The sequence below is a fragment of the Lampris incognitus genome, chromosome 11, assembly GCF_029633865.1.
Source record: "Lampris incognitus isolate fLamInc1 chromosome 11, fLamInc1.hap2, whole genome shotgun sequence".
NCBI classification, from domain to species: domain Eukaryota; kingdom Metazoa; phylum Chordata; class Actinopteri; order Lampriformes; family Lampridae; genus Lampris; species Lampris incognitus.
This window is the reverse complement of record NC_079221.1, coordinates 15089201-15161064: the sequence shown is the minus strand read 5'-3', so window position 1 is coordinate 15161064 and position 71864 is coordinate 15089201. Positions and strand designations below refer to the sequence as shown.

The 71864-nt window shown below is 43.0% G+C and overlaps 3 protein-coding genes across 4 annotated transcripts in view; all 3 read right to left on the bottom strand.

Annotated features, from left to right (window-relative positions):
* The window catches only part of p2ry8 (P2Y receptor family member 8), a 6695-nt gene extending 5375 nt beyond the window's left edge, over positions 1-1320 (bottom strand). The window contains exons 1-2 of the mRNA XM_056289900.1: positions 1288-1320; positions 1-72 (exon numbers count right to left, since the gene is read on the bottom strand). The exon at positions 1-72 is cut by the window's left edge and continues 262 nt beyond it. Coding sequence (XP_056145875.1) covers positions 1-31 — 31 coding nt within the window. The 5' untranslated portion in view covers positions 32-72; positions 1288-1320. The remainder of the gene's footprint in view (positions 73-1287) is intronic.
* A 5103-nt stretch (positions 1321-6423) lies between these two features.
* upf3a (UPF3A regulator of nonsense mediated mRNA decay) lies at positions 6424-21074 on the bottom strand. 2 transcript variants are annotated; one of them, XM_056290087.1, is made up of 11 exons: positions 20934-21074; positions 20040-20146; positions 17326-17432; positions 16279-16377; positions 15541-15651; positions 15307-15362; positions 15042-15200; positions 14328-14461; positions 14192-14201; positions 13352-13645; positions 6424-6633 (listed from the first exon to the last, which is right to left on the bottom strand). In XM_056290087.1, the coding sequence occupies exons 1-11, from the start codon at positions 21072-21074 to the stop codon at positions 6460-6462; spliced, it is 1392 nt and encodes a 463-aa protein (XP_056146062.1). In that variant the 3' UTR covers positions 6424-6459. The 2 variants fall into 2 exon arrangements, with proteins under 2 accessions (XP_056146062.1, XP_056146063.1); XM_056290088.1 differs by having other exon boundaries at positions 13364-13645.
* Positions 21075-30066: 8992 nt separating this feature from the next.
* Positions 30067-60412, bottom strand: cdc16 (cell division cycle 16 homolog (S. cerevisiae)). Its single transcript, XM_056289556.1, has 19 exons — positions 60248-60412; positions 52856-52910; positions 52207-52304; positions 52026-52064; positions 51725-51868; positions 47529-47688; positions 47307-47401; positions 46053-46186; positions 43444-43523; positions 42996-43045; positions 42838-42911; positions 42625-42750; positions 41334-41486; positions 40729-40792; positions 40407-40468; positions 39174-39309; positions 36179-36269; positions 35687-35938; positions 30067-30397 (listed from the first exon to the last, which is right to left on the bottom strand). Exons 1-19 carry the CDS (start codon positions 60293-60295, stop codon positions 30318-30320), a joined length of 1941 nt encoding a protein of 646 aa, XP_056145531.1. The 5' UTR covers positions 60296-60412; the 3' UTR covers positions 30067-30317.
* Between the last annotated feature and the right edge of the window lie 11452 nt (positions 60413-71864).

The following is a 71864-nucleotide window of genomic DNA, read 5'->3' as shown; positions in this document are numbered from 1 at the left end:
CCAGCTTGGTGCTGTTGGAGGTCCACGGCATGCTGGGAGATGAGAACGGCCTCTTCTTGCCCGTGTGCCTCACTTCAAACAGACACACAAACACATCACAGATTGCAGTGCCAGCTCGTTTGTATCATTTATACCAAAAGTAGTTATTGTTTTTGAGAGAAATTTCTCTCATTCAGCCTGCTTATTGACTTGTTGTACATTATTGGAGGGACAAAAAGAAAACACGGCCTGCTGCTGTAAATATTTCATTTCCTTTGTAAAATACTTGACTTTGTCAAAATTTCCACACTTTATGGTTACAATATCTCACAACAGCAGCACAACAGATTTAGTTTCAATGACTAAATGGCGGTTGCTCAAGTCATGTCCTTGTGGCCAGGGTGACAGGAATTCATGGAACGTTCTGCTCACATGTGAAAACTGATTGGTCTACACCAGAACAAGCAGATGTGAATCTTTTCTTGTTAACACTGGCTGTGTTGTGTAGCATCTCACTTCAGAGGTACCGTTGAGGTTGCTGTGTACCGAGGCAGATATGGGTGGAGTTTCACACAGGAAAAGTATATGCCTGATTTGTGGTTAGTTGCACGAACTGCCAATCTGTATACAGCTTTGTATGGGTAGCGACTGTGAAATAGAATCAACCATTGCAGATGGAGACCAAATTTCAAGCTGGTTTAAATTCTCCGAATGATAACTGTGATAAAAAAAGAAGAAAAAAAAGAAAAAAGAAAAAAGGCTGTTTTTACCTTTTCTCATCACTATGTGATATTGTATAGTAAAGAAACTCACGTCCTCATGTAAAGAACCACAGTATTACAACACTGGCGGTGAATACAAACACTTTCTCTGGCACACAGCGTCTGGGACGGGGACCACAAACCAAGCACATGGTGAAATGAAAAACCCTAAAAACCCAGTGAGAGAATTGTGCAGTTTCACTTTTTCCTTAAAATTGTGAACAGAAAGTGTGCTGCTCCCATATGTGACACATGTTGTGGTCAATAGTAATAATAGCACTTATATTAATATTCTATAGAGGGAATTTGGATCCTAAACTTAAACAATGATTGCAGTCGCTCTCTGTTGTGTTACATCATCTGGCATTAACAGTTTTTAAGGTTACATTCTGTTAAAAGTTGGACAATGACCCTGACAAATGATTTAAAGTTCTTAGATGCTGGATGTGAACTCCAAGATAGTCTTAAAATTATCACAATCTCAGTCGGATATTATCAACGTATGAAAGGTTCATTACAAATCCTGTAGTTTGCTCAGATTACCCACCTGTTAGAAGAGAAAGGGAGCAGATGTCGGCAGATGTTGAGATACTGACTGTGGGGGAAAGGCGAAGGGAGCATGTTTCTCTGTCATCGGTGAAGGAAGTGACTAAGACATCAGCCTGCCAATGGTGTGGTGGGGACAGCCAACAAAGAGATCTAATCTACCAAACTACGAAGAGCTGACACGTGCTGTCCCAGCATCGACAACAATATGCAGAGACACAGCATCCTGGCTGCTTCGTCTTCTCTGCGTTCTTCTCTCTCCGGGAGTCCATTTATGAATTTGCTGCAGTGAAATATTGTTTAAAACGCAGGGATCGTGAGACTGGTTCACACAGTAGAGATCTTAGTCAAACATCAACAAGGTGGAGCACAAATGTGTAATGAGTATCTGGTTAAGTTTTAATGCATTCATTTCAAATGGGACTTGCTCATAGAAAACTGCTTGTTGTTGGAACTTGCATTTTTATTTATTTCTTTGCTTTATGGATGGATTATATGTAACGAGATACTAAATGTGCACTTTTTGTCTACTTCTATGTTTTTATTTTGACTGTTTTCTATGAAAAAGTCTCATTAACAGGTCACCGTTGTAAATGAGATGGAGATCTACTTTGAATCAGTTTCCGGTATATAAATGAAGGTTAATCAATAAGATATTCAAAGTGTCGCACAAACGCTTGAACTGCACCATGAAAAGCCTGGGAAGGAGTGACTTTAAAAAGCTGTTGCTTTCAATTACGGTCAGATTTCTAACACATCCACATATGTGCAGTAGTTCACTGTTGTGTGTCTAAACACTCCTCATGTGGTGAGCGAGAGAGACTCTTTGGATGTTTTTGATGAAGTGAAAATTTTGATCTTGTTCACGAGGTACACAAGATTTGAGCTGCTGGTGCTGACTTCCTGTTGACTGATCCACTTCTGCTTTTGGGGCGCAGGGCAGACTGGCCCCAAATCCAGCTGATCAGACACGAGAGTCTTACAGTCCACCACGGCTCCTTCAGGCCTCATGAAACAACACCCTGAATTATCGACACCAAAGTCAGAAGCTAATGGAGATTATTTTGGATGCTGTTAGCATCTAAAATAATCTCCATTAGCTTCTGGCTAAGAATGCACTGGTTTGTGCATCCTCAGTGACTGGGTTAACAGCTAAAAACAATAACAGCATTAAATGTGTGGAAAAAGTATTTAGATATGGTTAATCAGGTTGGCTTTTCTATTTTTCACCTGACATGTTGAAATATAAACACAACATGTATTGTAAATTTGTGGAACTGCTTAAATCACAGCAGTGCCAAGACACTTTTTTATTAGTGAGTTTTACATCCATCCATCATCCAAACTGCTTATCCTGCTCTCAGGGTCGCGGGGATGCTAGAGTCTATCCCAGCAGTCATTGAGTGGCAGGCGGAGAGACACCCTGGACAGGCCGCCAGGCCATCACAGGGCCGACACACACACATTCACACCTAGGGACAATTTAGTATGGCCGATTCACCTGACCTACAGGGGTGTCTCAAAAAATTAGAATATTGTGGAAAAGTTTATTATTTTCTGTAATTTAATTCAAAAAGGGAAACTTTCATATATTCTAGATTCATTACACACGCTTCTGATGCTGTCTCTGGTTCAGGAGTGGATTGACACTAGGAATGTGACACTTGTAGCCCAGTTCCTGGGCACATCTGTGAGTGGTGGCTTTTGATGCACTGACTCCAGCCTCAGTCCACTTCTTGTGAAGCTCCCCCAAGTTCTTGAATCAGCTTTGCTTGACAATTCTTTCAAGGCTGCGGTCATCCCTGTTGCTTGTGCACCTTTTCCTAACACACTTTTCCCTTCCAGTCAACTTTCCATGGATATGCTTTGATACAGCACTCTGCGAACAGCCAGCCCTTTCAGCAATGACCTTCTGTGGCTTATGGGGTATTGTCAAGAAGAAGATGAGAGACACCAGACCCAAGAATGCAGACGAGCTGAGTGCATAAATGAACATACTTTTGAGAAGGTCGACATTTCTGTATTATAAAACCTTTTTTTTGATTGGTCTTATGTAATATTCTAACATTTTGAGATACTGGATTTTTGATTTTCATGAGCTGTAAGCCGTAATCATAAAGATTAAAACAAAAAAGGCTTGACATATTTCACTTTATGTGTAATGAATCTGGAATATATGAAAGTTTCACTTTTTGAATTAAATTACGGAAAATAATAAACTTTTCCACAATATTCTAGTTTTTTGAGATGCACCTGTACATGTCTTTGGACTGTGGGAGGAAACTGGAGCACCTGGAGGAAACCCACGCGGACACCATGCAAACTCCACACAGAGGGTGACCTGGGACGACCCCCTAGGTTGGACTACCCCGGGCTCGAACCCAGGACCTTCTTGCTGTGAGACGACTGTGCTAACCACAGTGCCACCGTGCTGTGAGTTTTACATTTACTAATTGATCAGTAAATAAAGTTATAACATTTTATATCTTGAATAAAACTGGAAATGGAACCTCTTACAGCTCTATTCAGAGCACCCAATTTGTCTTTGATAAAACAACACGTCTCGTCTTGGCCTTTACAACTCTTTTAGCTAGGTGCCTCATTTTATTTAAGTGGACGCGTGTTCTTTCCCCCTCACACAATGGCTGGCTCAAGGAGACACGATCTCACTTCAAACCCCAGTACATCCTTTGACATGACCTGGAAGCCCTTTATCGCATATTTGAATATAGCTACCATCCCAGATGACTAGATGCCCCCCTTTTTTCTTTTTTTTCGTGTGTGTGTGTGAAATGAATTTATTTCTCTCTCTCTTTTTTTTTTAATAGCCAGTGGGAAGAATTTGGATGGGAAATATTATTGGGTTAATAGGTATAATGAGTCTACCTATTTGCCTTTCACTTGGTGTTTTTCTCTTGTAATAACAAGTGGGTGGGATTGGGTGGGAAGAGTTATTGGGCTAATGAGTATATGAAGACTGGGTAAGACTTAATTGGAATAGGGATTGATTATTGTTCTTGTCACTGCTATTTTTATGTGTGTGTGTGTGTGTGTGTGTGTGTGTGTGTGTGTGTGTGTGTGGGCCCTGTGATGGCCTGGTGGCCTGTCCAGGGTGTCTCCCCGCCTGCCGCCCAGTGACTCCTGGGATAGGCTCCAGCATCCCCGCGACCCTGAGAGCAAGATAAGCGGTTTGGATAATGGATTGTATACCCCACTATAATAGGCTGTTTCTATGTATGAAACCAGTTCAATTGAACTTGTATATACAACAACGGTTTGTGTGCAACACTGGTTCAAAAATCAACAAAACGATTTTTTTAAAAACGGAAATGAGTCATATATGGATTATGAGCTATGAAACAGACAGCCACTCCCAAACCGCCATTAACAGAAACAGAGAACTGACCAGGAAACGTCTTTTTAATCTCACATCACCCCAAAATCTTTATTTCATATTTCAACATCTTTAAAGAAAAGAGAGAGAGAACTGACACAATACGTATAATAGTCAAATATGAGAGGTAATGTGCAAAATTAATGTACGGTATTTCACACAGACAATAAAATATCATCATCAATAACCTTACCCCAATAGATTATGAACAGTTACTAGCATCAATAGTAAACCGTGCAAATTGTGTAAAAAATTTAAAATAATCCTTCCTGAAAGTGGTTTGTATATAAAGTTTAATGTATTTCTTGTTCGTCCATGGGTATAAATGTATAGGTTTGAACACAGAAAAACTTAGCTATCTACAATGACACCTTGGAACGAAGTCATGAACACATTCATATAGAGAACAACAGAGGAAGGAGGAAACTTACTGACAAGAAACTCGTCTTCTTAAAAAACCGTTCATCCTCTCATTGGCACAGGAAACACAGGATTACCTCTCACAAAGCCTCTACATCTGTTTTCCTTAAAATAAAGTTCTGCTTATCAGTGATCAAATCTGAAAGCTATGTTTTAAAAGCTCCAAGTGCAACGGACTCTACAAAGGCTAAAAAATAAGCTCTGTCATGAGGACACGGGCTTCACATCACCGGCGTTTAGCAGAAAAACACGTCCGGCGAGCATCCTCGCACACATACGGACTTTAACAGCACGAGGAAAAGAAAGAAAAGGACACAAACTGAAATAAAGACTCGTTTACAAAACAGAAATTTAGACAACGAAACAGTTCCAACAACAGCAAGGGCAAACCTGTGAGAACATGAGAAGTGAAGTAACAGGGCCGAGGTGCCCCATTAGCTTTAATATTGTTCCATCATGACCAGGTTTGTTCAGCTATGTTCTTAAATCTGAAATCTGTGATTTTCCCTCTTTAGTAAGTGTTTATTTCCTCCATTCTAAAGGTGGAGGTGATGTGGTGGTGGTGTTGGACAGACAGTCATTCTTCCAGTAGAACAGTGTTGTGATGTAGTGGATGTAGGAGGCAAAGAGAAACAGACCTGTTGACTGATGTTCTGGGACTACAAACCAGGTGTAGCAGGACTAAAAATCAGGTGTAGCAGCCATTTTGGCTGGTGTGCCATCAGCTTAACAGTAAACAGTTCCCACCCTTGTAAAGATGGACTGGGGACCAAAGCTAACACAGACAGTCTGATGTATTACAAACTACATCACACTATATGGGAAGACTTTTGTACCGTACTTTTGTACAGTCATATTGGTTGTCATGGACACATCAGCATCACGTTTCAGTCTTTTTTCCAACACATACGTGTTTGCTGCTGCACCAGTGTTGAACATTTCAACAGTGGTATACGGAGACTGCAGAGCATCTCTAACCATGGGAAAGACAATTGGTAGTGTTATGGAGCCTGACTCCATCATACACATGGAGGAAATGAAAAAAATCATAAATTTAAGCTTCATTATTATTATTTAAATGAGTACACCAAAGATAATAAACAACTGAGAAAGAACTGCATACTTCCTAAAAAGTGACACAATTCCTCAAAAAACATTTTATGTACAAGACTGTTTGAGTATTATTGACCAACACTAAAAGCCTTCAAAGCTGTTACAACAACGCACATGAAACTTCCTTTAAGTAACCATCAAGTCGAGATAACATCTATGGTGGGTCTGTTAGCTAGCTGTATGGGTTTCGACTGGCTAGCTTCTCTCTACGTGTGCTTTCTCTGACATGAACATCCAACCTGATGGCTACTCTTCACCGCTCTTCTCCAGCCCCGTCCCCATCGTGACCACCTCATAGCAGAGCTCCGTTCCCGGTTCAGGAGAGTGGCCAAGCGGGACACAGTCATAACCTTTCCCCGCTGAGCTCATCCGCTTGCGGTTGCGTGCCCCAGGCTGGTAAAGCTGCATGGCCGGCCGGTCCTGCAGAGGAGAGAATAAGGGCATGATGGATGAGCTCCATTATCATCAGGATTTGACCAGTTCAGATCGCGATGCCGTGCATTGTTCCCGGTACTTATCAAATCTCGGTTCCAATTCTTATATTTTTTTTGAGGATAGAACAAAGTATTTTATTACACGATTTTACCTCACGACAGAAGTCAATAAATTGACAAAAAAAATAATCAGTCGAAATTATTTTGACAGGGCGTCTTTATTCGTGCTCAATAATCCAGTTAAGGAAATCACAGAAAGGTGAATCAGTTCATCTGGACACAACTACTTAGTAGACAATCAGTCCTCCCCAGTACTTAGGGTTTGACTCTCATCATCACTGGAACACAAACTAGGAGTCACCAGGATGCTATACCACCAAGCGGACAAAGTCCCCACCAACACAGCGGCCGGCGAAGGGAGCAATCCAACATTAAACAGGCCCTGGTTAAGTGTGGTTTATCCTAACTGGGTGTTTGTCAAAGCCAGGAAGATGCCCAAACAGTGCACCAGCCAATCGAAGAGAGAAGAACAACAGTTGCCTAAGCATAAACCAGGAGTGTCGGAAAAGTTGAGACATGTAGTTTCAAAACACTACATCTCAGTTGTTTTCAAACCCCAAAACACACTGCGCCAGAAATGGGTCCACCCCAAGGATCGGCACACAAACAGAGCAATATAGTGTATGTTGTTAAGTGCCAGGAGGATCGCTGTGACTTTTACATCAGGGAAACTAAACTGATGCGGGCCAAGAGAATGGCACAACACAGGAGAGCTAACGTGTCAGGCCAGGACTCCATAGCCTACACTCTACACCCATCTACAGGCCAGTGGCCACTCTTTCAAGGATGAGGATGTGCACATCCTTGATAGGGAGGAACACTGGTTTGAATGCAGAGTAAAAAAGGCCATCTATATTAAGAGGGAATGACCATCCCTGAACTGGGGGGGGGGGGGGGGGCTAGGAGTACAGCTGTCGCCATCTTACAATGCTGTGACTGCAACCATTCTTCAATCCTCTGTGAATAGTACATGTTATGTATGTAATTTCGTTGCACTATATTTTGTTCTCGCTGTGCTAGTCTGTGTAAGTGTGCATTGATCTCTGTGATGTGGGCTACGCATTGTTATGAGGAACTTGGCTTTTACTTGTTCCTCATAACAATGCAACCATGTCTCTATTAAGACAATTCACGAGGGAGTGAAACGAGGACGGGGTGCCTTATCGGAGGAAGCCTCTGCACAAACAGGAGCCATGAGTAGGCTGTTGCAGCGAGCTAAGATGACTGCTGCGATCTTGGAGAAAAGACCAAACGCCTACAAAACAGATAAATAATGGCTGGAGGTATTGGAAAAAATGGACAGTTTTGATAGCTCCACAGAAGTTTGGGCAACACATTGTTGCAAATTGAGAGGGCAGCCGGGAATCCGCTGCAGCTGGGAATCGAACCTGGGTAGCCCGGACCACGGGTGACTGTGCTAACCAGTCAACTAAAAGTGCCGGCCTGTTAATCAAGGGCTAGTGAGTCTCGGCATCTGTGGTTGTTACCCCCTCCCCTCCCCCTCCTTTGGGAAGCGCGTCCGCGTGCTTCAGCATATCAGCTCCCTTACACCTCTGGGCCACGCGCTTCCAATGGCCTCACGGTCTCACCATCCCATTTCTTACACCAATGTAGCAAATTCAGGGGATGGCTAGCCAGCCACTGTCGCAGCTGGGAATTGAACCCGGGTCACCCGGACCACGGGCTATCCGGGTTCATGTCCTGGCTGCAGCGGTTCCCGGCTACCCCCTGAATTTGTTACAATATGCTGAAAGATTAGAACAGTACTGTCTAGCTAATGACATTAGTGAGGGAAAGAGGGTAGCAGTCCTACTTAGTGTAACGGGAGGTAAAACCTCTAACTTGCTCCATAGCCTATTGACTCCCACAAAACCAGCCAACAAGTCTTTTAAAGATATCGTAGATGTGCTGCACAACCTGAACCCAAAGCCATTCATTATTGCTGCACATTTTAGGTTCCACAAACGAAACCAGCTGAAAACTGAGTCAACTGCAGATTTTGTGGCTGAGTTTAGGAGACTGGCTGAGCATGGTGACGCTGGATTAAATCTGACAGATGCACTAAGAGATAAATGTGTATGTGGGTTGCACAGTGAGAACATACAGAAATGACTCTTAATGGAGAGGGTGCTGACATATTCAACTGAAAAAGCCACTTCAATGGAAACAGCTGCCAGACACAGCAGAAATGAAACAGCAGATGGCACAAGAACACACTGTATACAAAATAGAGACAACAGAAAAATCCCACATGCTTTTGGTGCGGAAAGAAATGACACACTTCCGCTGACTGTTGGTTTGAAGACAGAGTGCAGACAATGTCAGAAACCAGGTCACAGTCAGAAAATGCGCAAAGCGAACATAAGAGAAAAGGTTTCACAAATACAAAAAGAAAAACCAAAATGTGCATGATGTTGATGAAACTGATGCTTCTGATTCAGACTCTAATGACCTAGCTTGCTTTGACGTCTGCTCACTCAACGGTCACAACAGGGGAATCATATGGGTTTCACCTAAAGTGGAGGGAATGACACTGAAGATGGAGCTGGACACTAGGTCCACCTTATCTGTGATCTCCAATAAAGATTACCAGGCACATTTCTCACACCTGGAATTGAAGGCTATGGCTGTGATGCTAAAAAAAACATACACTGGAGAGAGGATAACATCAGTGGGAGTGGTCACAGTGAAAGTCAAACGTGGTGATCAAAAGTGTGTGTTGCCCCTGTATGTCATCAATAGCGGAGGCGTGCCCCTGTTTGAACATGAGTGGCTACAAGAAGTGTGATGAGATTGGCAATCAATCAAGGAAATGCAAGCTACAAAAGTCACAGGAAAACAGCAGCTGCTCTACAATGGGAAGACTTAATCGGTTGCTCACAAAGGCAGGGCAAGTCGCAGATTATGCTGGAAGACAATACAGTTCAAAATTCCACAAGGCTCGCCTGGTGCCATATGCTCTTCACCCCAAAGTGGAGAATGAGCGCCAAAGAGTGGAAAAAGAGGGCATTCTATCCAAAGTGGACTGGTCTGAGTGGTTGTTACGGCCTCCTCTTCCTGCCTGCTGGCTTTGTCTCTGTTTCAGTTTCAGGTTGGCGGTTTTCGTGCTTTGTTATTCCCATGTTCCGGGGAGGCTTCCAGGGGATCTGCGTGCTTCCTGAGACTTTCGGATCCCACCGCTTCCTCTCTCCAGCCAGCACATTGTTTTTTGAACTTTATTCATCTTTTTTTTTGTATTATCAAATATTTTGATTGTTATTGCAACCCTCGACTTGTCTCTCTTCTTTTGTTACTTCCCTTGAGCCAGGGCTGTAACAACTGGGGGCTCGTCCGGGATCTGGGTTTGAACCAGGCCGTCGTTATAGCCTACTGCCCATAGTAGCTTATTGCTTTTGTTTGTTAGTGCGTTTTGTTCATTTCACTGCTTGGCAGTGGTTATGATATTGTTAGTGATATCATTTGCTGCGCGCTGTTGGGAGATAAGTCCATTTGGGTATTTTGCGGATGTAGTTGTTGCACCTGTTTGTTTTTTTGTGTTGTGTTGGAGAGAGGACCACGGTTTGTTTCCAGCCATCTGCCCAGGCTGGGGACGTTTTGCTCTGCTAACTGTTGGGACATCAGACCTAGGGGGGAGTGTTGGTTGTTCCTTGTGCAGTGGTTAGAGATTTGGGGTGGGTTGTTGCTACCCGGAGCTGTTGTCTTCTATTATCCCCACATAGGCATAAGTGGCGTATTCCCTTTGTTGGGGTACGTTGGGCATTTGTTTGTTATATTAGTTTGTTATTTTTGTGTGGTGCTAGTGGACAGAGCATCTTGTCTTGGGAGCATGGCTGTGGTTCTAAGAGTCGCCAGTGTGCTGGTTATTCTGAGTGAGCCAGTGGTATATAATGCGTAAATACCCGCCACGAAGCTGCACGAAGACTAGGGTGAGTTATCTCGGGCTTAGGGAAACCCCTCTTTAATATCTCTGTCCCTGTGCTTGGCGCGATTAGCATGGTTGCCTCCGTTTTGGTTTGGTGTGTTTCAGCAGGTGGAGGAGTGAGACATATTGTTGTTGTAGCTACTCGATACGCATGATTTTGATTATTATGGCTAATCTAGTGGACGAGTTTGTCCAGCAGCCATCCGACGACTTGCTGGGTAAATGTACGAGGGACAAGCACATTGTTTTTTGAACTTTATTGATCTTTTTTTTTGTTTGATTGTTATTGCAACCCTCGACTTGTCTCCCTTCTTTTGTTACTTCCCTTGAGCCGGGGTTGTAACAGTGGGCAACGCCAATAGTTCTGATGGTAAAAGGGAATGGCACGGTATGCATCTGTGGGGATTTCAAAGTAACCGTTAACCTGGTACTGAAAGCTGAACAATACTCCTTATCACGTATAGATGACATCTTTGCTGCACTGGGCCAAGGTAAGCAGTTTTCAAAAATCGATCTGGCACAGGCGTACCTACAGATGGAGATGGATGAGTCTTTGAAGAAATACCTCATGAAGACCACAAAGGGGCTTTATCAGTAAAACTGCCTGGTATTTGGCTTAGCTTTGGCCCCAGCAATGTGGCAGAAGGCCATGGAACAACTCTTACAAGGCATACCAAACACACAGTGTTATCTGGACAATATTGTAATTACAGGAGGGAATGATGAAGAACACCTTGCCAACTTGGAATTGGTCCCTAAGAGGCTAGAATATTTTTGGATTAAGGTGTGAGTTTTTCAAGGATTCCATTGAGTGCTTTGGTCACAAAATTGATAAACATGGACTAAACAAATGCAAGGACAAAATTGATGTTGTTTTAAAGGTGCCGCCACCACAGAATATTTCCCAACTACTTTCTTTCTTGGGCTTGGTAAATTCTTACTGTAAATTTCTGCCCAACCTCTCAGCAGTCCTTCACCCATTGAACTGTTTGCTTCAAAGTAGGAATAAACGGTGCAGGTCCAATCAATGTGAGAGTGCTTTCAAAGAGGCGATACGGCTAGTCACCTGTGCTAGCACACTGCAACCCCAAGCTGCCGCTCGGGCTTTATCACACAGGTTTGCTGATGGAATAGAGCACCCAACTGCATTTGCACCCAGGTTGTTAAATGCAGCCGAACATAATTATGCTCAATTGACAGGGAAGCCCCGAGCCTGGTCTGTGGGGTGAGGATGTTTAATCAGTACTTGTACGGCGATCACTTTATGCTACTCACTGATTATTAGCCTTTGGTGTCTGTCTTTAATCAAGCAAAGAGAGCTCCAGCAATGACTGCTGGACGACTTGAGCGGTGGGCGTTGTTTTTGGGTGCCCACATCTACAGCATTGAGTACAAAGGAACTCTCCAGCATGGGAATGCTGACAGACTTTCTCAGCTTCCACTGGAATACCTACTGCCAGAAAATACCAAAGAACCGGCGAACATGTTCCACGTGGCTCAAGTGGATCCATTATCAGTCACAAGTGGAGAAATTGCGCATGAGTCGGGTCACGATCCTACCTTGTCCAGGGTGTATGACATGACACTGAAGGGCTGGCCAAACAAGGGTGACCCATCTCTGCCAGCTCATTCCAGTCGATGTGAACAGGTAACGGTTAACAAATGGTGAATATCTGTCAATAAACGTTGTGTCCAGATGAACTGATTCAGTGTTCCGTGTATTTTGACAGGGCTTTGTTATATTTAGCTTGCTAACATTAGCCTACAAAGGCTTAGTGAAGTGTGTTAACATGGAGTGGAACAGGAACAGCGCTGAGGCTGCAGCTTGACAACAGTGCAAAATACTTTAATTGACCAATAAGAATTCAGTATTCAACACAGCTGTGTAATACCATACTTCATAATTCTGATTGTGATTTACCGTCATAAAAATACCAGCTATATACAGCCATTATATACAGCATTATTTGAAGCCAGGGTTCCCATTTCCTTCTTTTTTTTTCAGTTTTCAGATCTTATCAACGACATTTTCTATGAATTTTGCATACATTTATTTGACAGCCATTGCTCCCAGGTCATATTGTTGAGTATTAACTGTCAGTGGAAGCATCCCTACAACCTCTACAGATGGAAACACACACACACACACACACACACACACACACACACACACACACCATTCCTGAAACAATTGGCATTCAATTGCTGAGTTTTACTGAAATATCTCCATTTGTTGTAATGTTATTGTTCTCATCGTGTCTTGAAAGAAACCGTTAAACTTCGGGTGCCTCCGTGTGGGTGCAATGATGTGACGTTTGACACTGCACCAAACAAAACATCAACACACCTTTCTGAAGACGTTTCAAACAACACACTCTAAATGGTCTGGGAAAAACACTTCGAAACTTGAAGAACTGACGTGACATCTCAGCAGCTAAAAATATGTCATCTCAGCGGGTACGAACACAATTTTATAACCTAATTTTACAATTTTGCACGATCTCAGCAATATTTCCTGGATTTTTGATCAATTTGATCATTTTCCAAGTGTTCGCCCTGACTGGAAAACTAGTCTTTAAATGTACACGTTGTCCAGGCTCTCCAGAATGCGTGTGAACTCTTATCAATTATGCTTGATTAATAAACATGGATATGCAAATGAAGCAATATCCTGTGAGGAATAATCCTAGCAGCGGTATTTCCCCCTCCTCCTCATGCTCACCTTCTGGCTCACCTTGTTTCTGAGGCGCTCCTTCCGGCTGGCGGCGTCCTCCCGCTCCTCCTTGCCCAGCTTCTCCCCACCGTCACTGCAGTAGGAGTAGACGTGGTGGTGCGCTTCCTTCTTGGCCCGGTCGTGGCAATAGCCCTTGCCCCATTTGGTCTCATCTTTCCGGCGCATGAACTTGTCGAAGTCGTAATGGTGCCGCTGACGTTTCCGCTCCTCATCTTTCCCGCGGTGCTCCTTGTCTCTCTGCCGGCGGCCATGTTGCTCCCTCTGCTCCTTGTCGCTCTCCGGCTGAACTCTGGAGGCCATAACAGTGAAGATGACATACACACCTCCTCCTCCTGTGGCTGGCACTGATTTATGAATGGCAACAATGAATATTTTTATTCTTGATCATCCTACACAATGTCCAACATAAAAAAAATTCTGTATTCAGAGGCACTCCTACCCAGCTACAGTCGGTGATTTTAAAACTACAACCCTGAAGATATACATGCAAACAATTGTCTTCTTTGAAACGATCTCTGCCATATTTTAGACAATATCTAATCCACAAATATCCAAATCATGAATTGTTTAGTAGTATGTGATGTGGATGGTTGGTGTCTGGTAGGACTTTGTCAGGAAAAATGATAGGGTGCATAGTGTTTTAATCTTCATCATAGCAGTCAGATGGGGAAGAAGAAGGCAGGTAGTGATGAGTGTGAAGAAGAAATGACGTTGTGTCTAACCAGCAGATATGACAGAACAAGCTGGTAGAAGACCTTTACCAACAGATAGTACTACATCAATAAGTAAAACTCAGGTTCATCCAGGTTTTATGTTTGTTGCTGACACAGCAGCCCTGCTGACCCTCATTTATTTGGAATGGAGCTCAGACAACACTCCCCTCACCACCACCTACATAGGAGACACACTGTTCAAAATAAATGACAATATTCAAGATTGTAGCTTTATGACTTTGATTTCTCACTTGTCTTTTGGTTCTTTGGACTTCATTTGCCCACCAGCTTTCTCCCATTTGTTCCTTTCTGTGTCTCCAATGTCGCCTTTGCCCTTCATCCGATCTGAGTCCACATCATCGTCCCTGTCACTCTTCTTCAGCAGCTGATGTTCAGAGAGAAACAGGGAATAACCAATACACACTCCTCCCAAATCTCCCCAAGTAAATCAATCAGTTTTCTCCAAACTAAATGAAACAGACAGTGATGACCAGACATTTGTCCAGTAAATGAAGCTATACCTTATTTTTTTTTCTCCCCAATTGTACCCAGCCAATTACCCCACTCGTTCAAGCCGTCCCGGTTGCTGCTCCATCCCATCCCCTCTGCTGATCCGAGGAGGGCTGCAGACTACCACATGCCTCCTCCTTTACATGTGGAGTCACCAGCCACTTCTTTTCACCTGACAATGAGGAGTTTCACCAGGGGGACGTAGTGCGTGGGAAGATCACGCTATTCCCTCCAGTTCCCCCTCCCCCCTGAACAGGCGCCCCGACCGACCAGAGGAGGTGCTAGCACAGCGACCAGGAGACACACCCACATCCGGCTTCCCAGCCACAAACACTGCCAATTGTGTCTGTAGGGATGCCCGACCAAGCTGGAGGTAACACGGGGATTTGAACCGGCAATCCCCTTGTTGTAGGCAACGGAACAGACCCCCATGCCACCCGGGCGCCCCACGATACCTTAATTTTGATGTCTTTTTCAGACAGTTTCTTTTGCTTTTCAGCCTCCTTTCGCTTGCGTCTCTCCTCTTCTCTGCGTTTTCTCTTCTCCTCCTCCCTTTGACGCTTCTTTTCAAGTTCCCTTCTTCTCCTCTCCTCTCGCTTCTCCTCTCGTATCCTCTGTTGGCCAAAATTTGAAGCATTTCCAAAGTCTTTTCATGTTTCGGAGGATTAATGAGAAAAAAATAATCAAAACATGTTCAGTTTTGTTTTCCCTTTGCCTCACCTGTTTCTCAAGTTTCTTATTCTTGATGTATTCCAGAAGTGGAGTCGTTCTTTTGGCTGAAACCAGCGAAGAAAGAGAAGAGGGCAGGATGCAAAGTAACCCAGAGTTTTGTTATTTTTAAACGAGTTTCGACTTTTTGCTTCGTTTGTGCCTTAACTATATTTGTGAGTAATGAAATAATCTTCTTATAAACAAAGCTTTACGGTGTGCCTGTGGGCTACTATGTTACTGTACCGATGAGCTCTCTGGTCTTGGCTTCTATCTCTCCCAGCAGCGTCTCTGGGTTGGCCATGGACTTTTCCTCATCACATGCGTAGTTCTCCAAGAACCGCTTGTATTCTGGATCTGAGGGAGTTGAAGAGCCATGAGACAAAAATGTAAAGGATAATTCTGCTTTTTTTTTTACTCCCTGAAAGATATTTTCAAAAAAAAAATTTTCTGTCATTCATATCAGTTATGAATTCCTTTTACTCACTGGGGTTACACCAAAACCTGTGGCCATTAAAATTTGTGATCTTTTACTCGCTGGGGTTACCAAACTCTGTGACCATTGAAAATTGTGACCCATAGTTGTCAAGTGCAACCTGATAGTTGTCACTAGATAGCGCTGTTACGAATGGCCACCTTCCCAGAACATTACCCAGAATCCCACTATACTAAACCTTCAAACACCTTTTAAAAACCTTCTCCTCCAAAGGTGCGTTTACTTCATTTATTTGTTCTTTATTATTTACACTGGTTTCTGCTTTTATTTACTGTTCTTTAACTTTACAGTTTTATATGTTTTATGGTAATCTGTAAATCACTTTGTAATTTGTTTATCAGAAAATTGCTATTTGATTAAAGATGATCATTATTATGATCGACATTATACTTTGCAAGTCATAAGTACATTTTCAAAGAATAGCCTACACTAATTGTATTATAATTGATACATTTTATATCAATATTGTTTTATTTCAGTTCTATTACCTTCTTCAATGCTCCCAGCTTTAGCATCTTTCTTTTTAATCTTCTTTTTGGATATTTTCTGGAAGGGGGCAAACTCTACCACTGCTGGGTACTCCTGACCTGCGTCAGTATTGAAACGAAAGACAAGTTGTTAACCGACAGATTAGTCCTCACATGGAAACCATGATGCCAGCATCTAGTAGCTCATTCTGTTTGCTGCCTGGCTGTTCAAATAACTGATTTGGCTTGCAGCACACACACACAAACGCACACACACACGCACACACTATCTTGTTAAGTAATCTGTGTCTCTTTGTTCACCATCAAGTAAATTCTGTTTTGTTGAGTCTAACGTGTGTCTGTTGTCGGGTACCACACTGGGGTGATGCTGTGGTTCAGAGAGAATGTTATTTTGTCTGTCTGTGTTTTTTTGTAGGTTAACCCACAAAGGTTTAACAAACAGTAGGTTAACCTAATTTAAAAGACCTCCATTGTGGTTTCTTTGGCTCTGTTCATATGAGGAGAATAAAATGTGCCCTTTTCATTTAACACCTAAAATAATATCTGTGCTCAATACATAGTTAAATACATTTGGTTCTATGAGATCATTTTCACATATGAGCACCACTTTTACAAGTTATAAAGCACAATTACCATTTTCATAAGTAAACTAATGTTAGGCTTATTATGTGAATGGCTTTTCTATGCCAGTTTGCCATTTTTTAACAATTTGCTTTTCTATACTTCACATAAAAGCTTCAGAATTTACAAAATGACAGTGAAGTGGTTGATTTAATTCACAGAACTTCAAAATCCCATATACTCTTTTTGACTACAGAGCTTATTTGAGGTGTTTAATGGAGAGCCCATCCCTGTTTCCCCATAGAGAAAACACAGATGGTAACTTACTTTTGGGGTTAAGGACTCAAAACAAGTCAAGGTTTGACATGTGAATTGACTGAGTTTGAAAAAGCTCAGATTGATCCCAGAAAAGAAAGGACCTCTTTTTTACACTCATCTTTCATAACAATTCCCTTCAGCATAATCTATGAGGGAGAATTAGCTTACCTTTGTTGTCGATGAAGACATAACCATCGAAGCGGTCCCTAAAGTGGAGGATATCCTCTGGGTTTTTGAAATTAATATATGCTCTGCAGAACAGGTGGGGATACAGGCTGCAAAGAGAGAGAGAGAGAGAGAGAGAGAGAGAGAGAGAGAGAGAGAGAGAGAGAGAGAGAGAGAGAGAGAGAGAGAGAGAGAGAGAGAGAGAGAGACATGTTACAAACTTCAGACTTTATAGTACCATTGAAATGTGTCGTCATACATTCATGAAAAAAAAAGTGTTCACATTCAGGGACAACACTAGGTCAGAACCTAGTATAGTATGTCTGGACCGTGTATGGTTAATGTTCTAAACATTAGACAAACTAGACCTTGGAAAAGAATAGGGATAGACCTGTGTGAACACAATAAGCAGCGTTACCTGGTCATCTCAGATTACTATTCACGGTATATAGAAATACTGCTCATGCCCACGACCACCAGTGCTCTAGTGGTCACAAAGTAAAAGGCTATGTTTGCCCGGTGTGGAATAGCAGAGGAGGTAGTTAGTGACAACGGGCCACAGTTCACTAGTGTGGAATTCAAAGAATTAGTGCGCAAGCTTGACTTACATAACCTCCAGCCCACACCAACCCCAGGGAAACGGGCACGTGGCAGTGCAAACAGCGAAAAGGATCTTAAAGCAAAAAGACCCTCTTCTAGCACTCATGTGCTATAGATCCACTCCATGCAACAGCACAGGTGCTAGCCCTGCAGATCTCTTAATGGGCCGGAAGATCTGAACAACCCTGCCTACCCACGACAGCAACCTGCTACCCAAGTGGCCGAGTAGGCAGTGCATCAAGGCCAAGGATGATGTGGAAAAGAAAAGCAAGCACACTACTACAATCAACGTTATGGGGTGAGATGCCTACCTTCCTTGCAGCCAGGGGACCATGTCCTCACCAAGCTGGACAACCAAAAGTCCTGGCTTACACTTACAGCAGAGACCAACGAGTGTCACACTGAGGTCCTACCTCATTGAGACGACGGAGCAGGGAGCTACACCCCGCCATAACAGGTGCCACCTCCCGGCGATGCCCACTGCAGGATCACCGGTGCCAGAAACTACACCCATACTTACCCCAGACCAGCCGCCGGACACCCCGGTAAGGCCAAAGAATAATCCTCCTGTCCTGAGCGGGAGTAAACCCAAAGACACTGATGGACTGACACGGACCAGGTCCGGCAGAGCCAGTAAACCAGTCAAGAGACTGGACTTGTGAGAAAAAGAATTTTTTTAAAAATAATGAGAAGGGGGGGGGTATGGGGCAAGAAATGGACCGTTGAAATACTGTAAGTTCCTGGTTATGTAAGATGAAGGAAAGAGAGTTCCAGAGAAAACTGTAAACTAATAAGTGGTTACTTAATGTTTTGTAGTGAGCCAGAATGTGCTTCACTTGTACTTAAATGTTGAGCAGTTGCACTATGGTGAGAGCGGGACGAGTTTCAAGCGGGAGACGTAAAGATATGTTTGACTGCGACAGTGTGAGTGACGTAAAGCAGAGCGTTATAACCGTAAAGGGGGTTGGACGTGGGCGGAACGACGACTGTGATACGTGAATGTAGTGCTTGAGTTACGCGAACTAAAGGTTACCAAAACGAACATCCTAAGACTGGACAGTGGATTATTTTAACAATAAACACCAAAAGGGTTTATTACAGGAGGTGTTGGAGGAGTTGGAGATGTCCTCAGTCCGCCGCCAGACTGCTGAATTGTGTCAAACATGATCAGTCAGTCAGTCACTGGGTGGCACAAACCGGCGACAAGAGATGATGAGGAGTGAGGGAGAAGCATGTCTCTTAAATGGAGGAGGGGAAACCTTAAAGCTGGAGTGCGGGACTTTCACATCTAAATCAATGTCCGTGACATTCAAGCTCTTGCCAAACGAGTTCACACAACGATGATTAAGTCTATCGCCGCAGGGTAACTCTTTGCATTTCGCAGTACACTGGAGTCCCATATGTGGTGTCTGGGTGTTTAACGTCAACCAGCTATGATTGCTTCGCCAGAGCTGAACTTCCGTGTGACGAAAGCGTCCACATGCCTGTGGTTGGCTTGCCTCCAGGGCTTTCTGCCAGAAAGCTTCCGGGCTTGGAAGCTGTGGCGGAAAAACCAAAGAAGCGTCCAAGAAAAGTTTCTGATGCTCCAGAGAAATCATGGAGTTTCGAGTAGTCCAGATAAACGAAAACAAAATCTGAGCACATTTTATGAACACCGTTTTCTCAACAGCGCTCAGACATCATTTAGGCATTGTCTTTGTATGTGAAACCCTTTTTGGTCCCTAACACTAAAACTATTTGCTGATCAGGTTATTTTGAGAAATGTTGAATAAACTGTAGTAACCTAAACTGAATCAAGTAGCATTGTGCTCCCCCCCTCTTTTCTCACGTCTGTAATGTTCTACTATGCAGTCACTATTCAGTACAAATCCACTATTTGCTACAAACTGGTACGATAACGCACATGTATGACCTTGGTAATGCGATGTGTTTGTCTGATATCTCAACACTCTTGAAAAAAACTACATGCTTGTTTTGTGCGTCTTCTTCCCAACATGCTGCCTTCATTAAACCAACAAAACATATGCAATTCAACAACTCTGCTCACTGACCAAAGAACCCTGAGGATTTTATCAAAGAAAATTGCATATCTTCATCACCGTCATCATCATTATTACCTTTGATCAGCTGGGAAGAACTCAAAGTAGTCGTAGGATGGAAGTGGGCTGAGCTGTTCCTCTAGCTGTTCCCTGGACAGACTCGGTGGAAGCCTTCGAATCACCACCTGTGTAAGGAGCCATGTATTAAATGTTTGGGTTTTTTTACGACATTGTCGTTGGTAAACTCATCTGTGTTTATTTTCATCCCTTGTTCTCCAGCTGCTGCTGTAAATATGCACTGTGCCTCAGTGGCAATAGAAAGTTTATTCTGTGGGGGCTTTCCTCATCTGAATTGAGGGGGGGGGGTCTAAGAATAGTCAAGTCAAATTTAGTTGAATGGTCTTAAAAACTCATTCAGTCCCAGAGGGCTTTCATGGCAATCATGTTACATTTTCCAAAAAACATTAAACTGGATAAATGAAAATGTACGACATGCCCTATCCATAGACCCTTGATTCAGACGAAGAAAAACTCCAAAGAACAAACCTAAAGGGAATATGGGGCTCTAACACACTGGCATCTGTTTCATGTTTTATCCGTTGAATAATGTGATTGCAAAGCCCTCCGGGACTGAATTGTGATTTAGGGAGAAACAAAAAAATGTTGACCTGCCTTGCCAGGTATTAAAAGCATGCAGCAACGAGGGGAGGCTTCTTCTCAATAAGCGTATGTAACAGGAGAATAAACTGACTCACGTATGGTTACGTGAGAATGTGTTTGGCGAGGTTTTCCGTCGATCGTTTGGTCAGGGGTGAACTAGACACGCAGGTTTGAATGCTTTGTAAGCGGCCGGCTCCTGTTGACATCGTGCAGGACAGCGGATGAAATGAACGGAGCGTCTCTGTCCGCGGTGCTGAAAGCTGCACCTCCTCCACCAACAATGCGTCACAGCGCCAAAAGCTTTGGACCTACCTTTGAAAACACCTCCTTCTTCTCCTCTTTCTGTTTCGGATTCCCGGAGAGTCCCTCCTGCTCTCTTTGGATGTCTCTGAACTGAATCTCGACGACGCTTTTCTCCCTTCCTCCGTTCGTTTGCTCCTTTTCAGACCTCATTTCTCTCCATCGCCCTCTCGCCTAGGTCGCCGTCACCGTTTTCTCGCGAGGATCTGGCCGCGTACTCTCGCGAGTAAACAGACTGACGTCTAATTCACGCTGAACGTAAACGCGAGACGTATCAAATACACGTTAAAGAGAACGGGGGGGGGGGGCACTGAACAAAACTGCGGCCACACACAAGACATGTACGAGGTCTTTATTTTCTGGTATCCAAGATTTCTTTATCCACTAAATCACGTAACTAACACAATGAACCACAACAGAGCGTCAAAGGGAAATGAAGCCAAATGGATTTGGCGAGAAAACATTTCGACTACCAATGAATGCCACAGGAAAGTGAAGCTTTGCTTTAAAAGATGAAATATACAGTTTTATTTATCATCATTATTATTATTATTATTAGGAGCAAGATATTTAGCTATATAGGACATACCCTTCCCCATGGTATTTTCACATGGGGAAAAATATAGGCTATATATTTACATTGTCATAAACTATTACAATAGTAAGGAACAGACTTAGGTCACGTTATAGTCCACAACCCAAATTACACGAATAGTGCTTAGGGAACATGAATAGGTTAAAAGGAACATTTACGAATAAAATTAAGCTGTAATGTATTGGCTCAGGGGCTCCATCATCTCTTACTGCTGCAGGTTGGAGTCGGTTCAAGAGTCACAGAGGAATCCGGATCACCGTCATTATCAGTGGTTGTGGATGTGATTCCGGACCGGGACGAACAGAACCGCTTCGGTGTGGTTCCGCTGCCTCAGGCGTCCGGGCTGGACGGCTGGCTGACCGAGCACCTGTACAGATCCTGGCAAGGAACTGAGAAACAAACGGGACCAAATAATAATAATAATAATAAATAACCCCAAAACATGACACATTTCTGTGGGCGTGTCCACATCCCCACCTTATGAATAAATAAAATGAATAAATGGGTTGCATTCTCCATAGAGGGTTTTATATTTTAAAAAAGATATCTTAGGCAACATTAATAAGGCAATAATGCTACTTAGATATGATCTGAGTCAACCTTTATTGATTCTGATTATTTTTGTGCATTTATCGACAACATATTTTACAACAATTTTGATAAACATTTTAAATATTTCGCAGCTCATCGCTGTATTTATCTCAAAAAGCCTGCGATTCCAATAAAATTGCCGGTATGGACTGAAATCGTTCTTTAAAAACTGATCAACGGAGAAATTAATGAAGTTTCCTCTAGTACGAACTCAGCCGCTAGAGGGCATTGGTTTTCACTTTCCTCCATATTGCAGCCACAGAAAGTCACGAGATTAAATTGGACAACAGAGAAAACGTCAATCATATCAAAGCAGCACCAAATGTAATCTCCCTTTTCATTTGTCATAGAGAATATTCAAAATGCTAAAATGTACTGTGGGCTCATATCATTTTCTGATGGCTTACACCAGAAAGATGAGTAGCGTGTTTTCTTAAAGCTGTTATTGAAGATAAGGAACAAGCTGGATAAGAAACGTGACAGCTTTTGGTGGTATTTCATAGATGTCAGATAGAGTAATACAATGATACCATGGTAACAGGGAGCACTGGTCTCTCATTGTCTGGATGGTGTGTGTAGCGAATTCGGGGAGCAGCCCGGGCAGCCAATGCACCCGTTACAGGTACAGCCATATGCGATCACCTTCATCTTGCCTACTTGTCTCTGATATAACACAGCCCCCAGGCCATCTTGTGAGGCATCACAATGTAAAATGAATGGCTCTGAAAAATCAGGATAGCCTAGGATGGGTGGCTCTGTTAAGCAGTCAATCGGTGTGTTCAGAGTGTGTTGGTGACTATGAGTCCAGTTAATGGATGTGTTTGGTGGTAGGTGTCCCCTCTGTTTTGCACAGATCTGTTTCCCGTTCGTCTTTGGTGCAGGAGGAAGTCGGGTCTTGTCACGAGGTGAGGCCAATAGCTGATACAGAGGTTTGGCCACTCTCAAGAAATTAGGAATGTAAGCTCTGTACTAGGAGAGGAACCCAAGGACTCTACTTAGTTCTCCCACTGTAAGATGATATTCTGTTCTTCAGAGCTTGAACTGAAGCTATCTCGGCCGGATCCATTGTATATACCTCCTTGGAACCAATCCGTCCTAAGAAACGCACATCCTTCTTGAAGACCTCACATTTCTGTGGGGTGAGTTTGACACCGTGTTTTTTTGGTACCTTTGCAGGACAGCTCTAAGGTGCTCCACATGGCTGGTGGGGGAATGGATGAGGTTGTTGTCCAGGTAGGGCTGGCAGACAACATCACAAAGGCCCACCAGGCACTCCTCCATACTTCTTTGGAATTCTACTGGCGCTGAGCTGAGACCAAATGGTATATGGTTCCACTGATAAAGACCCCAGGGTGTTATGAAAGCTGTCAATGGTCTACTCTCCGGGTTTAGGAATCCCTGGTGACATGCCTTTCCTTGGTCCAGCACTGAAAACCAGGAGCTGTCAAGCAGAGAATCCAGTATATCTTGAATCCTGGGGATCGGGTGCCAGTCGGGGACAGATTTTCAGTTAAATTCCCTATAGTCACAGCACTGCTCTGTTTAGGTTGCTCTGCTGTGCTCTCAGGTGTGAACAACTCGGCTGCCTTTATTTCTTGCAGGTGGCCCAATATGGTGTGGGGATTTAGGGTGATGTCATGTTTGTTGGTGCTGGCTATTGAGCCCCATATGTAAGCTGACCTCCTCTCAGCAATATTGACCAGACCCTCCTGGATGACCAGTCCCTCCGGCAGCTGTAATAGGTCGTCAGGAACAAACACCAGGCTCTGTCCTGCAAAGTGAGTCTCAATGTGTGCATGAACATAGGCAGTAGTGATCTGCTCAGCAGCCAGGTTTACTCCTCTTTTACCTGCCTGTATTGTCCACACATTCCCATTGCCATGTGGAGCATAGCTTTAGCTGTGTTTATTGTCACTGAGAAGACCTGGCTGATTCTCCGGATGGTTTGTGGTTCTGATTGCTACTTATCCCATGTTTTAACTTCTTCTTCAATCACACTGAATCCAATGATATGTTGTTCAGCCACACTGTGGTCACTAAACACCAGAAAAGGGACTAGCAGTGTCTTGTCCAGGTGTGTGTCACAGTGTAAGTAATACTTTATTTCCACCCAGCCATCAAAAGTTCTTTCTGTTTGATTTGCTGCTAATGATTCTGGCTCCAAAAGTTCAATAAGTGGCCGGATTATGCTGTGTAGAAGGTGTTGTTTTCTCCACCCATCTTTGATGAAACTTGCCTGAGCTCCAGTGTCCCACAGAGCCTCAGCAGCTGCATCATCTAGATGACACTGGACCACACATCTCTTCCCGATGAGACTGATGAGCTTAGCTTGGCGTTGACAGGGAACATAGCCTGTGGGTGTGTCACAGGTTGGCTGACTATTGTCCGTCTCTGGAGTAGCAGGAAGACTGTCTCCCTTTTCACCTGATGGGCTGTGTGGACCTTCACAGAGCGATGCAAAGTTAACCTTGAGACCTGGAAAGTGGGTGGGCTATTGTGGGTCCCGGCTCAGCAGCCCCTTCCTGTTTCCCTGCATCAGTCTCCTCTGCCTGCATCCACGGGAAAGATGGCCCTCCTGTCAGCAGCGGTAACAGTGCCTACATGATTCACTGGGCTGCACTGCTCTGCTTGCCTGGCATCCTCGTGCCCCTCTCACAGCTGTGGGTAGGCCTGTATTAGTGCTGGGGTGTGACTTTGTTGCCTCTAATGTCTTGCTGAACATTTTTTTTTTATTTCAAGAACAATCAGCTTTGAGGTCGTAAATGAGCTTAGTGGTGTCTGGGTCAGGGTCTTTACACTGTCCTTGTTTCTTTTTTGTGGATGCTGTCACACTCCCTTTTGTTCAGGTTTCTTTGTTTGTGTCTGTTCCTCTGTTAAGAGACAACTGACTGTTACTGGAGTGTTGCTCAGTGTATAGCTCATTTACTTTCAGAGTCTTCAAGGCTCTATTTCTTTTCAGCTTGTTCTGTGGTTCTAGCTCACGACTGATAGCTTAATTTATCCTCTCTATCAGGAATTAATATGTGACTTTTGGGTTGCTGAGTTAGGGTTTAAGATGAAACTTTACTGCCTCACTAAGCAGACCAGTCTCTAATGAACGTAGGAACTTGTGTTGGATTAAGTCTGGGTTACGCTGTTCACCATCATCATCCCCTCCAGACTTCCAGAGGAGTTTCTCCCTGAGCTCAATCGCCCTGAAGAGGAAATTCTGTGCAGATTCCTTAGGGTCTTGGGATATGTTCATGAGCCGATGGAGGAGGTCAGAAGGTGAGTCAACTTTATAGTGTCCTCTCAAGATAGTTCTTAGGGAAGTGTGAGGTCTCTCTTGATTTCCAGTAGGTCGTGTAGGTGGAGCCCAGGGGTTATATCTTTAACCACAGCCTCAATAATTTCAGTCTCTGAATAACCCCTTTTCAGTCCAGATTCAATTTGGTTAATAAGGCCTCCCTGATTTGTCCACAGATCCGTAACTCTTTCCTTATTGTCACCTCTGGTTGTATAAGGGGTGTAGCCGTGGTGACTTCCCACTCCCTGGCTATTGTATTGCTCAATTGATCTCCCAATACCCGAATCCTTTTCTCTAGTGCACGGCGTGCCATTGCCTGGGCCTGCTGAAGCTGAGCATACTCCTCCTTCAACCTCTCTATCTCACTAGGTTTTTTAGGTTAAAGTATTCTCTGCCAGCCCAATCAGAGCCCGACGGGATAAGCCTCAGAATCCCTCTCCAGCTGGTTTACTACATTTAAGATGATGACACGCCTTTATGAGTTCAGGCTTTCCAAGTGTCCACAGTACTGAGCTGAATTCGTCCTGGAGCTGCTCCGTTCTTTCTCTTAGGCTATTCGATCACACTGTTCTGGACTTTCCGGTCTGGGTTCGTCTCTGTATAGGGACTGGGTCACTCTGCTGTCCTAACAGTCCCTCCTGGATGGCTCGCCAAAAATATGTAACAGGTGCAGATTGATGACAGAAGAGGTAATCTGATGCCTCATATTTTAATTTGAAAACTTTCCAGTTGGTAACTGTAAATAGCACAAGAAATAAATTTAGATGTGATGTGATTCGTATTAGAACAATGGCAGCCGACACGAACAGGAGCTTGTTCACAGCTGAAACAGAAAAATAAACCCAAAATGTCTTCTAGCAGTGAAAAACGGAGAGAAAGAGAATCACCGTCAACAGTTCACTTACTAGCCTACCAAAATAGATAAAGCACTGATTTAGCAAACTAACTATAATGCTAGCATGTGTGGTGCTGTCAAGGGCAAGGCAGTCAATTGGGCCTTGTAAAATTTAGCAGTGTGTTCGTAGTGATTACCTGTATTAAAATATGAATAGACGCATTGGGAACACTATTTACTAAACTGACAACAATAACATATCATCATGCTTCGATTTACCATGCTTGCTTGCCTGTAAATAACACAAGAAAAACATTTAGAGTCGACAGATTGTTATCGGAACACGAACAGGAACTTGTTCACAACCGAGGAAAACTCGCTCACGTTCTGCCCTTAGGGGGTCACTCTGCCATTTACGGGTCATTGTTGCTATCTAGTGGCGAGAAGTGAAAATGAATTTACACTACGCTTGTCTTTCTTTGCTGTACATATAAGCAACTTAAATAATAAATGGACAAGAAAACTATAAATGGAAAGCTCTATGGGGGTCCTAGGAATAGCAGATTGAATATTGAAATATTGATCTTATAAACATGGTGCCACATGTGCATTAAAAACATTTGATACACATATGTAACCATGGCAACACACTGAACATTCAAAGCGTTAGCTTAGCGGCTAACTTTAGCTTCACAACCTTTCAGTCCAAAACGTTAAAAAAAAAAATTTAAAGTGAATTTTCCCTTTTAATTCTTAAGTGAGCTTGGTATGCCGTTCAAAACTATATTACTGTAAATTTATACATAAGTGAGTTAAAAGAAAACATTGAACAAGTTGGTCTAAACTCATGGATGTGGAAGGGTTTTTACATAAAAAGACCAATTTCATTTTCATGGCGGTAATTAAGACGCTTTTGTGCAGAGGAGAATTTGGGATAAATGCAAACCATTAGAGTTTTTATGTGTGTCCTCTTAGATAAGCACCCACAGTGACTTTCATCCGCCGGCAGCTGTTTATCGTATATGTCCAACAGCAGCGTCTCTGAAACAGTCCAAAGACACGTAGGTCAGGTGAATCGGCTGTACTAAATTGTCCCTAGGTGTGAATGTGTGTGTCGGCCATGTGATGGACCGGCGGCCTGTCCAGGGTGTCTCCCCGCCTGCCGCCCAATGACTGCTAGGATAGGCTCCAGCATCCCCGCACCCCGAGCAGGATAAGCGGTTTGGATAATGGATGGATGATCCGCTGTGGCGACCCCTAACGGGAGCAGCTTAAAATAGTAGTAGTAATAGTGCGTGTGTGTGTGTGTGTGTGTGTGTGCGCGCGCGCGCGTGTGTATTTCATAAATAGCACAGAGTTGACGTTAGGAAGTGAGTTGCAGTTCATCACCGGCAGAGGGTGATCTTGCATTGTCGGCACGTATTTTTTCTTTCTAGAGCGTTTCTGAATTCTGAGTCTTTTGTCCCACCGTGGCTACTGTAGAGCCAGTGCCGTATTGCGGTAGATGCTGCGAGTGGTGCTGAACCTATGCGAGAAAGCTAATAAAGGCCGCAAACCTGCTGTGCCTCAACCACCACCAGGACTCCTGTCTCCCGCATGTACAACTGTCTTCTCCCTCAATACAATAAAACATAACAACGCAGACACTGTTCAAGGGGTGTTCGGGCCGACAGACAGAAGAATAGGGTCACATTTACATGCACACGAATTGTGCCAAACAAATCGCAAAGAACCTGTGCAAGAAAGCACTATGGGATGGCGAGGATACTTGCAAGGCAATCTTACAATGGAGGAACACCCCAACGGAGGGTATGGACAGCAGTCCTGCCCAGCCACTGATGTCACGGCGTTTGAAGTCAGCTCTGCCAGTGGTTGATGCACTTCTTGAGCCACGCGTCGTTCCGGATGTTGTAGACAAACTGCGGCACAGGAAACAAATCTCGAAACTCATCTATGACAGGACTGCTCGCAGTGGGAGAAGCAGTTCGGATGAAACCACTACCAGGGGACAGGACTGGCGTCTGGCGACGGGGAGTGTATCTGCAGAAGGTGGCCCCACGGTCATATCTGGTAGAGGTCGAGGGCTCCATGTATCGTCGCAATCGAGTCGATCTACGTATGGCAGAGGCAAGGCCATCACAAAACCCTAGGGATGGCGCAGAGGGGCCTTCATCTGGATGCAGTGGGTCTCAGCCACAGAGTGATGTGACGGAGGGTGAGAGGGCATGCGTGTTCTCTCCTCAACCCTCTCCCGGCAGGCTCTACAGCAGTCCACGGGCCCCGGGCCTACCACAGACTTTGGACACCTCTGCTGTCCCATCGTCACCCTATTCCCCTGCTCTCTCTCGATATGGCCGTCAGATACGGCCTCCCAACAGACTGAACGCATAAGCTCACATGGACTGGTTCTAATGTTCAGTGTTTAGGCAGTCTGGGGATAGTGGCTGAAGGGAACGGGGGTGGGGGTGGGGGTGGAAGATAGACTGGCTGCTTAATTGTTTTGAGAGCTAGACATGACCATGTCTTGGGCGAGGTTCACAAGTTGTTATTTCAAGAAGGGTTTTGTTTACTTAAAGTAAAGGGGGATGTTACGGGTGGTATTATAGCACCATCCAGTGGATGTTAGCTGTAGTCAATGTTACGTAAGGCACGCAGTCTCCTGCGTGCGTCAGTTCATCTCTGTATTGTTGATACATACAGTTCGACACTAAAGCCCGTTAACTGTTAACTTGGAGTATGCCTCGTTTTTACACACCACTAGCTCAAACAGAAGTGGCAGACCACGTAAAGTAACACAGCCGGGTCAACGAGTGCTGAGGCCCATAGTGCGTAAAAGTTGCCAACGCTCTGTTGACTCAATAACTGCAGAGTTCCAAACTTCCTCTGGCATTAACACCAGCACAAACACTGTGCGCCGGGAGCTTCATGGAATGGGTTTCCATGATCGAGCAGCTGCATGCAAGCCTTACATCACCAAACATAATGCCAAGCGTCGGGTGGAGTGGTGTAAAGCACGCTGCCACTGGACTCTGGAGCAGTGGAAACGTGTTCTGTGGAGTGACAAATCACGCTTCTCTGTCCGGCAGTCTGATGGACGAGTCTGAGTTTGGCGGATGCCAGGAGAACGTTACCTGCCTGACTGCATTGTGCCAACTGTAAAGTTTGTTGGAGGGGGGATAATGTATAGGGTTGTTTTTCAGGGGTTGGGCTAGGTCCCTTAGTTTCAGTGAAGGGAAATCTTAATGCTTCAGCATACCAAGACATTTTGGACAATTCTATGCTTCCAACTTTCTGTGAACAGTTCGGGGAGGGCCCGTTTCTGTTCCAGCATGACTGTGCCCCAGTGCACAAAGCAAGGTCCATTAGGACATGGTTGGGTGAGTTTGGTATGGAAGAACTTGACTCGCCCGCAGAGCCCTGACCTCAACCTCATCGAACACCTTTGGGATGAATTAGAACGGAGATTGCGAGCCAGGCTTTCTCGTCCAACACCAGTGCCTGACCTCACAAACCATCTTCTGGATGAATGGGCAAAAATCCTCACAGGCACACCCCAAAATATTGTGGAAAGCTTTCCCAGAAGAGTGGAAGCTGTTATAGTTGCAAGGGGGGCGGCAACTCCATATTAATGCCTATGGACTTAGAATGGGATGTCATAAAGGCTCCTGTAGGCGTAATAGCCAGGCGTCCCAATACTTTTGTACATAGTGTATTTCATGAAGGCTTTCCCATCTTCTTTTGGTTCATTTCCATTCGCACAACACTGATCTCACACTGCCATGCCATATCCCCCAAAACAGAACAGCCGAAATTGAATCTGAAACAAAAAGAAGCGGTTTATTGTAGAAATGATTAATATTTTTTCACTGAAACTTTTTGCATTCAACCGGTTGGGTTTATTCCTGGTAAAAATCCACAGGTAGGTAACACAAAAGTTACAGCTTTGGGTAGTTGGTGACTTTAAACGGTGCTGCGTTTGTCCTGTTCAGTCCAAGTGTCAGATGAAGACGTCCCCTCGTGTTCTGCACTAAACCAAGCCCATAACCCTTCATCCAGCACATATTACCTCCTCCCTGCAAACATGGATAACTAGGTGAGTGCAGATCTCAGCCAGGCGCACGTATCTCCTTCTCTGGTGTTCCAACTCGGTGACAAACCCTTTTTTTCACCTACCGGGAGAAGGGAAATACACACACACGGACAGGGGAAAAAAAAGTGTTTTCTTGCCATTGTAAGACTTGCGCAGCGCCCAAGATAACTGAAGGGTAAATATGAAAAAAGTGAAATATGCAGCATTCAAGCTAAAAAAAAAAATCTACTTAATGAAAACGTTTTGCCTGTCAGTCTGTGGATGTGCAGCCTCCTAGGTGGACCCTCGCATGAAAGTGACCCAAGTCTGAAATGAAACGACAGAGATCAGGCTATAATTTCAAAGCCCTTATTAAAAGACTTCAAATGTGTGTAACAGGCGTGGTTTTTAGGATATAAAACGAATCAAGGTGAATGGCTGCTTTGCTGATTGACTTTCATTCATAAAAAATGGTAAGAAAACATAGCTCAGCCATGGGAAATGTTTTATTGTAGCTACTGAGATGATTTCCAGGTGGCTGTAAATAATCCTACTGTTGAAACTGTATTTTTATAGCGGATTTTTAACTTTGGAGACTATGGCATCTCCGCGTAGGGGCGAGGTGAATTATTTTTAGTTCCTCTAGATGTCCTGTACTGAGATCAGCTGTGAATAATTTGCTGGCTTTCAAAATACGATCGACTTCGTTTACTTTCAAGACTCATACCCGAATACATGACTTAAATATGCTGCCCGATCCGACTCAACCGCAGATTACTCGCGCATGCGCACAGCTGATTCAGACCAGGCAGCCAAGGAGAGCAGCGTTGGTCGAGCGAGCCACAGACTGAATGGAGAGAGGGAGCGGCGATAGTGAGAATAAACGTTTTTTGAAGGTTCTTAATCACCGCAACCATACGAGGTTCTTCGTCATACAGCCATGGCTGCACAAAAAGATTTAGGCTGATAGGTCCAGTAGTTTGCGAGTTTAGCTGCAGACACACACACAGACTCAAACAAATGATTAAACGTTTTCACCAATAAATATTGTGTCAAGAGGAGGTGACTCAACTTTCTGTGATTTCCTTGCCTGGATTATTGAGCATGCACCAATACAAACAAACATATACCTTCCAGACTACCGCATGGCGGAGATAGTAAATGTGACGTACAGCAGAGGGTGAATACATTTATTGACACAATCTCACAATGTTCACAGTGGTTCGTCCAACTTTATTTCATCATCAGCAGCACAGTTTTTTTTTTATTTCCCCTTTTTTTCTCCAATTGTATCCGGTCAATTACCCCACTCTTCCGAGAACGTCCCGGTCGCTGCTCCACCCCCTCTGCCGATCCGGGGGAGGGCTGCAGACTACCACATGCCTCCTCTGATACATGTGGAGTCGCCAGCCGCTTCTTTTCACCTGGCAGTGAGGAGTTTCGTCAGGGGGACGTAGCGCGTGGGAGGATCACGCTATCGCTCACCCCCCCGTTCCCCCTCCCCCCTGAACAGGTGCCCCGAACAACCAGAGGAGGCGCTAGCACTAGAACGACCAAGACGGTCATTATGACCGTTTTGGGTTTCCAAAGTACTTTGTGGGAAAAAAAAGATACAGACCTTCCACTCCATGAATTCTACTAAAGTTGTATTTGTATTAAAATGAGTTGTAGATCAATTGCACAAAAAAGTTAGAAGATCTACATAAAACGACCATAATCAGTCAAAATGACCGTGCATAATTTGCACACGTCATGTTCAGTCGTCCACTATTTAGGACGTGGTTTAGTCGCACCATTTCCTTCGTGACTTTCATTGCTCTGTAGTAGAAACACGCTAGCTCTCCAGTGCACAATAACACCAGAAAAGGTTAAGTTTTTCAAATATCTCCAACACGTCTGGGTACAGCCACCGTTTTAGACGCATCATGACTGCCACCGAGGGGGTTGCAGTATCTACAGACATTAGACAGCGGCGATTCCGATGCAGGCGAGCTGTCGGGGGTTGAGAGTGATAGCGACCATTCCTGAGTGGATGAAAACAGGTCGTCCTCGTCCTCATCCGAGGGTGAATGTGAGTCTCCACCGAGTAAAAGGAGGTCTGTGCTTCCACCGGAGACTACAGACACAGACGTCCTGCCCATGGCTGACGGAGCTGGTCTTCCTGATCCAGGTGTGAAAAAGGGGAAAGGATGGCCCTCCAAACTGATCAGCATGGGGAAAATGAAGAGACACAAAGTTGCGGGCCCTACAGCGCATGCTAGGCGCAACGTTGATGGTGCACTTGCGTCATTCATGTGTCTAGTTAGCGGTGACATGCTGGCTCACATCGTGGCATGCACTGTAGCGAAGGAACGTCAGCAGCTTGGTGATGGCTCATGGGACCTGACAGTGCCTGAACTCAACGCTTTTCTGGCCATGCTTTTTATCCGGGGCGCACTATCAAAAGGCGTGGAGCTGGCCAATCTGGTCTGAAAAATGGGGCATACAGTTTGTCAGAGAAACCATGTCCAGGAACTGCTTCAAGGAGATCCTGCGGTTCCTGCGATCTGACACAAAAGAGACCCGGCGTGTACGTCTGCAGGATGACAAGTTTGCCCTGATGTCAGCCACCTGGAATAAATTTGTAGAGGACTGCATAGCCTGCTACAAGCCTGGTGCCAACATCACAATAGATGAGCAGCTGTTGTCCACCAAGGCCCGGTGTAAAGTCCAACAGTATGGGCAATAAGCCAGACAAGTTTGGCATCAAATTCTAGCTGGCTGCAGATGTACACACCAAGTACAGTGGTGCTTGAAAGTTTGCGAACCCTTTAGAATTTTATATATTTCTGCATAAATTAAGTATTCCGATTCTGATTTTAAATATGACCTAAAACATCATCAGATTTTCACACAAGTCCTAAAAGTGGATAAAGAGAACCCAATTAAACAAACGAGACAAAACTATTATACCTGGTCATTTCTTTATTGAGGAAAATGATCCAACATTACATATCTGTGAGTGGCAAAATAATGTAAACCTTTGCTTTCAGTAGATATGGTTTTGTAACTTTTTCCAGCCTGGTGAGCATCAACAACGCTTTTTCTGAGGTCCTCAGAAATCTCCTTTGTTCTTGCCATGATACACTTCCACAAACATGTGTTGTGAAGATCAGATTTTGACAGATCCCTGTTCTTTAAATAAAACAGAGCACTCACACTTGAATGTCATCCCATTGATTTGAAAACACCCGACTCTAATTTCACCTTCAAATTAACTGCTAATCCTAGAGGTTCACATACTTTTGCCACTCACAGACATGTAATATTGGATCATTTTCCTCAATAAATAAATAAATTACCAAGTATAATAATTCTGTCTCATTTGTTTAACTGGGCTTTCTTTATCTACTTTTAGAACTTGTGTGAAAATCTGATGATGTTTTAGGTCATACTTATGCAAAAATATAGAAAATTCTAACGGATTCACAAACTTTCAAGCACCACTGTACACATGCTTAACAGGGCTCCATATCTGGGTAAAGATGAGAAACAGAGAACAGGTCTGCTCTTAGGACAGAATGTGTTGTCGTCTCTGGTTGCTCCATACCTGGAGAAGGTGAGAAACATCACAACTGACAATTTTCTCACATCTCTGAGGCTGGCCAACATGTTACAGAAAAGGAAGACCAGCCTCGTTGGCACCCTGGGGAAAAGGAAGCGTGAAATGCCTGCCTCCACAAAAGAGAAGGCAGAGCCGTTCAGCACCAAGGTGCTGAAATGTGGCGATGTCCCACTCACCATCTACCTGAGGAGGCCAAAAAAGAATGTGTGCATTTTGAGCTCTGTGCACACAACAGTGGGCAACACGGATGGGCCGAAGTCAAAGCCGGAGTCTGTCACGTACTATAATAACAACAAAGTACAGTGTGGACATCTTGGATCAGATGGTACACATGTACTCGGTAAAAAGTGGTATGCGCAGATGGCCGGTAGCGGTGTTCTACAACATCTTGTACCTGGCTGGGATCAATGCCCACATCCTCTACAAGGAGTGCATCGATGCCAACATAACCCGGAAGAACTTCCTGCTTCTACTGGCGGAGGAATTTAGAGCAGAGTTTATGAAGGGGAAGTTGGCACAGGGTCCCAGTCAGCAACTGATGATCACAACACCACAGCGGACACCGAGACGGAGGCAGTGCCAGGTTCGGGGAGGCTGCAAACAGAACAAAACTTTTAAAATCTGCTGTAAATGCCACAAACCCATGTGTGGCAAATGTGAGCATAAGAGAGGCGTGGTTTGCATTGACTGTTACCCCTAGTTGTGGTAGTGGAGGAGCTTCCCAATTCGTGTTGGAGTGCATGCATGTGGTGGGACTGACGTTGTTTGGGACTGTTTAAAGTTTTTTTTTTCAGTTCTTTTTTTCCATTTAACTTTTTATAGGCCTTGTTATTTTTTGTAGATTAGCAATATGCGTTTTCCATTTTGTTTGTTCAGGTTTTATTGTTACTTTTTCATTTTAAATATTCATGTTCAATTACTGTTTGTGTTTTAAATTGTTTGTAATTTACTACTGAAGTTGTTAAAATGTGAATTTTGGTGTCAGTCATTTCTTAACAGACATACTAACATATGCAATGCATTCATATCTCAACTGGGTATTTATCTTGACAGAATATAGAGTTTAAAAACCGTGGGCCGTTCTAGTTGTTTTTAAGTTCCGGTTGTTGTATGGGACTTTTTCCAATGGTTATTTTCAGTTCTTCTTTTTTTATTTTTTTATTTCACATTTTATAGGCCTTGTTACGTTTGTTAGATCAGCAATATCTATTTTCCGTTTAGTTTTTCAGGTAATATTTTCACTTTTTCAATTTTGCTATTCAAATTCGACCATGTCTCTCTGCAGTTTCAATTGTTTAAAAAATAGTATTATAGTTGTTAAAATGTTAATTTTGGTGTCAGTCGTTTCCTAACAGACATACTAACACTATGCTATGCATTAACATCTCAATTGGGTATTTATCTTGATAGATTAAGAGTTTAAAAACCGGCGGTCATTTTGACCGCCCATGGTCATTTTAGGTAGGAGTGAAATCCTGGTCGTTCTAGTGCTAGTGCAGCGACCAGGACACATACCCACATCCGGCTTCCTACCCGCAGACACGGCCAATTGTGTATGTAGGGACGTCTGACCAAGCCAGAGGTAACATGGGGATTCAAACTGGCGATCCCCGTGTTGGTAGGCAACGGAATAGACTGCCACGTCACCTGGACACCCAGCAGCACAGTATTTTTTAGATGACTGTGTGACCTGGGAACCCTGTGGAACCCTCTACCATTAGTAGGATAGGTGTCAAGAGTTTTTGTTTTGGGGTTCCACCTCCTGCATAGGAATATATCACGTACTGGTATCTGACATGGAGGTCTCAAGCATCATGTCACTTTCATACATGTCACACTCCAATGTTAAGGCGCGCCGCAGAGGCGTCTCGAGTGGTGGTTTGTCCTGATTGGACACTGGCGTCTCCAGAGACATGAGGTTGCTGTCTTCTAGAAGCGGTGTGGCTAGGGCGTCGCCAGGTTCTGAGGACGTGTTGAGCATCTTAATCAGCGCTGGTGTGTTCAGGCTCCCTCGAACCTTGTCTTTGATATCTGTGCCTTGGTGGAGACATATTATAATGACATTGTTTAATACTTCTGAACTATCTTAATGCATGCTCAATAATCCAGGTAAGAAAATCAAAGAAGGTTGAGCCAGATGAACTGGATCAAACCTTCTTTGATACTTCTGAAGTAGTCGATAAGACACTGAAAATGGATACTTATCAAAATCATTCATCAAAGCTTAAAGCAAGACAATGTTCCCAAGCCTGAGGAATATTTAACTTATTCACTCACCTATGTAGGCATCTGTGTCCCCAATGTACATTTCAATACAGTGGCCTAGCATTGTCACAGAAAATGTGTCATCCCTTTTCAGTCCAAGTGCCTGCAAGACAGGGGGATCCCAATTCATAAATTAGACATTTCAAACAAGTACACATCTGTACTTGCAGACATCACCAAAAGATCCAAAACACCCAAATGTCACACTCGGGACAACCAGACAATACACAGAACTTTGTTGGGCACTCGCTCAACGAGGTTAATGTGAGTGAGGTTTTTAAATCTGTCAAAGCATGCAAAGCTGCTAGCCCAGATGGTATCCCATCTCATATCCTTAAGACCTGCTCTAGTCAGCAAACAAATATTTTTTACAGACATTTTTCACCTGTCATTGTCACTGTGTGTGGCTCCTACATGCTGAGAAAACCCTTGTTATTTACTATGAAACCCCTTATTGTGCCTGTACCCCCCCCCCAAAAAAAATCACCTGTATCCTGTCTTAATGACTACAGACCTGTTCCTTTTACCTCAGTAATAATGAAATACTTTGAAAAATTAGTTAAGACACACATAAATCTTAACATTCTTGCCAACCTTGATCCTCTACAGTTTGCTTATCGGTCAACTAGATGTGTGGAAGATGCTGTGTCATTGGCTCTGTATACTGTATTAAAACACCTTGACGGAAAAATCACCTATGTCAGAATGTTATTGGCTACAGCTCTGCATTTAATACCACTGTGCCATCTAAATTTGTGTTAAAGCTTAGGGATCATGGTCTTTGTTAATTCCATTTGTACGTGGTTATAAGACTTTGACAGGTAGACCTCGGTGAGAGCAGGTACCAGCTACCCATCTACCATAGATTTCAACACTGGAGCACCACAGGGTTGTTGCCTTAAGTCCTTAATCTACAGTCTGGTCACACATGACTGTCACCAAATATAACAACAGAATGACATTCACAGATGATACCTTAGACAATACACTTAGATAACACATTACACAATACAATGTGTGAATGGTGTGATGGGAGTCTCCCTTGTGTGCATGTGCATTCTGTCCTCATTCCAGGTCTCCATGGTGATGGTGGTTGCCACCTGGACACTGCATGGCATCCCCCTCATCACATTTTCTTTGTATAGAGCTTATACATCCATGTAAGTTTGTTATCCTGTTTTAATGTTATATCCTTCTCTCACTAAGATGCGTGACTAATTTTTTTCTTTCTTTTTTACATGGTGATGCTGGACGCGTGGCTCAGGTCCTGGGCTGTTCAGTGGTGTCTGGGCACTGCTTGGCATCCTCCTCATCATATTCGTCATATATTTTATAATTCCGTTATAATTCTGTTATCCTCTTTCAGTGTTGTATTTTGTAAATTGTGTAAACACAATATCCATTGCACATTGTCCATCTTGGGAGAGAGATCCCTCCTCTGTTGCTCTCCCTGAGGTTTCTTTCCATTTTTTCTCCCTGTTAAAGGCTTTTTTTAGGGAGTTGTTTCTTAACTGATGTGAGGGTCTATGGACAGGATGTTGTGTTGCTGTAAAGCCTCTTGTGGCAAATTTGTAATTTGTGATATTAGGCTATACAAATAAAATCCACTTGACTTGACTGATAAACAACAAGAAAGATGCCTATAGGAACGAAGTGAGAGACCTATCCACATCGTGTCAAGATAAAAACTTCTCCCTAAATGTTGAGAAGACAAAAGGAGATAATTGTTGATTTTGAGAAGTCCAAAACAGTTCAGACACCAGTTTACATCAACAATGTCCCTGTTGAAATTGTTAAGAACTTCAGATTTTTAGGAATTCAGATCTCAGATTCCCTTCTCCTGGTCTCTAAACACCAGTTGTATCATTAAGACGGCACAACAGAAACTATACTTTCTGAGAGGTCTTGAAAATTTCAGAATGTCCACAAAAACCCTGGTCAGTTTCGATCAGACTACCATAGAGAGCATCCTTATTGGAACCAGACTGGTGTGGTTTGGCAACTTGACTGACCAGGACCACAAACTGGTCAACAACTAGTAAAAACGGCTTCAGACATCATAGGAGCAGCACTGGCACAGCTTCAGGACATTTATACCGCCTGTTGCAAAAGGAAGCCCTAAGTATGATGGAGGACAGCTGCCACCCAGCAAATGGTCTGTTCTCCTCCTTCCCTCAGGACAACGCTGACAGAGCATCAGAGCGCCGACCAGCTGCCTCAGAGACAGTTTTTACCCCCAGGTGATCTGAATAATGAACAGTAGGCTCCTTACATAATGTTCATTGATTTATTATTTTGTGGGATTTCTGATTTATTGTTTTGTTATTATTTCCTTATATATAGTTTTAAGGGCTGACGGAGCCAGGGTACATGCATTTCATTGCACTTGAAGGTACATTGTACTTTTTATATGTGCATGATAAAGTGAACGCGAACTTTGGACAATTTCAATCTAGATATTCCCTATCCGTTTAGTTCAGTTTCCTTCCAATAGGCTGATGCTATTCTTTTTTTTTTACTACTTTATTAATCCTCCGTGGGGAAATTCTTTCTCTGCATTTCACCCATCTTAGCTGGTGGGCAGCCACCGTGCAGTGCCCGGGGACCAACTCCAGTTCGTCTTGCCATGCCTCAGTCAGGGGCACAGACGGGAATATCAACCCTAACATGCATGTCTTTTTGATGGTGGGGGAAACCAGAGCACCCGGAGAAAACCCACCGCAGACACGGGGAGAACATGCAAACTCCACACAGAGGATGACATGGGATGACTCCCAAGGTTGGAAAACCCCGGGATTCGAACCCAGGACCTTCTTGCTGTGAGGCGACAGTGCTAACCACTGGGCTACCGTGCCGCCTATTTTTTATTTTTTTTTGTTGGTCTCCAAAAAAAAGGTTTTATTGCCATGATTATTCTTAACCATTGAACTCTTAAGAGTGTATGGACTTGCTTTAAAAAAAAAAAGTCTGGGACAAACAGCTAGGTTGTCCAAGGGAAGAGGCGTACCGTGTGAAAGTAGTCAATAGCACTCTCAAAGTCACCCATGAGGCTGTGGATGTATCCTATGGAGGCGTAGGTGGAGGCATGCTGGGGGATCAACACCAGTGCCTGACGGTGATACTCCAGAGCCTGGTCATATTTCCTGCAAAGGGGCAAACATCCGAGTGGACATTCATGCACAATCATTTGAGTTTATGTAAAATTATTTTATAGCTTTGCATAGATGTCTGATAAGTTCTTAGAGGGCATGCAGAACACCTAGTGACCTTGTAATGCAAAAATATAATAATACTACAATCACAAAAATAGAAACTTTCGTTCATTCCTATACCAATTGTTCACAAATGCTAGAATCCAAAGTGTGTGAGAACAGCAAACAACAATGAAACGCCCTAGATGTCTGACAGCATCATTAGACCCAACTACATGTATATCATGTGGGCATGATGCCCTTTCACATAAAATTACCCAAAGCTCGCAAAACAGCTACTCGTACCACACACACCTCTTTCTGCAGAGTATCCATGCATTATTCATTTGAGGATCTCTGCATGGATTTTCAATGACGGCCCTACTTATGCAAAATGACTGGAGCACAACAAGAGTGTGTGTCTGAAAATGGAGTGTCGCAGGAAGGAGGAATAAAAGAGGGGAAAATGAGTGAAACGGAAGAGAGAGAGCGCCCTAAGCATTCACTACAGATAAATTTAGTCTCCCATCATGACTTTATCCATCAGCTCTCCCAGAAGCTCTGCCTGACAAAGTCAACTCAGGCCATTAAAAAAAGGGACGTGGGTGTCAAAGAAATCTTTAGGAAATAAAAAGTTGCACAGGCAAGATGATTATACACCGCAGACATGCTGCAGTATATAATCATGTCTTCTTCATCCAATTAGCCTGTTATGCATGTCCTAATGTACCTCTATCAAAAAGTAAAAAATATCATATTTGTGCAGTTTTATATTCTTATATCTACCGGCTTTCCTTCTCCTTCCTGGATTTTTTTTTTTTGTTCTTTGAGCCATCATGTACTTGTTTTAAGTTAAAACCACTTGTAGCTACATGAACAATTCCCCTCTTTTCCTCCTCACATAAAAACTGTAACAGAACAGTTCCCCAATAACCCCTGCTTCTGGTCCTGTTGGATAAATTTGATCCATTTCAAGGAAAGGGATTTTTTACTTTTTCCTCACTTGGGAATTCAGTTAAACAGCCAGCAATTCATTACAATGTGCTTACTTTAGTTTCCGACAAACATGACCCAAGTTGTTTAACAAAGGCTCCCATTTGTCCACTGTAACCTAAAGAAAAAGAAAAAAAAGTTACATCAAGTGAATCTTGGGCTAATTTAGTCTTAATTCAGCCTCAGAGGGTTTTACATTCATGCAGTGCAAAACAGGTAGATGGAGTAAACGTATGAAAGTCGATCCTTCCAACCTCAATTCAGATGAGCAAAGTCTCCAAAGGGGGGAGAAAAAAAACTTCACAGGAAGAAGAGGAAAACTTTTCATTGTGGTTTTTTTCGCCCACATAGTTTTTCAAACAGAGACATACGAGTTACCTCATTTCCTATGGCTTTAATCTTGTCCAATGCATCAAGAAACAACTTCTCTGCTGTCTCCAAGCTGAAACAGTAGGCGTGGACATAAATTCACTTAAAAACATACAAATTGTTCATTATATAAAAATGAATGTCACCCATGTTTAATTCATGTGTTCTTAGGAGTTAATGACCTGACCTTTCCCTTTTTACATGTTTATTAACGCCAGAACGATCGGGATTTCATTCCTACCTAAAACGACCATGGGCAGTCAAAATGACTGCCGGTTTTTAAACTCTATATTCTGTCAAGACAAATACCCAACTGAGATATTACTGCATTGCATATGTTAGTATGTCTGTTAAGAAACGACTGACACCAAAATTAACATTTTAACAACTTTTAATACTATTTTTCAAACAATTTAAAATCGCCACCGTCCAATGCCTGTAATTTCAGGCGCATTCAGGGAGCGGCAGGTCTGTATCTTTTTTTTCTCTCACAAAATTACCAAACTTTGAAAATTCAAAACGGTTCATCTACAGAAGTGCATCATGTGTGCTCTTCTGGCTCAACACTGTGCACATCTGTTTGCGTGTGAATGTTTTCCATGTGTGCAACTCACTCTCCATTTTGAAATGCAATAACAGCGACCTCATGCATGACAAAGGGGTCCTCAGGAGCAATGCTGAGAGCCTGGCTGAAGAAGCGTTCTGCGAGTTTGGAGTTGTTAGTGAGACCATACTCCAGGCCGATGTACAGCATGGGCAAGTGACACCTGGGAAAGAGAGGACAGGGGTCGGTTAACACCAAAGGAAGCTGCCAGGGATGATTTGGAGCCACATATTTAAAGGTGTGATGTGAAACTTTGCACTCCTGAAGCATAACAAGTAAATATCATAATCACAAGTAATTATCATAATGACTAGTAAATATCATTATATGACTAATAAATATCAGTAGGGGATGCTGAGTGGTGTCAATTAAAATAAATTTACTTTGATTAAAACAAAGTAAATAATTTCCCTCCGCAGGAGCTGTGCTCGCTGAGGGTCCTTATGGCTTGAGGGACCTCTTAAGGAAGTGCCAAGAAGCATGTCTATGATGTATACAGTGTTTTTTTCAAAAAAAAAATTATCTGTTGCAATTATTTACACCGCCAAATAAGTCAGCATTCAGGTGGAAATTACACATAAAACCTTTAAATAAATTTGAGGATATAAAACAGAATTTGCATGGATGCATTTCTAAACTCCAAGGAGTCCTGACAGCAGAGCCAACATAGTGGATGCTTTAAACCAGAGTGCCGGACTACCTCTACTATTTGATCAAGTTAGTTTGAAGATGTTTTAAGACATTTATAAGTCTTCAGAGTGCAATGTAAAAACAGTTTTATATGAAATAGAGAAAAATGGAAAGAACTTTGGAGCAATGAGAATATAGGTCTGATGAGAGCCAAGTTTATTTCTGGAAAAAATGCACCAAAGAGGACTTGTAAAACAAAATGCATCACTTAAAATGCCAAGTGTTACTACATTTATAACCTTTAAAAATAATTGTTTCCATTAGCAATGTTTAGTATATTTAAGGACTTCTTCAGAAATTGCAAATTTGCTGCTTACAGCTGTAAATCAGGCCAATGCAGTAAAAATGACCGATCCAACTTTTTGTTAAATGAATAAATGAAAATTGTCAGAGAAGTGGTAACATTTTAAACAGTTGCATGTAGGGGGCAAAATAAAAATATTTCCATTGTAACGGACAAATCAAAAAAGTATAAAAACTTTACTGTAGCAGCACAAGGACAGATTGGTGTGGATTTCAGCTCACTGAAACAGGTTTACAAAGACACCCAGCCATTGTAAAGTCATGTTAAGTGTCGATCTTAACAGGAAGTGTGGAAACGGTGCACCTACCCTTTCATCAGCTGTGCGGCAGTGAAGTAGGCAGCCATGGCTTGGTCGTGTTCACTCTCTACAGCAAACGAATGACCGTACGCAATCCATGCTGGGCCGTACGTCCTCTCCAGAGTGGTAGCTTTGCTGTAACAAGCGTACATTACCTGACTTGTTAATAATCATTCAATCTGTGTAAATGTATAACACAATCTGAAACTGGAAACTCTATACCTGAGGTATCGCCGTGCATGTTCGTTTTTGTGGCCAACCATCAGATAGTAACATCCAACTGCAAACCATGACACCTGGATTTAAAGGTTTTAATTGGGTTAGCAGATAAGACAAACGGGGATAAAACACATAGTGACACACTGACCAGTTACACTTACTGGGTTGTTAGGATACAAGTCCACAAGCTTGTGTGAGAGGTAAAAGAGCTCTGTGAAGGAAAAATAAATAAACTGGTATAAAGCAACAGAGAAAAATAATTCAGCTGACTTATACCATGGACACAGAATACTGGTTTCTGTTTGGCTCAAGGGTGCATGTTAAAACAATTTAATACACATTTAGTTCAGCTCAAGATTAATTACTGTATTACATTCATACGCTGTAACCATAGCAATATGCTGAATTATTACCCAGCAAACATCGAAGCTTTAGCTTAACGGCGAACTTTTGCTTCACAACCTTTTAATTCCGAGTCCAAAACATTCAACAAAAAAAATAAGTGAATGCTTTTAACCCAGTTTTTAGAATGTGACCATGATACTTAAAATCATTATTAGTGTTTTGAAAAAAAACTTAAAATATTTTTTCCGCCACAAAATATTTTACCATTTGCTTTACTCAGCTCCACCAAGGTTCCTATGTGTACAGGTAAACAGTTGGCGTGGAATGGATCTTTTACCATCACCCTGAAAGAAACAGGAAACAAACCAACAAATTAGCAGTGGTATTAAATGGGTCTATATTCTGCAGCAGGCTGGGAGGTAACTATTTAGAGATATAGAGGTACTGGGTATAGAGGTGACTACACCCAATTTCCCCTCGGGGATGAATAAAGTATTTCTGATTTCTGACTATTTTTGATTGTGTAGTCTGACTACAAAACTGAAGTAACAACATTTTCCCAGGATAGATTTTAAAACCTGTAATCAAATTAAGTGTTTTCCATGGATTACTGTCATGTTTTTGGATTTCATAAACCTAATTACTTGTAAGTATGACCTTAATAAACATTTAACTGAGGGGGCGTCTGGGTGGTCTATTCCGTTGCCTACCAACACGGGGATCACCGGTTTGAATTCCCGTGTTACCTCCGGCTTGGTCAGGTGTCCCTACAGACACAATAGGCCGTGTCTGCGAGTGGGAAGCCGGATGTGGGTATGTGTCCTGGTTGCTGCACTAAGGCGTCCTCTGGTCAGTCAGGGCACCTGTTCAGGGGGGAGGGGGAACTAGGGGAATAGCGTGATCCTCCCCTGCGCTATGTCCCCCTGGTGAAACTCCTCACTGTCAGGTGAAAAGTGGTGGCTGGCGACTCCACATGTATCGGAGGAGGCATGTGGTAGTCTGCAGCCCTCCCCGGATTGGCAGAGGGGGTGAAACAGCGACCGGGACAGCTTGGAAGAGTGGGGTAATTGGCTCAGTACAATTGGGAGAAAAAAAAGAAATAGAAATAAACATGTAACTGTTATCACAATGAATAGTATTGTTACATTAACAATTCAGGAATATAGGATTTGCTCCTAAAGCTTTTTTGGCCATTTCCTTGACTCATTTACCAAGCAAATGATTGTGATCTAATAGTTAATAATATAACACTGGAATATACCAGGCACACAATTCAAAAAAGTTACAAACAATGAGTAGGATTTTCCTGAAAATCAATGTATAGACTCAAACAAAAATAATCCCTCTCAATCACCACTTATGACCCAATAGATGTGTGTGGTGGTGTCTGTATCTGCCTGTATTTTCTTGTTTTCTTATTTTGCTGTGTATGGGACATTTCTGGGCGTTAACCTTTGGGCAGTAGGACTCTATAAAAACGTAGCAACCAGGTGCCAGATTGAGATCATAAGCATGCATCCAAGAGGAAGCTATGAGAGCCGAAAAGACACAAATATAGTGAGGTGAAATGCCAAGCGGACAAAGCTCATTCAAAAACGACAGTGATTCTTGGGTTGACTTTCAGCCCAGAGGTCGCGTTAACCGAATATTTTCCATCTTTGACCGATTTTTTTTAACAGTGACGGAAAAATCTAAAGGCTGTCTGTCATTTGGCTGATTAAATTCACATGCAACACTGTCAATAAACACATGCAGACCACCTGTTGTAAACCCTACTGTCCACTTGGTAGCGATTGTGCATCATTAATCAGTTCTGTATCTTGTCTTCTTCACTGCCAACTTATTTTAAACAAGCTAAGTAGGCTATCGCAAAATGTTACTGCAGCTGAGTGTTCGGAGTTTCTTTCAAAAGCTGAATGTGGTTGATAAATGAGCCGGTGAAAAAAGAAAAACATTTTTTGAATTGAATTGATTTTAAATGGTTTGTTTATATTTTAATTGTCGGCCTAATTGTCGAATTCCATAAAACTGCATCGTTCATATTTGCTTGTTTATGCACAATAGCCGCGGCGGTGTTAATTAGTGCCCCTATATTGTTTATTGTTTTTCCGCTGTCACTGCGGGGTAAAGTAACTAACTAAAGCTGTTTCAAATTAATTTTCTCCCATTCTTCTTGTTAAATCTGAGGTTCAGATATATTAGGTTTTACTGTAAAAAAAACAAACAAAAACAAAACAAATTAAATCATTCATATGTTGACATGAAAAGTGTCGGTGTCTCGTTTGTACCTTTTCTCTTTTATAAATGCAAAATCTATGTTTGTTCTTCTGTCTATATATTAGCATTATTATGCGTATTAAATGTATTGTGGTCGATTGGTTTTGAAAATTTTATTAAATAGGCTATATCTCATTAAAAAATGAAAATTAATAATAATTGATAATGACCGAATTTTTATGACCCTTTCCATCATGACGGACAACGAGAAAGTCTAGTGCGACCTCTGATTCAGCCACTGGCGAGCACTGAAGGAGAGGATGGGGATGAAGAGCGACGCGAAGTTGGCCTGTTCACTGGGATGTGTTCTGGAAAATGCGGTCAGGGGGCGTGTTCTTCTCGTGTTGTTGCGCTGGGGGGGAGGGACCAACTTTTAATGTTGTGTTTACAAACCGCAACCAACATCTCCTACTCATTCTACCTTTAAGAAAGGAGAAGCTAACAGCAGTGAGAGTTGAAATCTCCAGTAATTTGAGTAAAAAAAAAAAACAAAACAAAAAAAAACAAACCCAAAACATTTTTCAGTCATTTATCTGAAGTTGCAGGCCAGCAAAAAAAACAAAACTAATTCAGAGTACAAAACAAAAAACACCTACATAGATGTGAGTTTGTAGCACATCTTGAAGTCACAGTTGTAATAATGTCTCTCAGCGAGAGAGACCACTACATCCAAGTTATCCTGGAGACCATTGACCATCTCTGGCACCACCAAGTCACTGGGCTTGTTATACTTCAGTTTCGGAAAGAAGAAGGGACAGGAAGGGGGAGAAAAGGATATAAAACAGGGGAGTGAAATGAGAGAAAGATGGAAGCGGGAACAGAACAAAAACAGGACAGAAACTCAATTGGCACTGACTGAAGACACAACAGCACCGTACGTTGCCATGGCTATTGGCTCTTTGTCACCTCAAGGGTTGCAAACCATTATTATCATTGTCAATTATATTTTTAGGTTTATCATTTAGTCTGAAAAACGTCAAAATAAATAATAAATGCTCATCATAAGGTCCAAGAGCCCAAAGTGATGTCATAAAACTGTTTAGACTGAGCAGCAGCCAATATAACCCCCAAATTATTCATTTTATAATACAATATGGATTTGAGGAAAAACAAGCAAATCTTTTGTGAGGCTGTAACCAACACAATGTTTGATATCTTAACTTGATGAATGACAAAAACAAATCACCACAATTCTAACCCCCCCCCCCAATTGTATTTGGCCAATTACCCCACTCTTCCGAGCCGTCCCGGTTGCTGCTCCACCCCCTCTGCCAATCTGGGGAGGGCTGCAGACTACCACACGTCTCCTTCGATACATGTGGATTCGCCAGCCACTTCTTTTCACCTGACAGTGAGGAGATTCACCAGGGGGACGTAGCGCATGGGAGGATCACGCTATTTCCCCCAGCCCCCCCCCCCCCTGAACAGGTGCCCCGACCGATCAGAGGAGGCACTAGTGCAGCGACCAGGACACATACCCACATCCAGCTTCCCACCCGCAGACACAGCCAATTGTGTCTGTAGGGACGCCCGACCAAGCCGGAGGTAACATGGGGATTCGAACCGGTGATTTCCCCTTGTTGGTAGGCAACGGAATAGATCGCTACGCTACCCGGATGCCGCCAAAATTTTAATTTGCTATCGACTGACTAATAATTTAAAGACTAGTAAACCAAGAAAGAAAAAAAAGCCGAATATTTGAAACAGGACCAATTGCGATAATCATTTTAATTCATTGCTAAAAGAATAATTTTTTACTATGAAAAAAATTAGAAATGATCAAAAGAAAACCACGGGGAAGACTACAGTAAAGGTGACATCTGAGAATGCTGTGTACATGGTCCCCCTACCTTCTTTAGTTTATTTTCAAACAGGAAGTGCAGTAACTGCTGCTCTTCCTGAGTACATTGTTGACTAAGTGGAAGAGAGTCGAGGAAGTCTTTTTCTGTCAGGATGAAAAAAAAAATATCACCCAGCTTAAAAACATCATAATATATAGAAAATAATACAACAGAGCACGAAACTGAACCCAACAAGGACAGAGATCCACAGCACTTGAGAGCCAGCCTCACCTTCCTGTGCAGTCAGCATGTGGTGGGACGTTAAAAGCTCAAAGGCTTCAAAGCAATACACATCTAGTTTCAAGGCCTCTTTGTAGCTGGAGGTGGCCAGTGGCCGGTTGTCCATGGCGTCATAGATTTTACCCCGCAGGAGGCAGATGGAGCTGCTGATCTGAAAGAAGAAAGAGCAAGAAGGTCGTTTATCAACATACATTTGCACAAAAAATAAGACCTACAATTCTCCTGTAATTCCTCAAGGCACTTCTTTTTTCTTTTTTTTAATGGTGGTGTAAAAGGCTACCTATTATATAGTCTGTCTTTTTAATGCTTATGTTATACAATATAAAAAGACAAAAGAAACACCAATCATGTAGTCCATGCCACAAATACAAACTCAACAGAAATGCACTCCAATTGCAAAGGTGATTGGTTTAGCTGCCAATCCTGCCTTCCTTATTTATTGTTGGTATGTACAAAAAAAAAAAAAAAAAAAACGATCATCAAGATGAATTCTATACTATCCACCTGTGCAAATTACTACAAGAGGTAATGAAACACTCAGGATAACATGGACAAGTTCCAAAACAAAACATTTTCTTGGCTGTTTCCATCAGCTAAACCACCATTGTGTGTTGCAGAAAGGGTACTTATTGCTACTCTCTGTGGGGTGTCAGAGCTCGATGAGTCTTTACACGGACACCAAAAACTTGATTACTAGGAGTAATCGGTTAAGCGCAATATTTTGATTAAAGGGTTTACATGAAATAACCCGATTTCTCTGGCAAAGACACTCAGCAGGGTTTATAGCTACAGGTAGTACTAAGAAAAAAAAAATCTAAAGGATAATTAATCAATAAAAGTTAGAACTACGGTAGTTTTGCACATTTAGGAGGCTGGTCACCATGAAAATCAGACCTCATCACATCATCCAATGGTTGTCTTCAAGCTATAATCCTGAGGATTGTAGCTTTTGTTTAAATTATTGAACTATGAAGATAATAATAATCATTACATTTATATAGTGCTTTTACAGACATTTAAAGCGCTTCACATAGAAGGGGGTAACTCATTTCAACCACCACCAATGGGGAGCACCCACCTGGGTGATGCACGGCAGCCATTCTGCACCAGAACACTAACCACAAATTAGCTTGAGGTGGAGAGGGAGGACTCATTGGGCCACTTACACAGGGGGATTATTAGGTGGCCAGATGGAGACAGCCAGGTTGGGAATTTTGCCAGGACATCCGGGAACCCTCCACTTTTTGTGATAAGTGCCATGGGATCTTTAATGACCACAGTGAGTCAGGACCTCAGTTTAATGTCTCATCTGAAGGACGGCATCTGCTACAGCAGTGGTTCTCAACCTTTTTGGGGTCCTGGACCCCCTGCGTATTTTTGATCTACCCTGAGGACCCCTCCACCTGATCTTGGGGGAGGGGGGTTGCAATTTGATAGAAACAGTAGAAACTGCATTTTAAATTGCATTATAGCATTTATTCACTCTTTGGGGCAAAAATAAGAGCTTTCAGTTGTAACTTAGATATAGTTAACAAAACAGAATTTTTATGCAGTAACTTTTAACAATGCAAACGGGAGCGAGATCTCTTATTAAAATACAATAAATTACACTTGTGAAACAGATGTAATTAGAGAAAAAAGTCCTGTTACCCTTTATAGTTTAGATAGATAAAGGTCTCAGTCACATTTGAGTAAAATAATCCTATTTCTATAAATGATGTCATAGGATCTTTTTTTTAAAGATATTTTATTTTCACGGACCCCTTGCAATTACACCACGGACCACTAGGGGTCCGCGGACCCCCGGTTGAGAAACACTGCTACAGCACAGTGTCCCTGCACTGCACTGGAGCATTGTGATTTGATATTTGTTGTTTTTATCAGGGCCAGAGGGAAGACTGCCCCTTACTCTACTGCCCCCCACTCAGTTTGTGTGCGAGTGTGTTTTATATATTTTGCTATTTTTATATATTCTGCTCTGTTGTTACTTTTAATTAATCAGTGTTTATGGCACTTTTATTTATTTTACTAACTCAGTTTTAAACTTGTCTGCACTTTTATAAAATTTGCCTGTACTTTTTTTTGTGAGGGGGCAGATTTTATCGTTTTATTGTGTGAAGCACTTTGTGTTACATTTGTTTGTATGAAAAGTGCTATACACATAAAATCTGATTGATTGATACTGGCCCACCAACACCACTTCCAGCAGCAACTCAGTTTTCCCCAGAGGTTGCCCATCCAAGTTGTAGCTGTCATCAGATTCAGTTACACAGTTTAAGTTTATTCAATAATTTTGAGTTGAATATACGAATAATCTGTGATGGACTGGCAGCCTGTCCAAGGTGTCTCCCCGCCTGCCGCCAAATGACTGCTGGGATAGGCTCCAGCAGCCCTGTGACCCTGAGAGCAGGATAGGCAGTTTGGATGATGGATGGATGGATATAAGAATAATTTAGGTTTTTGATAAAATAATATTTTTGTTAATTAACATAAATATAACTAAGAACATACACATAGGAGCATTTATTAAAAGACCTGTCTAATATTTCCATAGCGGAACCAATGTAATTGTGTTGCAGTGGGGTTAGGTAGTTATTGTTGGTTGCACGCTATGCATGAGCACAGGAAGCAGCATACATCCAGTTCAACGGAGGATGGTGGTTTAAGTAACATTGCTGTATATTAATGTTCATGAAGACTAACCTGTATTAACAATGCACTGTCTTGTGCATCCTCAGTGGCTGGGTTCTATTCAAGAGAGTTTATTCCTGCCAATTTAAGTCATATTCCTACACCCAAGACGGCAAGGGCATGGCCTCACCTAGAGCACCCTGCCGAAGAGATTGCTCCTTTAATCGAATGTGACGTTGGTCTGCTCATAGGTTACACTTTTTCTCAAGCCCTGCTACCCAGAGAAGTTGTCAGGCAAAGACAATGAGCCATTTGCCCAAAGAACAGACTTTGGCTGGGAATATAGTCGGGTGTGTCAATCCCTGTGTTGATTATGGCAACACAATTGGAAGCAGCCACAGGGTCATTGTGAGACAAGTGACACCTTATCTACAGCAATCTGCTCATCTGACAAGTGAAGTTCGACACATATGCCGAACACAAGTCAGGAATTAGTCCACCACACATGATAAGGGTGCGCAAATCAGACTTCAACGAAAGGGCCACAGAGGATGCTCAATTCTCTCAAGAGGATCTGTGCTTCATAGAGAAGAAAAGAGTTATGATAAGATCTACCTAAAACGACTATGAACCATCAAAATGACCGCACGTATTTCGCACATCACGTCACTATTTACGATGTGTGTTGGTCACATCATTTCTTTCGCCAAGTTCATTGCTCTATCCTAGAAACGCAATAGCGTACGCCAGTGTAGAGTAATAGTCTAAACTTGATTTCTGATTATTTCCAACATGTCTGGTTACAGACACTGTTTCAGACGCACCATGACTATCACCGATGCATTGCAGTATTTACAGGCGTTTGACAGCGTCTATTTTAAATTGTTCGAAAAATAGTATTAAAGTTGTTAAAATGTTAATACTGGTGTCAGTCATTTCTTAACAGACATACTAACATATGCAATGCATTAATATCTCAATTGGGTACTTATCTTGACAGAATATAGAGTTTAAAAACCATGGCAATCAAAATGACCGCCCACGGTCGTTCTAGTAGTTTTTAAGTTCCGGTCGTTGTTCGGGACTGTTTCAAGATTTATTTTCAGTTCTTTTTTTACGTTTCACGTTTTATAGGCCTTGTTACGTTTGTTAGATTAGCAATATGCGTTTTCCATTTTGTTTTTCCAAGTAATATTTTAACTTTTTCAATTTTTCTATTTAAGTTCAACCATGTCTCTCTGAAGTTTAAATTGTTTAAAAATACTATTATAGTTGTTAAAATGTTAATCTTGGTATCAATCGTTTCCTAACAGACATACTAACATATGCAATGCATTAATATCTCAATTGGGTATTTATCTTGACAGAATATAGTTTAAAAACCGGCGGTCATTTTGACCACCCATGGTCGTTTTAGGTAGGAGTGAAATCCCGGTCATTCTAGTGTTAACACCATCAGGTGGGGAAGGGGTTTGTGAAAGAGCTGGGTCTTTAGCTGATTAAGCATTGACTAAACATGCATGTATTGCCATTACAGAGAGGCAGTTGAGACGTACAGAGGCAGGGGACATATCCCAGTCCTTGGTTGAGTCTGATGGTATTCCATTGTCCTCCTTCCCACCCCTGTCCAGCAGCTTCTTACTGGCTGGCTCCTCCATGTCCAGGATATCCAAGGCTTGCTGGAACTCTTTGGCAGCATACTAGAAAAACAAGCATGATGCATGTTTCTTAAACATTGTTTGGTTACTGACAAACTTCATCTTATACATACAATATATTAAGGGTAAACAGTTGGATCTACATCACATCTCTACAATATTTTCACCATGTTTTGTTGTGGCAGAGGCAGTTACTTACATGGCACCTTGCAGCAAGATATTGACAAGCTCCATACAACTGTGTGAGGAAACAATGTTACTTCAGATGAGAAAAGTGATACAAAGAGCACATCTGCTGTCCAGTTCAAACACACAAAAGTATTTCACAGTTCTTCATTCTCAAACTTCGTTGCTTTGCTTCCAGGTCATTTCCAACCCACCTTGTCAAGTTTCCGTGAGCGCAGGGCATGGGAGGCTCTGTGGTACTGAGACGTCAGGTAAAGGCACTGAGCTAGCCAGTAGATGTCTTGGGGATCCTCTATATAAACAGAATAAAAAGGTAGATTCTTTAATTTTTGCATTTTGGGACTCGTCTGAAGCCTTTCTGCAATGGCTTACCAGTAGGTATATCGAGGGAAAAAAAACAAACAAAAAAATACAGCAACATGTTTTACTAAAGATGGCTCTACACATGGTGAGAATGCTGTCAAACCCTTTGGGTGTCTAGAAAAGCACTATATAAATGTCATATTATTATTATAAATATTAATATTATTATTAATCTCTATTGCCAGCTGTGACCAATTATCAAATTTTATTCATTTTTTAGAATATTGGACACATCACACTAACCAAGAAAACGTTCTAACCACTTCAGGACTTTAAAACATCACTTATATCAGTAGTTCTCAGTCAGGCCCTTGGATACTACCAGTGCTGCTGGTTTTCTATTCTGCCAAATAGTTCATTACATTCATCTATCGTTTCATTTTTAAAACCTCCCAGTTTGAGGGGTGGAATAACTGGTCCTCAGATGTTGGTGGTAACTGAGGACTGGACTGAGAACCACTGTAAAGCTCAGTTACTCACCGTGGGAGAGGGAGGCTATCTTGTCGGCCCAGAACAGAGCACTCTGATACTGCTGCTACACAGAGAAACAGACAGGTCAAGGGTCACTCAGTGTTAAACTACCAAACCATGGATTTATAGAACAAACTGAATCACCTGGAGGAGAGAGGGGCTAGCTTGGCTAGCAGGTTAGCATTTAAAGGACTGTATCGGTCTTTTTACATGTTTATGTCCATTTATTACAAATTGCATATACTCATTACTCCCAATCATTTCCCAAACCGTAGCATAGTGTTTTTCCTACCTTGCCGGCAGTCGATGGTTTCCATTCATTTCAGGATGGAATGAAAATCAACTTTTAGAGACTTGAAAGTTGCTAGAGATAACTAGGTCATCCATCACAGCGAATAGTTAATCAATTTTTGACTAAAATTTTGGGCCGGCTGTATGGCCATGCCTTAGATTAAGTCAGGAATGTGCATTAATATGGAATAATTAAGATAGAGCATTTAAGTAGCTTTCATGAATGTGGTTTAAAGTTGGCTTAGTTAGTCGTAGACTATGGAGTCCAGAGACCTATACTACGAAGCAGGATTTGGACTTAGAGAGGTTAACTTCAGGTTTAACCCTGGGTTTTCAGTGGCATGGCAGTGGTTCCCTTTTACTGGGGTACATCGCCATGGTAACTTATGCTACACACCTATCCTGCTCTGGAGCACGTTATGTTCAAGATTACAGATCAACACGTAGAAAAGCATTGCCTACTGACCAATCAATTTACTTGGAAAATGACATCACAATTTCTAGAAGATCCCGTGGACCTCGGTGCCCGAATAGTGAGAGTCTCTTTGGAAGGCAAGAATTTTTATAGACCGACAAAAAACCTTTAGCTTTCCCTAACCAGTATCTGAAAGATAGATTCGTATCTTTGTCAGCTTCTGGAGCTGCATGTTGCCAGTACGACATGTCCAAGTCATGCACTTACAGTTCTGCAGACAGTATTCATTGACTTCCTTTGCTCATCTTGTGTAAAATATGCGGCTCTCGAAGACTTGTCCATGTTTGCGATTGGTCATATATGGTGCAAACACCGTTTCTTTTATGTGAACACACTCATAGCTAGAGTAGGAAAACCTGGGTTGACTTAACGAGTTGACAACCACTGTCGTGACACCACTTATGCGGGATTGCGGTTGTTCGGCTTGGTGAAGCTATCTAACGAAAATATATCCTGGGTATGTTGAACTTGCTTTGTAGTACAGGCCTCTTGAGTAAACTAAGTGAGATTAACTGGGTTAAACTGCATTGGGTTAAGTATGAGAACATGTTGTTGTTCTGAGGGTACTTGTAAAAACCTGGAGTGGTATGGAAAACTCCATTACTGGTGTGAATCTGGAAGAGGAAATCCCAGACAAAACGGCAGAGACAAAAAGAATTTGTTCAAAAAAAACTTTAGTATGAAAAATTATACTAAAGCAAATTGTCGAACCACCCGATTATTGAAAGTTTAAGTCATACTTGTGCAACTGAGCAAAAGAAAGCGTGCTTGGGCTGCAATTTTCCGTGAATTCAGTGCAAATGAAAACGTAAGCACACAAACATTTCAGCAACTTCAGGTCAGAAATCTCCGTTATCAGTGTTTGATATTTTTCACATTCATATATTTGTGACATCACTTACGTTTGAAAGATTTCCGTCTTTATAGACTCTGTGGAAGAACCTTAAACTGGCATTAAAACGCATGAATACAATGACCAGAAAAGAGTGACTTCTCCCCGATTGTACCCGGCCAATTACCCCACTCTCCTGAGCTTTCCCGGTCGCTGCTCCACCCCCTCTGCTGATCCGGGGAGAGCTGCAGACTACCACATGCCTCCTTTGATACATGTGCAGTTGCCAGCCACTTCTTTTCACCTGACAGTGAGGAGTTTCGCCAGGGGGATGTAGCGCGTGTGAGGATCATGCTATCCCCCCCCAGTCCCCTCAACCGACCATACCTGCCCCGACACATACCCACATACGGCTTCCCACCCGCACACACGGCCAATTGTGTCTGTAGGGACGCCCGACCAAGCCGGAGGTAACACAGGGATTCGAACCGACGATCCCCGTATTGGTAGACAACGGAATAGACCGCCACGCTACCCAAATGCCTCAAAAAAGTCCAACATTGATGAAATGAGTGACTTGCTGTCTGGAATAACAGAGCACCGGCAACCTCTGGATGGTATACCAGATGATGACCATTTGGACAGTTCAGATGCAAACCTGGGCACAAATTGTATATATCAAATATTTCCATCCACCCATTATCCAAACCGCTTATCCTGCTCTCAGGGTCATGGGGATACTGGAACCTATCCCAGCAGTCACTGGGTGGCAGGCGGGGAAACACCCTGGACAGGCCGCCAGGCCATCACAGGGCTATATCAAATATTTATACCATAAAAACATTCCACTGTCTGTATCATTCTTCTTACTATTTTCCTTCTTACCATGTGTGATTATTTGTGTTTCTAACCTTTTTTGAAAGAAATCTCAACAGTTTGGAAGAGCCAGTGCACAATGAGTTTGTGCCCTCTCCTCTTCTGCTAGGACAGCCTTCAGAGAAGATACTGCCAACACCTTTCAGCAGAGAACAAAAAAGATGACCATTAGGGGTGGGGGAAAAAATATTCTTAGATGCATCGAGATTCTCTCATAAAAGATTGTGTCTCGATGTAGAAAACTCAATAATCGGAAATTTAAAGCCAAATTCTTGAAAGGGCTGCAGGTTTCTTATGGCTGCCGCTACACCAACTGGATGGTGAAACGCAAAGAACGTAAAACATGTGTATCGTGTTTACCTTCTAAGCTAGGCTACTTCCTCAGTTTTGGTGAGGATGGCCGAAGTGAGCCACCAAAGTTGGAACCGACCAGCATCCTCTGGCTTAAAAGCCAGCGTATGGAAGCATGTTGGCTTCTGTGAAGTTGAAGGGAAAAGGGACCTGGACAAGATCCACAGTGTGTGCAAGTTGTGTCTAACTAAAATAACATATTTTGGGAAAACAACAAACATGAGAAACCATATTTCACGTTTCCATCTGGAGTTGGAGGAAAAACAGCTGGGTGTAGTTGCTGCCAACCACAGAACAATTGAACAAGTGATATCAAAACTTGCACTGAACTCAGAAAGGGCGAAGCGAATCACCAGGTCGATCGCAACTTTTATTGCCAACGATCTACACCCCTACTCAGTCATTGAGAACCAGAGCTTTCATGCTATGCTGCACACTTTGGAGCTGAGATATAACATCCCATCCAGGTGACTAACTTGTTAATTTTGCAACCATTTTTTCTGCCAGTTGCCACCATTACCCACAAGCAAAAAAAAAAAAGAAAAAAAAAAAAGAGAGGCCATAGGTTTTGTTTGTGTACTGAACTCTCATCTCCTCTCGCGCCTGCGTCTACCTGACCTATCGCATGAACGCCTGTCATTTTCCAATACATTAACTTGTCTGCACTCCAGTCCTACAGTGGTTGAAGTATTGGCTGTACAGATGAACAGAAACAGTGGTCGAAGATAGTTTAACGTCACGTTTATCGGGTTAAAAATTTCAAGTGTTAACTTTCTGAACGGTGTTTAATTTAGTTCGATGGAGTTTGAATTTAGAAGTTAGATGTAGCCAACTGCATAGTTAGCTAACATTAGCCAGCTATTTTGTGCTCAAGCAGGACAAGAGATTGCTGGTAAAACAGAGTTCATTACCGGTTCGAGTCATTTTAAAAAGGAAACCGCGAAGAAGCATGGTGAAGCATTGTTCGGTGTACCCCTCCTGCCACCCCAATAGTGAAAGCAGTTCAACGTGCTAGTGATAAAGTCACAGAAAAAGAGATGAGGGAATTGAAAGTAAAATTCAACACAACATACACGATTGCAGTGGAAGAAATACCATTCACAAAGTTTAGCTCTCAGATTCTATTGATGAAGAAGAATGGCATGGATGTGTCAAAGACTTATGATAATGATACAGCTGTTTGTCTTTTATATCTAGCCCCGCTGTGTCCAGTAATTTGAAAGCTAACACAGCATCCGGAAGAATCGTGTTAAATTTACGTAGTCTGTTATATCTCTGTTCAAACTCTACAATGTAATCCATCATTGACACAGGACTGTCTTTATTAATCTGATCAAAATCCATGTATGCATCGTACTGCCTATCCTTTTCTTCTTTGATAAATATTGAATCTAATTTCTGTAAAATGGTCATCATACCATCGTCCTTGATCAGAATACACAATATTTTTGCCTTACAAGATAGTCAGTCATCACGTCAGATTAGGCAATCATAGTGCCATAAATTCTTGCCGTGTCTTGGCCAGGAGACTGGCCACACTACAAGTATGACCCCGACCAATCATTGTATGCTGCCTTTCACGATCTTGCAAGTTCATAAGTCATTGGGGAGGAGGGTCAAGATATTGTTAATCATGGCTACAGAAGTGCTATGTGTAATGTTGGCAGTCTTGAGTTCCAAAAATAAAAATAAAAGAAAGAGAGAAAGAAAAAAAATGATTGTGGACGCTGTTGTGTTCAGTGCTACTTGCGAATGATAACCTAGTGTAGCTTAACCAGCTACTCACAGGATCGCTGAAATGCCTCTGCTGCCTCCGCTGCCTCTCACCAACATTTAGCCTATGCTTTTTTGACTCTGTCATGGTCTTCCCTCGAGGAAGCTTCAAAAAGGCAGGGGTATTGTTGCCACTGCTCAACAGTCTTTCCTCGGTTTCGTTGTTCAACCTGAAGCAGCAAGAGTAGCATCCCTTTTTTTCTTTGCCATGTTTACATATGTGCACCAGAAAGTACTGTCATCCTATTGGTCAACGTCAAGGAACACGTAGGAGGAGTTGTTAGACTAGGAAGGAAAATACAAAAAGAATTACATGCAAGACTTTTCGTCGAGGTGTTGTGGGGCGTCCCAGACGCCACATCGCTGTTCTTTGAATATGTCACATTACACGAGGTAAAGACGCCGTTTGTCATTCATAATCAGGCCCAACGCTGGAAATTTGTCAGCGACAACAAAATGTCTTGATACATGCTCAATAACAACAACCACATCAAGTTCACCAGGGAGGCTGTGAAAAATGACAGGTTAGCCTTCTTAGACTTAAATTGCAACTGGTGATGGGGGACATTTGATTGTTGATATTTACTGTAAACCAACACAAACTGATCAGTAGTGAAGGTTTGACTCTCATCATCCATGGAGCACAAACTGGGAGTCATCAGAAAGCTGTACCACCGAGCTGACAATGTTCCCACCGACATAGCAGCCGGGGAAGGGGAGAAATCCCACATTAAACAGGCCCTGGTTAAGTGTGGTTATCCTAACTGGGCGTTTGTCAAAGCCAGGAAGATGCCCAAACAGTGCGCCAGCCAATCGAAGAGAGGAGAAGAAAAACAGCTGACTAAGTGTAAACCAGTGGCGATTCCGTATGTGGTGGGAGGTTGTATGTGGCTGAGACGCGTATTTTTCAAACACTGTGTCTAGTTGCTTTCAAACACCAAACCATGCTGCACCAGAAGTTGGTCCACCCCAAGGATCGGGTCCCCTGGCACAAACAGAGCAATATAGTGTACGCGGTTAAGTGCCAGGAGGCTTGCCATGACATATACATTGGGGAAACTAAACAAACGTTGGCCAAAAGAATGGCACAACACAGGAGAGCTAACACATCAGGCAAGAACTCCGCAGTCTACACCCATCTACAGGCCAGCGTCCACTTGTTCAAGGATGAGGATGCAGACATCCTGGATAGGGAGGAACGTTGGTTTGAACAGGGAGTCAAAGAGGCCATCTATGTCAAGAGGGAACGACCATTCCTGAACTGAGGGGGGCCCCCACCATCTTAAAATGCTGTGATTGCAAACATTCCCAAATCCTCTTTGAATAGTAACACAAGGCCATCGAAACTAGTTAATGGTCCCACCCATATTTGCATATTAGGGCTGCACAATATATCGAAAATTTACCTTCATCGCGATATCAACATCCCCGATATACGTATCGCAAAAGACTGCTTGAACTGCGATAAATGGTATATGCACGTGGCATGCATTTATTCAAAGACATTACTAGGAGTTTGTGTTGACTTTTGGTCTTCCCTTCTGGACAAAGGCAGTAGAGTCACTTGGCTGATTCCGCCTCAGTAACAACAACATATAATGTAAAAATGAAATTCTAACATTAGTTACTCACTTTGCAAAACTGGTAAGACATCAGTTTTGAATTGAGACAATTACGTAATCAATTATAATATAAACTCATAGTAGCTGCTTTAAATAGGCCTAGATGTTCTGTTAAAGTGATCAAGAAAATGTATTGCCATGCAATGAAGTTGGTGGTATTTGTTCATTGTCAATACAACGGCTGTAGCCAAGTGCATTTTTTTCTTCTTCAATAAAACCATGTTGGTGGAATGGAAAGGATGCATTTCATTTTTTCATTCAGTGTGTATAGGCTGTTGATTGTCTGGGGTCTATTTTAGCAGCAAACCTAAAGCAGAAAGGCATTAAAACTGTATACTTAAATATTTATGTATCGCGAATCATATCGTCATCGCAATATTCAACAACGTTATCGCATATCGCATGTTTCCCAAATATCGTGCAGCCCTACTGCATATGAAACTGGTCGTTGGTTTCGGTCGTTATGCAACTGTATTGATTATAGGGGACACCTGCAGTCAGTTTACTGAAGATGTCACTTAGTTGAGTGATGAAACCTATCTGTCAATAAACGTTGTATCCAGATGAACTGACTCAACCTTCTTTGAGTGACAACAAAATCGTATCGGATTCGTGTAGTCTGATCCGGGCATAGAAAAGGCGTTAAACCTGCCTCATTGGAGGATTCATTTCAGCTTCCATTTAGTCCTAGAGTAGCTCCAATCTTCCTTCTTGAAATCAATTTAGTTTAATCAAGAATAAGCTAAATCTAAAACTATTTTAAAACAAGTCTGGGCAAATCGCTTAAGCCAGCTCAAAAAAAAGCACATCAGTCAACCGGCCCACAATGCAGTTAACGTTGACAAAAAGTACAGTTGACCAGCGTTAAATTTTCGCTGTGAGGGAATACCTCAAGCAAGTTTTCTGTCTGCAAGTTGATTTTTATACCGTGCTGAAATGAATGGAAAGCAACTGCCTAAAGCACAGGGGAAAATGTAATAAAAGTAATCTAAAACATTGATTGGTTATGGAAAATGGTCGAGAGCGATGCTAAGTATACGCCACGGATAATAAATGGGCTAAAACATGCAAAAACAACATCAAACGTATAAAAGTGGGCGAACCGTTCATCAACCGTTCACTAGCTTCAGCTAACGCTACCAAGCTAACTGAGGAAGGAAAAAAGGAATAATTTATCCTACCTGGTCAATATAATGCCGCACTCGCTTTCGTAGTCTGTCTAGATTCATGGTTATTTTCCAGTCTACAAACAGTTTGTCATTATTTCCAAAAAAAATTAGTCAGATTGTCCCTATATTAATGCTAAAGTTAGCTGCTAAACGGCTGCGTCAAGTCAAATCCGCGGCTTCCCCGTGCAACGGGTGTTACGCTCAACGTTTCTTCTTCTGCCTCTTATTCTTCATTGGCATTTACTGAGTTCTTCTTCTTTTAATTTTATTAGCGGTTGGCAAATACCTACCGAATGCATTACCGCCATCTACTGGTATGTTAAGGTGGAAGAAAGCTGCTTTGCTCTAATAAGCCTACCAAACAAAGATGCCTCGCTCTAATACTCCTACCAAACAAAGAAATAAAATTTAAAAAGAAATTTTTTAAACACAATAGACACAATTAAATAAATAAAAGGAAACAAATTAAAACAAAAACAAATAAATAACTATTTCAAATGTTTCTCAAATTCTGTTCATTAGTGTTGATGATCCTAAATACAGGTGTTTCAAACACTTGTCAGTTGAAGATTTTTTAGAATATAACGGATATTTTGCTCTCCAATCTTTCTTAGTGCATTCTTTAAAACTTTTCTCTCTGAGTCATACTTCTAGCAATACATGCCCCACTGTTTTACAATTTTATCGAAATGCACGTTCCAAGTGAGCGCAGCATCAAATCACATCCCTAAAATTTTAATGAGCCTATCCTTTTCAGCTCCTTGCCATATAAATTCAGTTTGACATCTGCTCCAATTTTCTTCCTTGTAAAGAAAAGTGTATTTGTTTTTTCAACACAAAATTTAAATCCCCATTCCAAAGACAACTGCTCCACTCTTTTAATTGTTTCCTGCAACTGTTTCATAATATATTCAACATTCTTACCTCTTTTCCACTGTGCCCTATCATCTGCAAACAAAGATCGCCCTTTATCTTGTCCAATATTATCATACATATCATCAATCATTACCGAAAACAACAAAGGACAAATGACACTTCTTTGTGACATTGCATTGCTGCCCACTGGTGGCCCAGTGGTTAGCACTGTTCCTCAAAGCAAGAAAGTCCTGGGTTCGAACCCCAGGCCGTCCCAGGTCCTTTCTGTGTGGAGTTTGCATGTTCTCCCCGTGTCTGTGTGGGTTTCCTCCGGGTGCTCCGGTTCATCCCACCATCAAAAAGACATGCATCTTAGGGTTAATACTCCTGTCTGTGCTCCTGACCAAGGCAATGGAAAGAAGAACTGGAGTTGGTCCCCTGGTGCTGCAGCTGCCCACTGCTTCCAGTGTGTGTGTGTGTGTGTGTGTGTGTGTGTGTGTGTGTGTGTGTGTGTGTGTGTGTGTGTGTGTGTGTGTGTGTGAATTAAATGCAGAGAAGGAATTTCCTCATGGGGATTAATAAAAGTACATCTTATCCATTATCCACCAAATAGCTTGCTGAAAAAAAAATCTGCCCACTCTCACCTCTATAGAGCATCAATACAAAAATTCTTTCACCCATCTGAGCATTTTACCTTACATTCCAAAACTTTTAATTTCAATTAATAACCATTCTTTCCACAATGAACCATGAGCTTTCTCCACATAAAAAAAACAAACAAAATACTGCTACCACTACCTCCTTATCGACGTGAGCCTTCCCCACCTCTGATTTTAAGCATACTATGGATCCATTCTTCCCCTTCCTTTTCTAAATCCACTTTGATGTGTTGACCAAAGATTCCTTACTTCCTAATAATGTGTTAGTCCTTCTGTGATCTTCCATAATTTTACACATATGGGATTTCAAAGGTCTATAGATAGATGGATCTTTTCCTGGTTTCCTGGTGGGTACCATAACTGTTTGTTTCCAACTTTGTGGTGCGCTTCCTGTAATGATCTGTGCCCTCTGGCTATGTTAACTTATAACATTAATAAAGCAAGGACGACTTCTCTCGTGCTGGGTGTTTATTCATCGACCGGATTCCGACTGACGTTGTTACGTACATCACGTGACTTTGTTGTGGCGCTACGGAAAGCCGTAAGGGACATTAGCAAATCAAATATTACTAGCAAATATTACATCTCCCTTTTTCTGAAAAGTGCTGCTTTCTCTGCAGAGATACAGACCACGTTGAGCATGTTTATAAGCGAATACAATCTTAATAAGAAAGAATATGAAAGTGGAACTCTTATATAACTGGACTGCAACAAAGTAGTGTAAAACATTTCCTTCACTGTCTAAATGTGACACCGTAATAACATTTCATCTTTTTTTTTTCATTTCATTACTGGTAACTGCAAACAGCAGGTAGGTACACAAGGTAAGTGAACGCTGTAAATATTTCTTTTCAAAACATAGCAGGTATAGTACAGGTTGGTGTAAAATTCTCTTTTTTAACATTCATAAGTCAAGGATTTGTCTTGGTTTGATCGTGCGACCTGACCTCGTGGTGTAACCAGGCTGTGTGTCTGGTTGTCGCTGATTGTTCGTGTCTGGAGGTTCAGCATGCTCTTGCTGATGGGCTTGTGTGTTGTTGTTAGCGCTGGTAACAGTCTGCTGTGAAGTGTGTGTGTGTGTAGTGTGAGTGTTCACTCTGCTTTGTCGCAGGTGTTGACGGTTGCGTTGGTAGATCTGACCTTCTTTGGTTTGGATGTGGTAGCTCCTCTCTGTGTTCGCTGGTCTTTCCACAGTTGCAGGTCTCCAGGATCCATCCTCCTGCCGGAAGCGGATTGGTGTGCCTGCGGGCAGGTGGGGCAGAGGTTTGGCTGTTCGGTTGTAGTATGCCTGCTGGCGCTGTTGACATACCTCTCTCCTTTTGTGAACATCCTCCTGACTGGCGATCTGTGGCTGCAGGTGTTTTGCTGTTGATGGGAGAATGGACCGCAGCCTCCGACTCATCAGTAGCTGTGCCGGTGATTTCAGGTTGTCCACCGGTGTGTTGCGATACTCCAGTAAGCTCATGTAGGGGTCTTTGTTCTCAGCTTTGGCTTTGTCCAGGATGCGTTTGGCCGTCTGGACAGTCTTCTCGGAGAGGCCGTTGCTCTGTGGGTAGTGGGGGCTTGTGGTGGTGTGTGAGAAACCCCATGTCTGTGAGAAGTTGCGGAACTCACCAGAGCTGTAGCACGGACCGTTGTCGCTGATGATAGTCTCGGGGATTCCGTGTCGAGCCATTGCTGCTTTCAGCTTCATGATGACGGCAGATGAGGTGCAGCTGTAAAGTCTTTCTAGCTCGAAGAATCTGGAGTAGTAGTCCACAGTGACTATGAAGTCCTGTGAGTTCCATGTGAATAGGTCTGTGCCTATCACTTGCCACGGCCGCTCGGGTATGGCGTGTGACATCATTGGTTCCTTTGCATTTGCGCTGCGCCGTTCTTGGCATATGCTGCAGTCTGCTACCGCATCCTCGATCTGTTTCCCCATGCCAGGCCAGAACAGTAAGTCTCTTGCTCGGCATTTGCTTTTTTCCACGCCAAGGTGGCTGGCATGGATGCGCTGTATCATGTCCTTGCGAAGCTTTTGGGGGACAATGATTCTCTCACCTTTGAACAGGATACCGTCCATTTCTGAGATTTCTGCTCTGTGGTTCCAGTATTCCTGGATGCTGGGCGGGCACTTTTTCTTTGTGTCTGGCCAGCCAGTGAGTGTGGCTCGTCTGAGTGCGGTGAGCTGTGGATCTTGCGCTGTTTCCTGCTTGATTTCTGTGAGTCTTGTGTCGCTCACAGGGATGTAGCTGAGGACTGTGTGCACTTGGGCCTCCATCCCTTCCTGTAGGTCACTGTCGTGGTGTTCTATTGACTTGCGTGACAGTGTGTCGGCCACCGGTATGTCCTTACCGGGGCGGTGGATGATTTGGATGTCGTATTTTTGGAGCGCCAGGATCATCCGTTGCAGCCGGGGTGGTGCTGCTGCCAGTGGCTTTTTTAGTATTGCCTCCAGAGGCTTGTGGTCTGACTCCACAATCACTTTTCGTCCATACATGTACTCGTGGAACCTCTTGCAGCCGAAGACCACAGCGTAGAGCTCCTTCTCTATCTGTGCGTAGTTTTCTTCAGTGCTGTTGAGTGACTTGGACGCATAGGCAATTGGTTTGCCATCTTGGAGCATGACAGCCCCAAGGCCACTTTTGGATGCATCCACTTGGAGTCGCAGCTCTTTCTGCGGGTCGAAATATGAGAGTACTGGACCTGGGTGCTGTGTAATGAGATTCTTCATCTCTTGGAACGCCTTGTCGTGGACTGCATCCCACACAAACTCACTGTCCTGTTTCAGAAGCTGTCTGAGGGGTGAGTTTATCTGTGAGAGGTGTGGAGCAAATCTGGCGAGGTAGTTGATCATGCCGAGGACTGTCTCCAGCTCTGCTTTGTTCTGTGGGGGTTGCATGTCCTTGACCGCCTTCACCTTGTGTGGGTCTGGTTTGATGCCTTCGTGTGAGAGCGTGTGGCCGAAGTAGCTTACCTCGGACACGCATATGTGACACTTGTCGGGGTTGAGCCTCACCCCTCGCTCCCTTGTGCGCTTCAGCATCGCTCTGAGACGCTGGTCATGTTCCTCTTTAGTCTTGCCGAACACTAGTATATCGTCCACTATGGCCGTCACACCGTCCAATCCTTCATATGTTTCATCCACGCGTCTCTGGAACTCGTCTTGAGCGGACACGATTCCGAATGGCAGTCTGAGGAAACGATACCTGCCAAACACTGTGTTAAATGTCGTCAACATTGAGGATTCAGTGCTCAGTTTGATGGCCCAATAGCCTGACCGCGCGTCTAACACGCTAAAGTACTCAGCTCCAGCAAGCTTTGTGGTGGCGTCCTCCAGCGTGGGGAGGGGGTAGTGAGGTCGTTGTATCACTTTGTTAAGAGCTCTGGGGTCTAAACACACTCTAAGTTTGCCTGTCTTTGGCTTCTCAACAATGACGAGTGCGTTCACCCATTCTGTGGGTTCTGTTACCTTACAGATTATGCCGCCTTTCTCCATGCTGTCAAGCTCGTCCCTCAGTTTGCTGCGTAGGGCGATGGGGATTCTGCGTGGCGGGCAGACGACCGGCGTTGCATCTGGTGTGACGCGGAAGGTGCACTCGCCTGGGAACTCTCCTATTCCCTGGAAAACATCTGCATACTCATCCATTATGCTCTGTGATGTGACATTGTTTTCCTCGCTCACAGCCATCACTATTTTTACCAAGTTTAGGTCACGGCATGTTTTCATTGCCATGACTGGTGGGGCGTTTGTGTCAATGACGTAAAAGTCCAGCATCATTGCATTGTCTCTGTACTTACATTTGAGTTTGCATGTGCCTTTCACGCTCAGCGCGCCTCCTCCATATTCAGTGAGTCTGTGTATTGCTGGTTTCAGTGTCACATTTTTGAACAGCGCCTGGAACAGGTTGGTGGGAATAGTATTGGCCTGTGCCCCAGTGTCTAGTTTAAACTTTACCTTCTGTGGAGGTGTGCCAATTCCAACCTCTACGTAAGCCTGCTCGTTGCTTTTTCCGTTGTTCTCTATTGAGATGCAGTCTATGTACAGCTCTGTCTGTTCTCCCACAGCGGTGCTCTCCACTGTAATGTTGTCGAAGTACAGTTCTTCCTGCTCTCTGTCAGTGGTGTACTCTTCTGGGTTCTCTCCGACGGCATGTACTGTGCCGCGGTAGTACTTTGTCTGTCCCTGGGAGCTAGACTTGCATACTTTAGCAAAATGATTGAGCTTCTTGCATTTAATGCATTGTTTACCCTTAGCTGGGCAAGTGGCTTTAGCGCCGTGTAGCCCTCCACAATAGCTACACGCCCTGGCGGCGGTGCTAACGTCCCTTTGTCTGAAGTTAGCGTTAGCTGCTTTGGGTGCGTTCGGTTTGTAAGTCTTTCTGCCTATTGCGTGCACCGTTTCATGTGTGCTGCCCTGGCCCATAAACGTTAGCTGTTGCTTTGCTAGCTCGTGTGAGCGGGCTACATCTATGGCTTTTTCTAGCGTTAGCTCAGCTCCCTGGCTAAGTAGCTTTTCTCTCACTCTGGGTGAGTTGGTGGCAAACACGATGCGGTCCCTGACCATCTCGTCGGCATTTGGGTAGCCACAGTCTTTGACTAGGAGCTTTAGCTCAGTTATAAATTGTTCTAAGGATTCACTCTCTCCCTGCATCTTTTCATGAAATTTATATCTGGCATAAATCGGGTTTGCTTTGGGGGTGATGTACTCAGTGTACTTATCGTAGTACGTTTCTAGCTTCTTGGCTTGTTCTCCGCTGAGTGTCCAAGTGTTGTGCACATCTCGCCCTTTTTCCCCTATCCAGAGCAGGAGGTAGCTGCATTTCTCCTCTTCGTTCTTCCCGCGCAGGGGGCCCTTGAACATTAGCTCCGTTGTTTGTCGAAATCGTCTCCATGCTTCAGGTAAGTTCGCCGATTCCCAGTCCATCCGTGGAGCTGGAACGCCGTACGAATCCATATTGGGTATTTAAACTCCGCTACTCTGACACCATGTAATGATCTGTGCCCTCTGGCTATGTTAACTTATAACATTAATAAAGCAAGGACGACTTCTCTCGTGCTGGGTGTTTATTCATCGACCGGATTCCGACTGACGTTGTTACGTACATCACGTGACTTTGTTGTGGCGCTACGGAAAGCCGTAAGGGACATTAGCAAATCAAATATTACTAGCAAATATTACACTTCCCTCCTGCCACGCCTTGTTGAATAAATATAATATGACCTCCAACGCTAAACCAGACTGATGGTTCAACATGGTATAGCAGATTTGATCCTTCCCTGGAGCAGTTAGTCCTGATTTACACACAGGCCATTCCATTTCCTCTCGTGTGAAGGAAGCATTAATTGCATCATCCCTCTCCTCCAGCAATTCTAGATTTCCTAAACTTGTTTTTTTGTTGTTTTGTTTTTGTCTTCCAATTATCTCTTCTTCTGACATATTTCCAGAACTATGAACCTCAACCAGTGCTTTAGCTAGCATATCTGCTTTCTGTTCATCCTCACTAGATAACCCTCCCCCCTTTTCCAATACTGGGTACCCCACTCCCGTCTTACGCCCCCCAGTTTCTTTATCATTCTCCAAGCTTGGTTAATTGGAGTGTTTTCTCCCCATGGAGTAACAAATTGATCTCCAATACTTCCTTTGAGCTTCTTTAATAGTCGCTCGAACCATTGCTTACATTCTTTTATACTGTATGAAATGTTGGAAATTGTGAGGATTTTTTTAACACCTTAAAAGCCATAGTTTCTCATCATTCAGCCACAGGACTGGCGTCTGCCTTTCCATACCAGCTGTCCTTACAACTGTCTGACTACAAGCCCCAGTTATATCATCTCTTGCGTTCCCATTAAACATTTCCATATCCTGTTGTCTATTTATCGTTGCAAAGCTTGTATCACTTATCTCTAAAATTACCCAGGCCACGTCAACTGTCAATGACGGAATGATGACGTTAGCAGCAGAAACCAGAACCTCCAGCGGACATTTTCAGAAGAGCGCCGTCTTGTGGATATATTCTGAATCGGTTTTTGTAAAAAGTAAGTCAAGAGAAGAAGAAAGGCCACCTTGTGTTTCTTCATGGTGGAAAGCAGGTGAGGACAGGTCCTCGGTGGAGTGTGGCCTGTTGTTGCTGTCACTGTTTTTACCTTCACAGACACCCCCCCTCCCGTTTGAAGGCGGTACATGATGAAAGCTGTTGTTTGGTGGAGGACCAACACCTAAACCTGGTCTACCCATCCTCTCATTGTCAGACCGTAGCTTACACAGCGTTGAGTAAAGTATATTATAGAGAATATTGCATTCCAGTGGCAAAATATATCAATTTATAGATTCGTCCTTTTTTTAAATATCGCCCGTGTTGGTTGTTGGTTGCCGAATGATGATAATCAACTGAACCTCAGAGTTTATTTATTTACCACTATGTCTGTGGTTATGGTTTTACGTGTTATCTATAAGGATGAAAAGGTGATCTGCTTGCTCTGTAACTCTGTTATGACATAGCAAAGTGAATATGATGAAATGATGAGGTGTAGTTCAGCTAACTCTTGACTCAACACAACACACTTCACCTTCCTGCTCTGCAGCTGGTGTGCAGCGTGTCCCATTGAGCTGCAGATTTATCTACTCCCCACCGGAAGTAGCGGTTGGTACGCCAGACGTGCTGCCATGTTCCTGTAGAGAAAAACCATGAGAAACCATGAAAGTAAGTCATCACGCATCCCAGTTGTAGTATATTGATTTGTATAAAGACTACATCTGTCAGCATCTTACAATGCTGGGATTGCAACCATTCCCAAATCCTCTGTACACGTGGCCATTGACACTCAGTTTCATACTTGCATATGAAACTGATCATTGGTTTCGGTCGTTATGCCACTGTGTTGTTTATAAGGGTGGGGATACCTGCAGTCAGACTGAAGAGGTCACTTAGATGGGCGATGAAACATATCTGTCAGTAAACGGTGTATCCAGATGAACTGATTCAGCTTTCTTTGATTCCCTTATCTGGATTATTGAGCATGCAAAAACAGGTTACAAGGAGTTGACCAAAACCTACTAAGTCAGTGCAATAACACAGTGACAAAATGCACCCAATCCACACTCAGTTCTCATCCATACGTGGGGCAAAAATACAGAAAAGATGACTGCCTTTCAAAAATCCTGCAGTGTTATAACATAGTACATATTAACACTGTGTAATGTAAAAAAATAAACACTTACTACTGGTTGCCCACAGACAGAAAGACAGACAGACAGACTCACCCATCCCTCTGTCTGTCTGCTGGCTTGTCTTCCTTTTGTTCTGGAGTTTCTTTGCCAGTCAAACAGTCCTCCAGCTTGTCTTCTCCAGATATCTGAGATGAATGAAGCTGGGAGATGGCAGTTCCCCCCCCCCCCTTCCTGTCATCCGCAGGTTTCTGTGACAGCAGCAGCAGAGTGGAGATGAATGAACGCTTTCAAACGTCCCGCTTGCTGAACAGAGAAACACACGCAGGCTCAGCCAGCAGCCGCAGGAGAGATGTCTGAAATGCACCGGGTGAAAAACACAGTTCCCACGCAGCTACAAGATGGAAATGAACTGAAATACAAACAGAATACAAAAATGCACAAAGATGACAAACCGGATACAAAAATGCATTCAGTCCACGCTCAGTTCTCATCCATACGTGGGGCAGAAATACAGAAAAGATGACGGCCTCTCAAACATCCTGCAGTGTAGGGTTATATAAGCCAGCCACATGAACTTCACCCATTACAAGGATAAAGTCTCTGCCATACCTGAGAGAAGAGCTGGATGCTCAAGTCAGTCTGAGGGGAAGTCTTACAGTCTGCATACATAAAACACATCAAACCAAAACAAATCAACCTGGACTGTATTTGTGAGGTAAAAGTCTTGTTTTGGTTACTGAACACATGAAATAGCAGGCTTGGTTAGTCACTTACCAACTAAAACAGAACAACACACGTCGTCTGAACACAGTTTATTAGATGGACGTTAAAGAGAGACTCTTCTTCTGAACCTTATGGATCTTCATATACCACACAGTTCTAAGTTGTCATCTGCCCTTCATGAATTACATGTTCTTATATAAATGCTGCATTGTTTGGCTATAACTTATCCGTTAACCATGCATTGAGCGGTTGTTGTCAATCTGTTTCTGTTTGTCTATTGTATTACATGTGTCTATCTGTCCTGGGTCAGCAGTCCCTCCTCTGCTGTCCCTCCTGAAGCCTCTCACATCTGAATCATCAGTCTTGTCTTACATAGGCACTTGTTCCGTCTTTATCTGTAGAGCTGAGTTGTTATTTGAAGCTGTGTAAATAAAACTTTGACTGTTCTTGGCAAAAGTTAGGTTTGAACCATACTGCCCATGGCAGCATATCATAAACCCGCGGCCAAATCCTCTGTGCTCGTCCTAAAGGCCTGTTGAACGCACGGAGCGTCCCTCCGCAACACCGCCCTCTAGTGGCCCACAGCTGGTCACGGCGTTTACGGCGCAGACTGAGGGCTCGCGGACGAGCTCATCATTTAATCAATCCCCACCAGCAGCAAAGGGCAGAGTCAAGCTCTGGAAGTGTAACAGAGGAATATGGAGTTTACTGTTTTATTAATCTCTTCCTGCAGTTGTCTATTTTTGTAGTGTTCGCACTGGAATGCGAATAGGACTGAACACTTAAGATGGACACGAATAAGACAAATGTACAACACTCAGTTATTTATTACGAAGGCACTAAAGATGAAACACTTAAATGAATACTTAATACAATATTAATGTTAACAATACTTTACCAGTTTCTTGCGCTTGTTCATTGTAAGCAAATGATTACAGTTGAATAAACGTTATGTGCGCATTACGGAATAACACATGCATACATATTTCCATGGCGGTGCAAGGCTCTGTCAGTTGTTTTAAGGCTGTGTATGGTTGATTCTCCATGTCTGCGATCTCCCCACGGACCGCCACACAAGCCAATTAATTATTCCCCAACCACGGTCACGTCTCAGCGCGCTGGAGGAGCCGCCATGAATGAATTATGGGCAGTACGATGTTTCCGGTCTAATTTGTTACTTAGTTGAATAACGGGGGGACGACGTGCGTTGACGGGACAGTTTGCGGGCAAAATGCTACTGAAACACGGACGGTTGATAGGTGTTTCTGTCTATACCTTCTCTATTTTTGGTTCTTTCACTTGTCTGCATGACTGAAACTGTCCTCTAGAGTCATGAAACCACACATGTCGAGATACTGCCGAGGACACGCATGTATCCCAATATATACCGTATGCATCTGGTATTTCATTGTTCTGTATCATGGAGAGGGAATGGAGAGTTAACTTTGGATAAGTGTTTTCAGCTAATGATGATCGTATGATGATGATGATGATGATGATGAAGCATGTTTTCATGTCTTCCACACAACGATGAGGGATTTAAGTGTACCGGAGACGTCTCATTATATTGTTGTGAGACTCAGTGGTGGAAAACAGGTGTCCTCAGTGGCTGAAGCTATGTACAGTAAGGCCAGACACTGAAACAACACAACACACACAAGTCTGTGTGTGTGTGTGCGTGTGTGTGTGTGTGTGTGTGTGTGTGTGTGTGTGTGTGTGTGTGTGTGTGTGTGTGTGTGTGTTTATGCATTTCAGTCATTTTCACACGAAGTTGTGCTTCTCAAATCATCCCTCGAAACAGTGCATACACATATTTGTGATGAAGACATATTATAACATGGACCATCCATCCATCCATCCATCCATCCATACCCAAACCGCACCAAAAAAAGAAAAAAAGGAAAAAAAACTAATCACAAATCTAACATCCAAAACATGAATGCAGGTTTTGTGAAAATCAAAGAGACATAGAGGAAGAGAAGTGGCTGACGTCATAACGGGGGACAGATATTAAAACGTTGATCTGATAACTGATGTAATGTGATTAACGGTGGTTGTCCGAGTGCCAGTTTTGTACGATCCTTTTCATTATGTCCTCAGCATATGCTAAGAACAATAGTTAAAAAAAAAATCAAATGCACCTCAGCCCAAAACGGGCAAAAGGTTCAAATAACACGGCGCGTGTCAATGTGACCACCTCCACGTGTCTCAGCACGCTCACCACAGCAGCCACGTGTGA

What these genes read in the sequence shown, in the direction of transcription:
- cdc16 (XM_056289556.1), bottom strand. Translation starts at nt 60,295, where the DNA reads ATGAATCTAGACAGACTACGAAAGCGAGTGCGGCATTATATTGACCAG. An exon ending in ACTTGTATCCTAACAACCCA is followed by an intron (nt 42,912 to 42,995) that starts GTAAGTGTAACT and finishes CTTTAAATCCAG; the next exon opens with GTGTCATGGTTTGCAGTTGG. An exon ending in GACCTCCATGTCAGATACCA is followed by an intron (nt 30,398 to 35,686) that starts GTACGTGATATA and finishes TTCTCCCGGTAG; the next exon opens with GTGAAAAAAAGGGTTTGTCA.
- upf3a (XM_056290087.1), bottom strand. Translation starts at nt 21,074, where the DNA reads ATGAGGTCTGAAAAGGAGCAAACGAACGGAGGAAGGGAGAAAAGCGTC. An exon ending in CAAGACCAGAGAGCTCATCG is followed by an intron (nt 15,363 to 15,540) that starts GTACAGTAACAT and finishes CGCTGGTTTCAG; the next exon opens with CCAAAAGAACGACTCCACTT. An exon ending in AAAAAGACATCAAAATTAAG is followed by an intron (nt 14,462 to 15,041) that starts GTATCGTGGGGC and finishes TCTGAACATCAG; the next exon opens with CTGCTGAAGAAGAGTGACAG.